This window comes from Macaca fascicularis, chromosome X (assembly GCF_037993035.2).
Source record: "Macaca fascicularis isolate 582-1 chromosome X, T2T-MFA8v1.1".
Taxonomy (NCBI): Eukaryota; Metazoa; Chordata; class Mammalia; order Primates; family Cercopithecidae; genus Macaca; species Macaca fascicularis.
In genome coordinates, this window is record NC_088395.1 from 48,851,866 (window position 1) to 48,923,954 (window position 72,089).

Here is a 72,089-nt window from a genome sequence, read left to right on the forward strand (position 1 = left end):
CCAGGAGTGGGAGAGTCCTGCTGCCCGAGGAGACTGGGGGTACATGAGGACGAAAATCTGATTCTGCTCGAGAAGGAATAAGGGAGGGAAGGGGATGCATGGTGGGACTTCTGTTCCTGTCTGTCCCACTCAGGGCAAGCTAGGGCTGACGGAACCTCAGACCAGCCAGTCACTTCTTAATGAGCTCACAGCTGGACTAGCAGGCAGACAGAATATCTGTTTGGTTAACTGTATAACCGTTTGGTTGACTACAGAACTCATGGAGTGACAGGGAGAGGGGGCAATTTGAGGAAGTGACAGCGCGGTTTCCTGAACATCTAACTGAATGACAGCCTGCCTAGGACTGGCTGGGGCTGGTAGCCTGACAGTGGAAAAGACAGGCAGCCTCCTGAGGACCTTGCAGGCTGACTAACTGATGGTCCGTGGTGCTACTGCCTGCCTGGGTGGCCAGATGTTGTGAATGACTATTGTCAGGAATCACAGCTGGCCTGGGGGAATGTCTAGATGTTATACTGTCTGGCACTGTGTAAAGGAGGGCCACCTGGGGAAACCTCAGGCTGACTGATCAACAGATCCGTGGCTGCTTGCTAGGCAGCTGTATCTGGTAATCAACTGTCCACGCTGCTCGAATCACAGCATGCTGGAGGGCCTGGCTGGGTGCTCTGACTGACTGATCACCTGACAGACGGTGCGGTCAGTCGGATGCTGAGAATGACTGACGATGTGATGAGGGGCGGATTGAACGAGTCACAGGCCAGCTGGCCAGCAGCAAAATCAGCATAACCGTCTGACTCGATGGCTGTACGTGGTTACGGACTGTCTGCTCTGATAGAATCTCAGCTTCAACGCATCCGAGGAGACTGATTGACCAATGGTGGGGATGAGTCGCCTGAGAAATGACAGACTGGCTGACCCACTGACAGGTGGTGTGGAGGCTTAATCCTACCTCTAGTTGCTGTGACTATTTGCTTTGAGGGCCTAGCTGGGTGTTGTGACTGATCATGGTGTGAATGAGAAGTAATCTGAGGGAAAGACAGTGATCAACTGATAGTGTCCGACAGGGCTGTATTAGATGCTGACAATGACAGCTTGCCCCGACCTAATCACAGCCCGCCTGGGGGCATGGCTGGATGCTGCAGTCTATGAGAGGATTTAGCCAGAGAGAATCGCAGCTGGTCCCAGGGCTATGGTGGGTGGAGAGGAGGACTAATTGAGGACAGGACGGTCATAGGGAATGATAAGGCTGGCTGGCTAACAGTGCTGTCTGCCTGCCTCCAGGGAGTCGCCGCTGGCCCGGGGGCACAAATGGAAACCGGTATTGACTGCCCGGCAGTGTGGATGGGGGCCGGGGGTCTGATTAGGCATCTGTCTGGTGCGACCGCCTGAGCGGTTGGATGGGGCGCTAGTCCACCTGGGAGCCCCGGCCTACTTGGGGTTAAAATGTGATGACGGGCTGACTGACGGTGATAATAGGGAGTATGACAGAACTCAGGAGCCACTGTGACTGGCTGATAAGGTGATTGGCTAGCAGTGTGACAGACAGACCAGCGCACGGGCAGGGCCTCGGGCAACTTTAGCTACCGCCACTGTCGCTCCCGCTGCCGCCGCCGCCCAGACGCACTCTGGGAAAGTGCGGCGAGCACCCGCCTCCGGGACCGAGCCGGGCGGCAGGGAGGGGTTCGGTCACGGCTCTCCGGTTGGTCCGCGCGGGTGCTGCGAGTCGCGAGCCGCGGCCAATAGGCTGCGCGTTCCCGGCCACGCCCGCGCGAGCTCTCTTCTCGCGAGGCCGGCTAGGCCCGAATGTCGTTAGCCGTGGGGAAAGATGGCGGAAAATTTAAAAGGTGAAGCAGTGGAGACAGAGGCGCGGGCCCGCTGGCCGGGCCGGGTGGGCTGGAGGGGTGGCGTCGCCGGCTCGGGACCCCGGCGTCTGAGGCCCCGGCGCCGGGAGCCGGAAGCTCGGCGCGGAAAGGATGGAGCTCGGGGAGCGCGGGCCTGGTGCGCGGGGCTGGGCGGGGCTGAGGGGAGGGGGCGCGTACCTCGGAACGCAGCGGGCCTGGGGCTAAGTGGGGACGCAGGAGGGGGGCGCGCGCCGCAGATCGCGACCGGACCAGCGCGCGCACGCGCGGGGGCTTGTCGGGGAGGCCGCGCCCGCGCGCGGGAAAATCGGCCCCCGGTGACCGTTACCCATTCGGTGTCCACGCGAGACGCCGGAAGGGGAGGGAAGATAAGGGGGACAGACCCCCCCTTCAGAGTGCGGGGACAGGGAACTCTTCAGGGGGAACGTATCGCCTCTCGGCGTGATGGGGGAAGGGTTTGGAATAGAGGATCCCCCAGAAGAGGGAAATGGGGCCTTCCTAGTAGGACAGCTGGACTCCCCCATGTGCAGGGAAAGAGGGGTGACTCAGTTATGTTGGGGGGCCCCTCTATGTGACAAAAGCCGCAGGGAGGACGGGTTCCACAAGTTGGGGGACCTCTGAGGGGTTCAGGAGAGTCCACCTGTGGCCAGTTCCGGAGCCAGCAGCTGGAGGTATTAGTTGGGACCACTTAAGTGGGGTTTCGAATGCAAGTGAAGGAAGGGGTTTGCCAGGAGAGGAAAGCGTGGGCACATGCGGGCTCGGTCTCCACTTGATCTTGCCTAAGTGGGGGGGGTATGGCTTGCACACGAAATAATTTTGAAAAGCTCTTGTACGTTTTTAGGTTGACATCTAGAGTTTAAGTGTGATTTTTGCAATGGGAGGCAGAAAATATTAAACATTTTAAAAAGATGAAGTAGGATGAGGACTGACTGCCCTTGGAATGTTTTGAGACGTGATTTGATAAAATGGCTTCTAAAGCACATTGATTAAGAATGTGCCTTGAATCAGAAAGAAATCTATTTTTTAAAATCTCTGTCTTACAAAATTTTGGCAGCCCCAGAAATATACCAGGTATATTTAAAAGAATCAGTGTCACTAATCTGTACTGCTTTGCATATAAATTCAGAGCATAACCCTTTGGATGAGCTTTACTCTTCACAGAAAGATGGATGAGACAGAAAGTCAAAATGTAGTGTGAAAAAATATACCTTGTGGATTTAAGGCACCCAGATTGATCATTTAAGGAGCCTTCCTGTAATGTAGTATCATTCCACAATCTCTTGCTCATCATTCCGAAATCTAAAAAGCCCTGAAAACTGAAATCCTTTTCTTAAATTTGGCACCATTTATGGCAAAAGTAGATTATAAAGTGGAACTATTCTGTGAGGCTATTTTATATCTCTATTTCTCCTCTTTAATGTGGGAAATTCATACTTTTGCTGCAGGACAGTTAATGCATTTGATTATAGCTTGATGTCCCGTGGCCACGTTGGGGGTGTTAGGTGATGTATCCTAGAACTAGTCTTGTAAAATCCAAAAAATTTTGAATTCCAAACCACATCTGGCCCAGGAGTTTGAGATAAGGGATTAAAGACCAGTCTTTCCAGTTAGCCTTTGTTTGGTGCCCTGGAGGTTTTAATCTTGTCCTCCCATCCGCGCCCACCGCCCCCAACACCTCGGGGCATTGCATCCTACTGAGATGGGGGGTTGTTCTCTTTCTTTTGCAAAGTGGAGAGAAAGGTAGTCAGGTCCTGAACCCAAAGCAGGTTTGCAGGCAGTATTAGGAATGACATGGAGTTTGAAGCTCTGGAAATAGATTCCTTTAGGACGATTCATGTTGCAAACCCCCCTCAGAGGTCTGCTGCTCCAGGGGCAGCCTTGGGCAGTGAGCATTGGGGTTCAAAGCACATTTCTGTTGTAGAACAGTCTCAGCATTGGGGAAGGCCTGTGGATTAAAGTTCCCTGACTCTTAGGCAGTCTTTGGGATGTCCCAGGGAGGATTTGGGGTCCCCTTTGACACCTGGCCTTGTCAGACTGCCCAGTAATAGTTCTTTCTGCCCTGCTTGATCCAGGCTGCAGCGTGTGTTGCAAGTCTTCTTGGAATCAGCTGCAGGACCTGTGCCGCCTGGCCAAGCTCTCCTGCCCTGCCCTCGGTATCTCTAAGAGGAACCTCTATGACTTTGAAGTCGAGTACCTGTGCGATTACAAGAAGATCCGCGTGAGTCTGGGGTGACCATGCTCTGGGAGGGGACAGGTCACAAGGAAGTTAAGTGTCCTGCCCTCTTGTCCCCAACTGCCCACATCTGTTTGCAAAGGGAATTTTCTCCTCTGACCCTGGAAAAATAGGATGAACAGACCCTTTTATCCCTATGTTACAGATAGGGAAACTAAGTAGCTTTCTGATGGGGGCAGGAGCCGGAATGAATTCTCTTCCCATCTCCCTAGGAATACAAAGTAACTGCAAAGGTTGAGATGCTGAACCCTAGAGTGGAAATGTCAACAGCTAACGGCTATTGAGCACTTTCAGTGTGCCAGGTGCTTCCTCTAGGAAACTCATTTAATCCCCTAACAACTGTGAAATGGGGACAGTTATTGCCAGAAGGGGGAGTGGCAGGATGGTTAGGAGAACAAACTGGAGTCAGCATGCTTGGGTTCCAGTCCTGGTGTGTTTACCTACCCAAACCCTCAGTACTTCATTTCCTTTGTCATAAAAGGGGGATGACTAGGAGCATCCACCTCATGTCGGGTTGTGAGGATTAAGTTAGTTAATAATACATGTAAGCTGCCTAAAACAGGCAAGGACTTGTCAGGGTCCAGGTGAGCCATAGTGGTGGCAGTGATGATGGTTTGTCACTGGATGTATTTTGAAGGTGGGGCTAACGGGATGTGCGGAGGGTGGATGTCGGAAGTGTGAACAAAAGAGGATTCAAGGATGACTCCAGGAGTTCCGGTCTGAACAGCTAGAAGGAGGGAGCTGATGATGGGGAAGACCAAGGAGGGGAGTGGGTTTGGGAGATTAATTAAAAGTTGGAACAGTCTGGACAGACAGTAAGGGGGAGAGCAGGATTTGAACCTGGTAATCCTCACGCTAGAGCCCATGCTTTTTAACCACCGCATGAAGTCATTCCAGAAAAGGGGTGGGGTGGGTTAGGTGTTATCCATCAGCTTTGGCATGGAAGCCCCATGAAGGCTGGCCCAAAGATCTCACCACTTATGGTACCACCGTTCCCCTACCCACCCCCAACAGGAACAGGAATATTACCTGGTGAAATGGCGCGGATATCCAGACTCAGAGAGCACCTGGGAGCCACGGCAGAATCTCAAGTGTGTGCGTATTCTCAAGCAGTTCCACAAGGACTTAGAGAGGGAGCTGCTCCGGCGGCACCACCGGTCAAAGACCCCCCGGCACCTGGACCCAAGCTTGGCCAACTACCTGGTGCAGAAGGCCAAGCAGAGGCGGGCGCTCCGTCGCTGGGAGCAGGAGCTCAATGCCAAGCGCAGCCATCTGGGACGCATCACTGTAGAGAATGAGGTGGACCTGGACGGCCCCCCGCGGGCCTTCGTGTACATCAATGAGTACCGTGTTGGTGAGGGCATCACCCTCAACCAGGTGGCTGTGGGCTGCGAGTGCCAGGACTGTCTGTGGGCACCCACTGGAGGCTGCTGCCCGGGGGCATCACTGCACAAGTTTGCCTACAATGACCAGGGCCAGGTGCGGCTTCGAGCCGGGCTGCCCATCTACGAGTGCAACTCCCGCTGCCGCTGTGGCTATGACTGCCCGAATCGCGTGGTACAGAAAGGCATCCGATATGACCTCTGCATCTTCCGCACGGATGATGGGCGTGGCTGGGGCGTCCGCACCCTGGAGAAGATTCGCAAGAACAGCTTCGTCATGGAGTACGTGGGAGAGGTAGGGAGATGGGACCAGTGTGTGTGTGCAGCTCTTCCCACCCTGTGTTCACAGTGTGCACCCAGCTCTCCTCACTGTGTGTCTGCAACTCCCTGCTTTCCCTGTGGGAAAGGCCTGGTACACTGATCTAAGAGTGTCATAGGGACATCGGGCAGGGACAAGTATTCCATGCTGGTGGTTACAGAAACACCGAAATACTTCTGCACTGGGTTGACTTTATCAGGGTACTTAGCGAAGAAGAAAAGTGGGAGCTGAGATCCAGGCAGCCTTAGCATTCCTTGTATCAGGCCATGTGGTCTGGCATAGGGCTGCATCAGCTGGAAAGGCACTTCCTCTTCTCATTTCACAAGGGCCCATCTTATCACCAAGCAGTATCTGCCTGAGAAGCATTGTTTTACCAGTCTGCACAGAAGGAACGCAGTCTGGAGTAGGATGAGACATGCTTTGGACAAAGGTTGGCTAACTCCTTTAGACTTTCAGGACACTGGGGAAAGCTGAGTGTACTAGGCAAGCCAGCCATTGTAAAAACAACTCCCTCATCTTAGTGACTTTGCACATTACAAGTTTGCTTGCTTATGGAACAGTCCACTGTGGGGGTTTGGGTGGGTATCCTTTCACACAGCGACTGGGATACCGAGGCTCTTTCCCTCCTGTGCCTTTGCTGTGTCTTGAAGCCTTGGAGTCACCACTAGATCATCAGCATTGCCTAGCAGGCGGGCCAAGTCGGGGATAGAAGGGGCCCATCCTAGTGGGCCAGGCCTAGATGCAGCACCCATCACTTCTGCTCATGCTCCACTGGCTGGAACTGAGTCACTGGCCTTACCTCCGTGCAAGGGAGGCAACGGGATGTGCTTTAGCCATGTGCCCAGCTGCACAAGGCTAAAGCACAGCCATAACTAGCAAGTAGATAACAAGTATCTACAACAGAAAAATGTCACATTCTAAGATGGGATGCAGTTAGCATTTGGGATGAGATGAATTTTTGTTATGGAGAACTGTCTCATGCATTGGGGGACATTTAGCATTCCTGGACCTTTACCATTTAAATCCATGAGTGTGCCCTGTCATAGTGACAACCCCAGATACCTGTATATATTTCCATAGGTCCCTTAGGGGTGTGATATGGTTGGAAAGTGACAGAAACTGGCCTGAGGAACACTCACATGAGGGTGTCCACACTGTAGCACTGATACTGATGACAAGGAGAGGCTCCTGCTCTGAGAAACTGTAAAGTAGAGAGGGTCACACCCCACAGGGACAGAGACAATCTTGGGCAGAACAATCTATACCACAGAGGACCCTGACAGTCTGGGCAAGGAGACAGCCACACCCTGTCCAGATAACCCTGCTGGCCTGCTGGAGGAGATGTCCACATGCCACAGGACCTGGCCATCTAGAAGGAGGAGTGGGGAGGTGTCCACACCCTGAGGGCTCCTGACAGTGGGAGCAGGAGGGAGTCCTGATAATCTGTAGGAAGTCCATGTCTCACAGTGACCCCAGTGACCTGGAGGAAGAGCTTGTGCTCTCCACACTCTAGAGGACCTGGTCTGATTTAGGAAGTGTCCACACCCATGCTGTCATGACAGTCAGGAAAAAGAAGTGTCCTCACCCCAGAGGGATCCAGACAGCCTGGAGATCTAGTCTATACCCAAGGGCACCCTGACAGTATCGGGGTAAGTGTCCATGCCCTCAGTGTCCTGACACTCTGGAGGAAGTGTCCAGAGGTTGAAGGAACCCAAACTCTCTGGAGGAGGACATGTCCAGACCCCACAGGACCCCGACAGTCCACCGTCCTAGGAGCTGCACAGAGCAAGAAGTATCTCAGCCTCACTGTACTGGCATCTGGAGGAAACACTGTCCACCACACAGGGTCCTGACAGTCGAGGAGGAAGACTCTATACCCCAAGGGCCGCCTCGGACCCTCCTGGGCCTGAGAGTTTTCTGGCTGCTCTTCCTTAGTGTCTTTAATCCTCTACCCTGGAAACATCAAGGTTTCCAGGGATCCTCTCAGCCCTGTCCTCACCCTTCCTGCTCTCCACACATTCTTGCTGCACTATTTCCTGGTCGCCCTCCAGCACTCTCAGATCTGTGGGTCCTCTTGATGGTGCCACAGGCCTCCGGAAAGAGCCAAACTCATCTTCCCGCATACCCCTCTGAAGAGACAGTATAGCAAATGGTTAGGAGAGTGGACTCTGGATCCTGACTGCCTGAGGCCGAAACCCAGCTCCACTACTCATCAGCAGTCACTAACCTCTGTGCCTGCATTTACTAATCTGCAAAATGGGAACGATAATAGCACTCAACTCACACACTTGTTACAAAAATTATTAAATGAGTTACTATGTATCAAGCACTTGGAAAAAGCACTTGAACAGTGTTCAGTACACAGTAAGTTTGATACAAACATTATCAGCACAGTCCAAACTTCAGCAAATCCAAAATGTCCAGAAGACCAAGTTTTTTTGTAACTCATCTGGCTACAGGACCCAGCCTGACTGGATAGGGTCCTATTTGTAGTCTGTCTTTATCCTACTTGGGGTAATAGTCATAAATTTCGTTGTAGCAGTTCTAATTTACTTGATTCTGTAGTGCCATCCCAGACGCTGCCAGGGTGTTACAGAATCAAGGGCCTATCTGCACACCATGCTATCTACTGTCCTCCTTCAGCTGGGACATGTACTGACAGTCTGTACCAAGAGTCTGCCCTTCCCTCCTTTGCAGCCTCCCACGTTGGGTCAGAACTTTCACGTTCCTGCAGAACATTCCCATCCTCACCCAAGAGACAATGCCAGCCTATTTTACCCATTCTAAAACATGCATTTTCTTCCTATTTTAACATCTCTGAAATGAAAATGTCTTAATTAAATCATGGTGTATCATTTATAATTAACAGCAGTTTTTCCTTTCTTGGTAAAGGGCACATAAAATAAGGGTGTGCCTTACATTTATAAGTGGTCCTTATAACCACTCCTAACATTGCTCACTCTCCTATCAGAAACAGGAACACCTTTCACATCCATGATCTTGTATGGATCTTTACAACAGTCCCTGTCAGGTTGGGATTTTGTCACTGTCATTCCCATTCTGCAGATGAGAAAACTGAGGCCCAGAGGTGGAATAACTTCATTAAAATCACAAAAGTAGTATAATGGATAAAAAAAAATAAAGGCCCAAATAATGTCTAAAACTGGTGCCCTGCCAGGCTGTAGCTTTTTTTTTTTTTTTTAGCTGAGGAAACAGGCAGAGAGAACATTCAGGATCCCATGTCCAGGAGGGGGGCAGAGCAGCAGCTGACTCCAAGTCTTCTAGTTCCCAATCACGTCAGCACCCTCTCAGAACTGCCAGCTTATAGCCTGTCTTTTCCATTCATTCTGGAGAGCTGTTAAGGAGCGGAGACAGGCCGATCTGTTCCCAAGCTTTCAGGGTTGACCAGTCATTAGAGAATGGGACTGAAAAGAAGAGGAGAAGGAACCAGGAAGCGTTTGTGCCCTGGAGGGCCTGCAGTATGACTCACTCCTGGTGAGATTGGGAGAGCAGGTAGTGGCAGAATAGGCATGAAGATGGAGACCAGGGAGGATGTGGGCACTCCCCCTGGCTCGAGGAGGGCCTACAGTGAAAAAGATGGCTCATACCCCACCCACTAGGCCCGTGAGCCTGGGAGAGGCTGCCCTTTGATCCCAGGGCTTTATCAGACAAGTGGCCAGCTTTTGAGGTAGGGGAGGAACGGGAAGCTTGGAAGGCTGCCCAGAGAGGTCCCATCTGTTTGAGCTGATGCCACAAGGAAGACTGTGTGTTCTCCAGAGGTGAAGGGAGACTGATCTTGACATATTCCACCCTCATGCTGTGCCCCTTAGGAGAGAGACCCCCCTCTTCCACCAGGTGGTAAAGCCCTTTTATGATCTGCAACTTGTTTTAGAGAATCCTTCTCTTCTCCATTCCCCCTCAAGCCCTAAGCATTGTTTCCTGATCACAATCTTACACTGTGGGTGTCTGAATCTGTCTCTCTGTGACCAGACTTTGACCCCTTGAGGGCAGGGACCAATCCTGGTTCCTGTGTATCCCCTACCCACCTGTGACCCCTGAGAATGGTGACTGGGCCTGGTCCCTGTGTCTCCCTGATCAGACCGTGAGCCCTGGGTGCTGGCACTGGGCACAAGGAAGGCCTCAATAAAAACTCACCGAATGGATGAGTAAACAAACAAAAACAGGGTGCAGGGGAGCCAGGTTCCTCAAGGAACAGAACTGGAGCACGGGGCAGTGGGTAGTGTGGCCCGAGGGTGGGGGTAAATTTTGGTTTCCTCAAGGCATTGTTAGTCAGCCGTTGGCATGGAACACAGCCTTGAGGGGACAGCCAGGAGAACACCAGTGTGGCCATCCTAGCTAAGGAGATGGATTCCCAAGTCAGAAGGGCATGGTCACCGGCCCACATGAGGGTGAGCAAGGAAGGAGGCCTGAGAGGGGTCTCTGGAGAAGGGAGGGGAAGGAAAAAGTGTGGCAGGGGAGTGCTGGAGCTACCTGGAGGGCCGCCACTTGGACAGAGGACAGGCTGCTAAGCCAGCAAGCAGAATCAAAAACAGCAGTCCCCATGTGTCTCCTGTGTGCTGTGCACTGTTCTTGGCTGAGGTACAGTGGGACCCCCACCCAGGGAAGGGCCTGGTCAGCTTTGCTTGGGGATTGCCAGGAGGCTGCCATTGCTGGCCTCGGGGAAGAGGGGCCATGGGGCCGCAGAGGAGAGATTTGTTGGGGTGGATTGGGAGGCAAGGACAGGCTGGGGCTAGGATGGCAGCAAAGCTTCCTGTTTCCTAGGACAGGCAGGGACCCAGCTGGGGAGGAGGCACCCACTGCTGTCTGAAGCACCAGTTGACACCACGCAGCCCTGAGCCGAGGGAGAGCTCCTCTCACCGTGTTCTCCCTTCATCTTTCCTCCCTCTCTGCTGCTGTCTCTGAAGTGTGTGGCCTCAGCCTCTTTCTGGCTCTCTGGACCTCGGCCTCCCTCTGCCTCTGCCTCCACCTCTCTTGCCTGAGGCCCTTGCCCCTTTTCCCCATGGCCTGGATCTCTTCTTCCCCTCTCCCCACGCCCTCCCTGCTGGGTCCTACACGGGCTCAGGCTCCCTTGCCTGGATCAGTCAGTGTCTCTCCCCGTGGCACCCCAGGTCACTTTCTTTCTTGCCCTTGCTTTGGTCTCTCCTGATCACCTTCCTGCTCCGTCCCAGGGTGCTGGAGGCTCCAGGGGTTCTTGGGCAGCTCTTGCTGGGTGGCGGCAGGAGGCGCTCACATGGCCCCAGTTGAGCCCTGCAGCCAGGCCAGCCTGCGTTCACCGCCAGGGACTCCTCCTGTTAGCCAGAGGCCTGAGGCGGGCCGGGTGGTTGCCAATTGAGGCCCAGCTCCCCACAAAGGGCCAACAGACCCTCTGCGTCACTGCCTGCGTGTGTCCATGGGCAGGGGTGCCTCCTGCTCCCTGTCCTTTGGAGGTCAGGAGCAGTGCCGGCTTTCCTGAGCCTTCACAGTCAATCTCCCCTCACCCATGGCCCTTTCCCTAGATCATTACCTCAGAGGAGGCGGAGCGGCGGGGCCAGATCTACGACCGCCAGGGTGCCACCTACCTCTTTGACCTGGACTACGTGGAGGACGTGTACACCGTGGATGCCGCCTACTATGGCAACATCTCCCACTTTGTCAACCACAGTGTGGGTACCCCCGGCAGGCGGGCAGGGTGTCAAGAGGGGCAGACTGGGGCCCCTCCTCACTCTCCCAACTGTTCTTTCTCGCCCAGTGTGACCCCAACCTGCAGGTGTACAACGTCTTCATAGACAACCTTGACGAGCGGCTGCCCCGCATCGCTTTCTTTGCCACAAGAACCATCCGGGCAGGCGAGGAGCTCACCTTTGATTACAACATGCAAGGTGGGGGTGGCACGGGACTGGGGGCAGGGGCGCACTGTGACTTAGGACACAAGGACCCCTCCCGAAGGCACACCAGTCACTCAGAGAACCAAGGAAAATTCTGTAGCGGGGGCTTTAACATGCTCTTCCTGACTCCCAGTCCCCATTCGGACTACTAGACCCCTGCCTACCCCTTGAGTCTCCTCATTCCCAGCCCCTGAACCCTAACCCTGAGGCATTCATACCAACTTCTCCCAAGATTCCCGGAGAGTTAAGACACTCCTGACTCCAGTCTTGACTGAATTTCCCTCATCCCCCAGCCCCTCCCCACTCCTAGCTCCCTTTGGCCTTCTTCATCCCAAGCCTCTGGACACCCTTGTGGCCTCCAGCCAGTCCCCTCCTTGATAAGCTAGCCACCTCTGAGACCCTCAAAGGTAGGTCTTTGGCAGGAGAGTTCAGATGTACCTCTGGATGCCCAGGTGGCCCTCTATTCCTGCCCCTGCCCCCCCCCCCCCCACCTAAAATGACCCTCCTGGTTCCCTGACAGCTCCCTGCCTCCCCCAGCATTCCTCAACCCCTGGCCTGAACAACCTCCAGTGCTGAGCCCTGGCCCCAGCCCCAAACCACCAACCCTAAGATCTCCTCCCAACTCAAATTCCAGAGTTGCTCCCAGCCCCCAAGATCCTTGGTCTCATGGTATAAAGGGTAGTGGGACCCTTCATCCAGGCCTTCTAACAAGTCCCCTGCCTCCTTTCCTGCCTTCCTCCCTCCCTCCTCCCCCTCCCTCCCTGCCTCCTTCCCTCCTCTCCTCCCTGGCTGTGACTCCACAGTGGACCCCGTGGACATGGAGAGCACCCGCATGGACTCCAACTTTGGCCTGGCTGGGCTCCCTGGCTCCCCTAAGAAGCGGGTCCGTATTGAGTGCAAGTGTGGGACTGAGTCCTGCCGCAAATACCTCTTCTAGCCCTTAGAAGTCTGAGGCCAGACTGACCGAGGGGGCCTGAAGCTACACGCACCTCCCCCACCGCTGCCCTCCTGTCGAGAATGACTGCCAGGGCCTCACCTGCCTCCACCTGCCCCCACCTGCACCTACCTGCTCTACGTTCAGGGCTGTGGCCGTGGTGAGGACTGACTCCAGGAGTCCCCTTTCCCTGTCCCAGCCCCATCTGTGGGTTGCACTTACAAACCCCCACCCACCTTCAGAAATAGTTTTTCAACATCAAGACTTTCTGTCGTTGGGATTCATGGCCTATTAAGGAGGTCCAAGGGGTGAGTCCCAGCCCAGCCCCAGAATATATTTGTTTTTGCACCTGCTTCTGCCTGGAGCTTGAGGGGTCTGCTGCAGGCCTCCTCCCTACTACCCTAAAGGTATGGGGAAGCAACCCCAGGGCAGGCAGACATCAGAGGCCAGAGTGCCCAGCCCGATACGAAGCTGGTTCCCCGACCACAGAAACTTTGTACTAGTGAAAGAAAGGGGGTCCCTGGGCTACGGGCTGAGGCTGGTTTCTGCTCGTGCTTACAGTGCTGGCTAGTGTTGGCCCAAAGAGCTGTAGGGTCTCTTCTTTAGGGCTGCATATCTGAGAAGTGGATGCCCACATGCCACTGGAAGGGAAGTGGGTGTCCATGGCTCACTGAGCAGTGAGAGGAAGGCAGTACAGAGCTGGCCAGCCCTGGAGGTGGGTTGGGACCAAGCTCTGCCTTCACAGTGCAGAAAAGGTACCTAGGGCTCTTGGGAGCTCTACGGTTGCTGGGGGCCCTGACCTGGGGTGTCAAGACCGCTGACACCACTCATAGCTGGAACCAAGATCTCAATAGTCCGTAGATAGCACTTAGGACAAGAATGTGCATTGATGGGGTGGTGATGAGGTGCCAGGCACTGGGTAGAGCACCTGGTCCACGTGGATTGTCTCAGGGAAGCCTTGAAAACCACGGAGGTGGATCCCAGGAAAGGGCCCATGTGGCAGAGGGCAAAGTACAGGCCAAGAATTGGGGGTGGGGTAGATGGCTTCCCCACTATGGGATGACGAGGTGAGAGGGAAGCCCTTGCTGCCTGCCATTCCCAGACCCCAGCCCTTTGCGTTCATCCTGGGTCCACTGGTCTCAAAAGTCACCTGCCTACAAATGTACAAAAGGCGAAGGTTCTGATGGCTGCCTTGCTCCTTGCTCCCCCACCCCCTGTGAGGTCTTCTCTAGGAAGTCCTTTCTGACTACCTGTGCCCAGAGTGCCCCTACGTGAGACTGTATGCCCTGCTATCAGACGCCAGATCTATGTGTCTGTCTGTGTGTCCATCCCGCCGGCCCCCCAGACTAACCTCCAGGCATGGACTGAATCTGGTTCTCCTCTTATACACCCCTCAACTCTACGCAGCCTGGAGTGGGCATCAATAAAATGAACTGTCGACTGAACAAACCAAGATGTGAGGTGCTTGTGTGGGTGGGGGTTGAGGGGATAGAGTCTGGGAGCTGGGTTTGCCCAGTAACACATTCCTCAAACCTCAGCCATTTGACTCTAATCCTCAAAATTTCAGCCCCCACAGCATATTAGTTACACCATCGTCTATATAACATCTTGACCTAAAATAAGTTTGTTTTATACTTAAACTTTAAAATGCACTTAAGGCTGGGTGTGGTGGCTCACATCTTTAATCCCAGCACTTTGGGAGGCCAAGGCAGGCAGACTGTTTGAGCTCAGGAGTTCGAGACCAGCATGGGCAATGTGGTGAAACCATGTCTCTACAAAAAATACAAAAATTGGCCAGGTGTGGTGGCATGTGCCTGTGGTCCCAGCTACTCAGGAGGCTGAAGTGGGAAGACTGCTTGAGCCTGGGAGGCGGAGGTTGCAGTGAGCTGAGATCTCACCACTGTACTCCAGCCTGTCTCCAAAAAAGAGCCAGACCCTGTCTCAAAACAATGCAATTAAATTGACTGGTTTAGACTGGCCATAACTAGTTTTGACTGGACTTGACTGATCTTGACCTGTGTTGGCTGACTTTGACTCGTCATGATTGACTGTGACTGGTGGTAGCTAGCTGTGACTGGCCTCAACTCGTCTTGACCAATCAGGACTGGCTTGGACTGAGATTGACCAGTTTTGACTGCTTAAACTGGCTGTGATCAGCCTGAACTGGCTTGGATTGGCCTGGACCAGCAGGGACTGAAATGGACTGGTTTTGACCAGCTTTGACCAGCCTTGACTGGTCTTGGCCTGCTGTGACTAACCTGGACCAGCTGTGACTGGCTGTGACTATAATTGACTAGTTTGGACTGGCCATGACTGGCTTTGACCCATCCTGACCAGCCATGACCAGTGGTTTCTGGCCTTGACTGGCCGTGATCAGCTTTGACCAGCTTAGACTAGCCATACCCAGCTTTGATCAGTCTTGACTGGCCATGACTGGTGGTGACCAGCCATGACTGGTAGTGTCTGGCTAGACCCTGCCACCTCCTGCCTGACCAAGTGCCCAGGCCTCAGGTGCTATATACAGCACTGGGGGGGGGGGGTAGGGGGAGGATAAAAGGAGTGGAGCAAAGTGGAGAGAGAGAAAACCAAATCCACTGCTGTCTAAATGGAAAAACCATAATCACTTGCCATAAGCAAACAAAAATAACCAGAGAAATACATCAATGGAAATATTAAAATGTGATAATATTCTAGCTAGACCTTCTAGCTGGACCTTCCCTGCTCTTAAAGGCTTTGAACCCAAAATCTGCCTCCTGCATTCAAAATGAAAAGTTTGTGTGTGCTGGGGAAGCTTTTTCTGCAAATATTTATTGAGCATCTATATGGTGCCAGGGTATAAAGTGGAGAACGAAGAGCACATTTCAGATATACTTACTCATTTTCATCATCTCTCAACCCGAATGGGAGCCAGTGCTCTTTGTTTTTGCTCAGAGACCTCACATGCCATGACACAGATACCCAAATATTTCAAAGACCTCATACAGAGGTGACAGGATCCCAAAGAGCCCAGAGACCTCATACACAGGGTACCTAGGACATATACAGGGCACCTAGGGTATAAGGCCTCATAGACCATATACCCTGAATATTGACCCCAAACTTCTCAGAAACCTCATACCCTGGGATACGCACCTACATATATCTCAGAGCTCTCATAACTGGACACACCGCAAGTAACACAGGTTTCACTGAAACTATGGGCTACAGACTCCTAAACAGCTCTTAGACCTCACATACTGCCTCATATACCGGGATTCAGACCCCAAACACATCAGATAACTTTCCTTTGATGACAGAGATGCACAACCATCTCAAAGACCTTACAACTTGAGATGTCACTACCCAAACTATTTGGAGGCTCCACACCCTGATCATTGACTTCCAAACCGCTCAGATACTTAATATCCTGGGACAGACCCCTAAACAACTGAGCTGGCATACCCTGGACACAGACTGCCCAAACACCCGAGATACCTCGCCCTCTGAAAACAGATCCTTAAATGGTTCTGAAACCTCATACCTTGGATAGAGACCCACAAATTGCTCAGAGACACCCTTGAAAACAGACAAGTAAACATCCCAGAGACCTTACACGTGAATATAGTGCCACAAACAACTCAGAGACTCAAGTCTTTGACGCAGACCCCAAGAGCTTAGAGATCTCACAGCCTGGAAACAGACCATGCTCACAGGACTCATACCTGGGAAACAAATCTGTTCACAGCTCAAACATGACCTCACGCCTTCTGACACAGACCCCTCAACAGTTCAGAGCCAAGGCAGCCTAGGAATCAATATATTTCTATTCTGTTGGTAACAGACAATACCAAACACTTCAGAGACCTCACGCTTTGTAACCCACACACCCAAAGAGCTCAGAGACCTAGAAATCTGATTACAGACCTCCAGGAAGCTCAGAGACTTCACAATCAGGGATAAAGATCCACCAATTTCTCAGAGAACTCACAAACTGGGACAGAAATGGACCAACAGTTCAGAGACCTCACACCCTCTTCTCAGACCACCAGACAGCCCAGAGACCTCACACCACAGACACAATACTAGAGAGCCCTAAAATCACATACGCTGGAACACAGGCCTGAAAACTACTGAGAGGCTCACACCTTGGACACAGATTCCTGTTCGGAGATGTCATATACTGGACATAGAGCTCCCGGAAATAGCTCACAGCCTTTATACACTGAGACAGATCCCCAAACAGCTCAGAGGCCTCACAGACCTGAAAATGTGGACACAAACCCTCTATAGAGCTTAAAGACCTCACACCCTATGACAAAATCCCTGAGGAACTGAGATCACACCCCCTGGACACGGACCCCAAATAGCTTAGAAACCTCATATCCTAGGCTCAGACCCCCAAACAGTTTGGAGTCTTCCCACTCTAAACGCAGACCTCTAAATGCTTCAGGAATATCACACCCTGGACTCAGTCCTCAAAACCATTCATGGAACTTGCCCTTTGTCCTCATCCAGAAAGATTTCAGATGGCTGACAGTCATGGACATGGATCACCAAACAGCTTTGAAACCTTTGTGCAAAGTTGGCCACAAACAGTGGAGAGACTTCGTAATTGGAACACAGACCCAAAACGGCTTAGGACCTCACATTGTGGACACAGGCTCCCAAATGACTCACAGAACTTCTAACCTGGGAGACAGACATGAAAACAGTTCAGAGACATCACATCCTGGCTAAGTATGCCCACACAGCTCAAGCACCTCACATTATGGGACACAAACCCTCAAAGAGTTAACCTCACAACCTGAAAAGTAAACCCACAAACATGCCAGAGACCTCACACAGCAGACAGACAATGCAAAAATGCTCAGAGTTGACAAACTTTACACCCTAGGATACAGACCCCTAAATAGCCCAGTGACCCAGTGACATACAACTTGGGCACAGACCTCCAAACACTAGAGAGATGTCAGAAACTGATAACAGAACCCCAAACTGCTCAGAGACCCCAAACCCTAGAACCAGACCCCTAATAAGTCACAGACCTCATACCCTGGGACTGAGACTCCCCCAACAGGAACTGTCTCACTCTTGGAAACATAACAGTTGAGGGACCTCAATACCAAGGAATACAGAGATCAGAGATCTGACACTTTGGGACACAGAGGGTGAAGCACTCCAGAGGCTTGAAACAGTAAAAAGACATTAGTACAAAGACATCAGACTCTGGAAACAAATCCTGAAACTGCTCAGAAAAATCAACCCTAGGACAAAACCCACGGCATCAAAGAGAACTCATTCGTTTGGGACATTGGCTCAAAACAGTTCAGGGGTGATACTCAAATACATCAGAGTTCTCATACAAGGGTACAAAACCTCACACCTGAAAAGAGAGACTGCTAAATAGTTCAGAGACATCATACTCTGCACAGGGACAACCAGAGAGTTAAGAAATTTCACACCTATAGACCTTCAAACACCTTTGAAAACTCACTCGCTGGCAAACACACACCCATTAAAAGCTCAGAGACCTTAACCCTGGAACAAACCCCTAATGTGTCAGATATATCAAACCCTGGGACTGAGCCCTCTGAAAAGGAACAGAGACTTCATACCTGAAAATATATTCCAAACAGGTCAAGGGACTTTGAACCCAAAAGAGCTCAGGGACCATGTATCCTAGGACACCAGTGGACAAACAGCTCAGAGACCTCACAATGTAAACACAACCCGCAAAACAGCCCAGTGAACTCACCCCCCTGGAATGTAGACCAGAAAAAGCGCAGAACCCTCGAATTCAGGATTCAGAATCCTTCTGAGACTTAAGAGTATAGATCCCAAAATACAATTCAGAGAATTAATATGCTGGATGCAGAATATCAACTAATTCAGAGGCCTCAAATTGTGGGACGTACACACCCAAAGAGATCAGAGACCTCACATCCTGGACATACACCAACAAACAGACCAGGGACCTCAACCCTGTGACACGCACGCACACACACACACACACACACACACACACACACACACACACACAGAGCTCACAAAATTCAAATTCTAGGAAACACACACCCAAAAAGAATGGGGACCTCACATCCTGTGACATACTCACAGAAAGATCAAAAACCACACAAGCTGAGACATACACCCACAAATATTTCAGAGAACTAACATCTGGGGCCTTATACCCACAAACAGATCACCGAACTCAGTCCCTGAGACACATACACATAAAAATACCAGACACTTCACATGCCAGGACATATACCCATGAGTAGATCAGAGCACTCACACCTTGGGAAATAAACCAAAGACTGTATCAGGGACCTCACATATTAATTGGGGCACACATTCACAAAGAGACCAGAGACTCAATTCCTGGGACATAAACCCAAATACCTCAGAGATCTCGCATGCTGGGACAAAGAAATCAAGACAAGTCAGAACCTCACAACCTGGGACCCAGAGCCACAAGCAGATAAGAGATTATACACTGCTGACAAACATACAAGAACAGATCAGAACCTTCACATCCTGAGACATACAACCACAAGGAGATCAAAGAGCACACATCTTGACATACACCCATAACCAAACCAGAGACTTGACATTCTGGGACACTGATCCTCAAAGAGATCAGAGAATTCATACCCTTGGACTTACACCCACAAATAGGTAACAGACCTTGCAGGCTAGAAATACACATAGAACTAGATGGACGACCTGTCATCCTGGAACATAAACCCAAAAAGAGGCCAGAGAATTTACGTCTTAGGACACACACTCACAGTCACAACAGAGACTTCACATCCTAAAATATAAACCCACAAAGGATCAGAGATCATAAACTAAGGAATATACACCCACAAAGGAACAGATACTGTCCACCCTGGGATATATATTGAGAAAGACCAGATAAATGCACAACCTAGGAAATACACTAAAAAAATCCTGGGAAATGAATCCACAGATAGTAAACAAACACTGGGGTATACAAACCCACAAACAGATCAGAGATCATGTACCCTGGGACACATATCCACAGACAGTTTGGGGTTTCACGTCCTGGAACAAACAGCAAAAAACAAATCAGAGACATTAAACGCTTGGCAATACATGTGAAGAGATCAGAGATAACATAGCCTGGGACACTGACAAAATGTTCACAGACCTCGCATGCTAGGAAATTTGCCCAGAAAAAGATCAGAAACCTCACATCCTATGACACACAACCTCAAATAGATCACAGACATAAAATCCTGCAAAACACACCCACAAACCATTCACAAATCTTGCATCTTGGAACATACAACGACAAACAAATCAAAGACCTCACATCTAGGGGAGGTCACACCCATAAAGACAATACAGATAACAGACCCCGAGACACACGCATACCCAGATACATATAGATAACTGACATCTTGGGAATATAGTTGCAAACAGATCAGAGGGCTCACATCATGGGATATACACTGACAAAAAGATTAGAGACCTTACAACGTGGACATGCACCCACACAGATCAGAGACCTCCACTCCAGCAACGTACATGGACAAATGGCTCAGAGATCTCACATCCTGGAGCATACAAAAACAAACAGATCAGAGACTTCAAATCCTGCAGTATACAACCATAATCCAGTCACACTTCATGTGCTGAAAAACACACCCATAAACAGATGGTAGACATGACATCTTACAGCATAACTCCCAAGAGATCAGATGATTCAAGAGTTTTGGCTTCAAATTTCTCTCTGACCTCTGCTTCTGTCATTGCATCACCTTCTGTGACTCTACTTCCGTCATCACATGGTCCTCTCTGATGTGACACACACAGTCTTCTCAGACCCTGAAGGTCCTACCTTCCTCATATAAAGACTCTTGTGATGACAGTGGGCCCACCTGGATTGTCCAGGATAACTGCCCCCATCTCAGGATGCTTACCTAATATGTATTTGCAAAGTCCCCTTTCCAGATAAGACAACATATTAACAAGCTCCAGGAATGAGGTGAGGACATATTTGGGGATCTATCATCTGACGAAACAGAACATACATGCACAAAGAGAACCCTCACATCCTGGGACTTTCACCCATGAACTGCTCACATATCTCACAGCCGGAGTCATAGACCTCCAAAGGGATCGGAGAACTCCCACTCCTGGACATCAATCCAAAAAGATCAGAGAGCCACACACTCTGGGGCATACGCCAAATGATGCTCATAGTCCTCACACCCTGGGGATTAAACCCACAAAGACATAAGAGAACCACACTCTGCCAAGTACATTCTCAAAGAGAACCAGAACCTGACATGCGGGATAGACACTAGCGAAGAGATCAGGGACCCCACATCCTGGGACAAACACCCTCGAACAGACTAGACTTCTGACTTTGACACACAGACACAAAGAACACAAAAAAACATATTCACTGACAGACACCCACAGACAGGCCAGGAACCTCACAAATTAGACATAAAACCACAAAGAGAATGGGACTCACACCCTCTACAAACACCCTGAGGAGATGACACACTCACATACTATGACACACACGCACAAATGGATCAGAGACCTATCTGAGAAACAACCAGAAACCACACCAGAGACCTCTAATACCACGACACGAACCACCAGGTCACAGGCCTCACATGCAGAAAATACTCCTGAAGAAGTACAGAGACCTGCTGTCTTTGGGTATAGACCCAAGAGATCAGAGGTATCCCACAGAGTGCTCCAAAACCTCACATTATGGATACATGTACCACAACAAAACCTGACTTCTGCTATAAATACCAGCACACAAACCAGAAATTTTATATGCTTATCATAAGTACCCCCAAATATTGGCAAAACAGCTCAGAAAATTCATGCCAGGGATATATACCCACAAACAGATCAAAGACCTCATATCCTAGGCCAAGCATTCAGAATCAGATCAGAGAACTCACTTCCTGAGAGAACCCTTTCAAAGAGGTGAGAGGCCAGGCGCCGTAGCTCATGCCTATAATCCCAGCACTTTGGGAGGCCAAGGTGGGCGGATCACCTGAGGTCAGGAGTTCGAGACCAGCCTGGTCAACATGGCGAAACCCCGTCTCTACTAAAAATACAAAAATTAGCCAGGCATGGTGACATGCGCCTGTGGTCCCAGCTACTTGGGAGGCTGAGGCAGGAGAATTGCTTGAACCTGCGAGGCGGCAGTTGCAGTAAGCCAAGATCGCACCATTGCACTCCAGCCTGGGCGACAGAGTGAGACCCCATCTCAAAAAAACAAACAAAAAAAGAGGTGAGAGACTTCACTCTCTGCTTCATTCACCAGCAGACATACCAGAGGCTTCACTCCATGACACAGAGACAGACAAATCAGGGAGTCTCACATCTTGGGATATAAACCCAGAAACAGGGCAAGAATTTCAAGCAAAAGGAAATATACTCACAAAGAGCTTGGAATCCTTACACCCTAGACGTACGCACCTCAACAGATCAGAAAACTCACACGCTGGCACATGTACACAAAATCAGATTGGAAATGTCTCATCCTAGAACATATGCTCCTTCACAAAAGCTGAGAGCACAAATTCTGGGACACACACCACCAAATAGATCATCAGATCAGAGACCTGCACAGAAATCAGCGACCTCCACTATCAGACACACACCCTCACAAATAGATCATGGAGTTCACATCCTGACAACCAGATAGAGACAGCACAACCTGAGACACTGTATTCATTTTCTATTGCTGCTGAAACAAACCACTAAAAAAGCTTTTTGTCATAAAACAATGCAAATTTATTATCTCAGCTGGGGGTGGCTCATACCTGTAATCCCGGCCTTTTGGGAGGCTGAGGTAGGCAGATCCCTTGAGCCCAGGAGTTCGAGACCAGCCTGGCCAACATGGCAAAACCTCTCTTGTCTCTACTAAAAATACAAAAATAAGCCGGGAGTGGTGGCGGGCGCCTGTAGTTCCAGCTACTCGGGAGGCTGAGGTACGAGAATCACTTGGGCCTGGGAGGCAGAGGTTGCAGTGAGCCGACATGGCACCACTGCACTCCAACCTGGGCGACAGAGTGAGACTCTTGTCACCAAAAACAAAACAAAACAAAAAAAACTTATGATCTTACATTTCCGACAAAGAGTCTTACAGGGTAAAAGTCAAGGTGTTGGCAAAGCTGACTTCTTTCTGGAGTTCCTTGAGGAGAATCCAATTTCTTTTTTCTTTTTATTTTTTTTTCTTTTCTTTTTTTTTTGAGACAGAGTCTCGCTCTGTTGCCAGGCTGGAGTGCAGTGGCGCGATCTCGGCTCACTGTAACCTCTGACTCCCTGGTTCAAGCGATTCTCCTGCCTCAGCCTCCTGAGTAGCTGGGATTACAGGCACGCCACCATGCCCAGCTAATTTTTGTATTTTTAGTAGAGATGGGTTTTCAACAGGTTGGCCAGGATGGTCTCCATCTCCTGACCTTGTGATCTGCCCACCTCGGCCTCCTAAAGTACTGGGATTACAGGCTTGGGCCATCATGCCTGGCCAGAGAATTCCAATTTCTGTAGGCTGCCTACATTCCTGAGCTCATGGCCCCTTCCTCCATCTTCAAAGCCAGAGGTCTGTTTCACCTTCAATCTTTCTTTCTCTCTCTCTCTCTCTCTCCCCACCCCCCTTTCTTCCTTCTCCTCATCTCTGTCTCTCCTTGTATCCGTCTATCTCTAGCTCTCTTTGATCTCTGTATATGTTGTCCATCATCTTTTCTCTACTTCCATCACTATATAGCCCTCTCTGACTCTTGCCTTCACACCTCCCTCATATGAGGACACCTGTGATTACACTGGGCCTGCCCCGTTAATCTAGGATAAGCATCCCCATCTCAGGATGCTTAACTTCTACAAAGTCACCTCTGCAAAGTCCCTCACAATCACCTCTGCAAAGTCCTCCTTTCCATGTAAATTAGCATAATTGTAGGTTTCAGAGATTAGGAAGTGGACATCTTTGGGGTACCATTAGCTACCAGAGACCTACATACACACACAAACAATTCACAGACTTTACATCCTGAGTCATACACTTCCAAATAGATCAGACGCCTCCCACTCTCTAACAGACATCCAAAAAGAGCAGAGACACATTCTGGGACATATACCAAAAAATACTCAGAGTCTTCAATCACTTGGAATTAAACTCACAAACACATAAGAGAACTCACCATCTGGGACATACACACTCAAAGAGAACATGGACCTGACATAATAGGATGTATACCCACGAAGATATCAGGGGCGCCACACACTGCAAAATACACCCCCAACAGATCAAATCTCCAAACCTGGGACATACACACGCACACTGCAGAAAGAAACATTCTCAGGCATAAACCCACTAACAGGTTAGGTACCTTACAATCCGGGACATGTTGAATTAGACCTCACATCCTTGACAAATACACACAAAAGAGACACTCACATACTGTGATATTCACTAGCAAAGAGATCACAGACCTCATGTAAGAAACACAACCAAAAAGAGATCAGAGACCTTGAATCCTGCAACATGAAACTACAAACAGCCTAGAGACCTTACCTGCAGGGTATATATGCAGAATAGGTATACAGACCTGACATCTTGAGATATAGCCACAAACAGATCAGAGACCTTGCAACCTGAGATAGATACCCATAAACAAATCAGAGGTCTCAATCCTGCAATAAGCACCCATAATCAAGCCAGAGACCTCACATGCCAGAAAAAAGAACCACAAATAGGTCACAGACCTGAAATTTTGCAACATACACCCATAAAGAGATCAGAGAGCTTATATTCTGAGACATACTTCCAAACAGGTCAGAGGTTTTCAAACCAAGGGAAATAACCCACAAATAGCTCAATAACTTCACAGCTTGGACACATACACACCTCAACAAATATATATATTATACACACACACACACACATACAATATATATATTATATCTACTATCGGCCCTCGGATTCAACCAACTCTGGATCAAAAACATTGAGGGAAAAGATAATTTAAAAACATAGTAAAAATAATACAAATAAAAACAATGTAGTATAACAACTACTTACGTAGCATTGTGTCAGGTATTATAAGAAATCTTGAGATTATCTATACAGAAGAATTTACATAGGTTACATGCAAATACCATATCATTTTATATAAGGTACTTGATCGTTCATGGATTTTGGTATACACAGGGCTCCTGGAACCAATTCCCCCAACCCACAGATATTGAGGGACAGCTATATTGTTACATATATATATGAATATATATGCCAGCATATAAATCACATATGCTTGAAAATAAACCTAAAAAAACCTTCAGAGATCTGATAACCTAGAACATTAGAACATGTATGCCCCAACAGCTCAGAGAACTCACATCCTGGGATGTACATCCATAAAGAGCTCAAAGATCAAACATCTCCTAGGGCATGCTTTTACAAACGGATCAGAAAACTCAGATCCTATGATAAAACCCTCAACAAAGGTCAAAGACTTCACACAGTGGTTCATTCACCAGTGAACACATTAGACATTTCACACCATCAGACACCACCCACAAACAGATCAGGGAATTCACATCCTGAGACATACACCAACAGATCAGAGACATCACAAACTGGACATGTATCCAAAAACATCAGCGGCTACGGGACCTGAAACCACAAAGGGTTCACAAACTTTCTTTCCTGGACACACATACCCAACTAGATCAGAGATCACTCATCCTAGGACATGAATCCAGAAACAGACCAGAGAATTCATATTCTGGGACACATATCCTCAAAGAGGTTAAAGACCTTCCACCCTGGTTCATTCTCCTGCAAACAGATCACAGAATTCACATCAGATACACCCCTACATGTGTATCAGGGAGTTCACATCCTGGCACATATACTGACAAATAGATAACAGACCTCACAACATGGACGTGTAACCACAAACAGATCAGAGACCTCAAATACCAAAAATAGTGCAGAGCCCTCAGATTATGTGCCATACAGCATCAAACAGGTCAGGGAACTGAAATCCTGGGATATGCACCCACAAACAGAGTAGAGGCCTTACAACCTGCACATGAACCCATAAAGAGACCACAGACATCAAACTCCACAACACAATCCACAAACAGATCAGAAACCTCAGGCCCTGAGTCATATATAACGAACTGATCAGAAAGTTCACGTCCTGGGATATACTCCACAAGCAATGCAGAGACCATACACTCCTGAGACACACACCCACAAACAGAGATCTCAAATCTTGCAATGTACAACTCCAATGAAGTCAGAGACCTCACAGGTTAGGAAAACACCAGAAATAGACCTGACATCTCGTAACACAGAACCATGAGCAGATCAGAGAGCTCATGTGCTGGGACATTTCTTTACCAGCAAGCAGATCAGAGGCCTCAATCCTGAGACATACACCCACAAAGAGCTCAGAAACCTCACACCCTAGACATATAAACCTAAACAGACCAGACACCTAACAACCTAACATCCTGGTACATATGTAACCAAACAAATCAGAAACCTCATGTCACAGGAAACACCCCCAAACAGATGACAGACCTAACAACCTGGAACAGAATCCTTAAATATCTCAAAGACTTCACCTACTGGAATATACTCCCAAAAATCAGCTCAGAGATGTCACATCCTAGGACATGCACACACAAACAGCTCAGAGACCACAGATTCTGGGACACACACCCTCAACATTCAGAGACCTCTCAATGTGGTTCATACACCTGCACACAGATCAGAGACTTCCACCATCAGACATACACTCACAAACAGATCATGGAGTTCACATCCTGGGATGTGTACCAATAAACAGAGATCAATGCTGTAACAAATCATAATCATAACGTCATAAAACAACACATATTTATTATCTTACTTTTCTGCAGGTCAGAAGAAAAAAATGGGTTTCAAAGGGCTAAAATCACAGTGTCAGCAGAGCTGCACTACTCCTGGAGGTTCTAGGGGAGAATCTGTATCCTTGCCTTTTCCAGTTTCTAGAGCTGCTTGCATTCCTTGGCTTGTGGCCCCTTCCTCCACCTTCGAAGCCAGGAGCATTTCATCTTCAAATCTCTATCTCTCTGATATCTGCTTCTGGCATCACATCTGCTTCTCTGACTTGGACTTTCCAGCCTCTCACCTCTAAGGACCCTTGTGATTACACTGGGCTCACCTGGGAAATCCAGAACCACCCCCACATCTCAAGATGATTACTTAATCACATTTGCAAGGACCTTTTAACATGTAAAGTCACATTCACACGTTCTAATGATATAAGGATGTGGACATATTTCGGGAACCTTCACTCCACCGACCAAGATATACATCTACAAGCAATGAAAAACATCATTTGCTGAGGTATCCACCACACATAAGCAACTCAAAGACTCCACATCCTATGTTGTATAATTCCAAAGGGATCAGGGACCTCCCACCCTTGGACATGCATCCAAAAAAGAAGTGAAGCACATGTTCTGTGTCATATACCCACAAAGAGGGTGGGGACTTCACACACTGGGACATACAATCACAAACAGAAGATACTTCACACCCTTGAGAAACACACATGAGGAGATTAGAAACTTAAATACTGCAATATAAAGGCAAAAGTAGAATGGAGGCCTCATCTGAGAAATACACCCACAAAGAGATGAGAGACCACAATTCCTGCAATACATTACTCACAAACAGATCAGAGACCTCACACCCCAAGACATCCACAAACAGAACAGAGATCTCAACCTGTAACATACACCCACAATCAAAGAAGAGATCTCACATTCTAGAACAAACAGCCAGAGACTGAGTATACACCTAATATCTTCAGAATACACCCACAGAGAATTCAGAGTTCATATCCCTGGAATATAAACCCACAAAAATATCAGAGACCTCAAGCCATGCATAATATAGTCACAATAAGCATTGTGACTATATTATATACCATAATATAATATATATTATATTACTATATAATACAATATATATTATGGTATATATATATAAATATAATATATACTATACCGTCATCTGTTCATGTTAATATGTTAACATATTATATATACTATTATGTATATATAATATATACTTAACATATGCTTATATGTTAATATATTGATATATTAGGATATAATATAATCATACAATAATTATAATTCACAATTATAAATATTGAGAACATATATATTACGTTATATAATATATAACTATATTATATATTATATAGTGTATATGTGTTCACAATATTTATAATTGTGAATTATAATTATGTTATAATATATTACATTATATGTTAATATAATATATTATAATTATGTTAGATAAATATAAAATATATAATTATAATACATTAGATTAATATAACAAAATTATGATTATATTAGATTAATATATAATTCACAAAAATGAAAAATAATAATTCTTGTGAATATATTATGTAAGGCTTGAGGTCTCTGATATTTCACACCTCACACTTGGAGATACACATCTAAACAGATCAGAGGCATCTCATCCTGGTACAGGTTGGATATCCCTTATCCAAAATGCTTGGGACCAGAAGTGTTTTGTAGTTTGGATTTTTTTCAATTTTTGGAATATGTGCATTCCAGTTGAGCATCCCACACCTGAAATCTAAAATGCTCCAATGAGCGTTTCCTTTGAGCATCATGTCAGTGCTCAAAAATTTTCGGAATTTTTTTTTTTTTTTTTTGAGAGAGAGTCTCTGTTGCCCAGGCTGGAGTGCAGTGGTGGGATCACGGCTCACTGCAACCTCCACCTCCCAGGTTCAAGTGATTCTCCTGCCTCAGCCTCCTGAGTAGCTGGAATTACAGGTGCGCACCACCACACCCAGCTAATTTTTGTATTTTTAGTAGAGACGGGGTTTCAACATGTTGGCCAGGCTAGTCTTGAAATCCTGGGCTCACGCCATCTTCCCACCTCGGCCTCCCAAAGTGTTGGAATGACAGGCATGAGCCACCATGCCCGGCCAAGTTTTGGATTTTGAAGCATTTCAGAGTTTAGATTTTCAGATTTGTGAGGCTCAACCTGCATAAAGATTTTCAAATGAATCCGAGATCTCATATTTCAGAAATACCTACAAAACATCAGAGACCCAAAACCCAAACACAACCCACCCACAAATACCTCAGATACCTCACATACTGGAACATACACCCCAAATCAGCCAAGAGACCTCACATCCTAGGACATTCACCCACAAACAGGTCAGAGACCTCATATCCTGAGACGTATACTCACAGAAACCTCAGAGAACACAAATTGAGGGATAGACACTCTCAAACAGGTCAGAGACCTCCTCCCTGGTTCATACACCCACACACAGATGAAAGACCCACCACATAAGACACGCACTCGGCTGGGCACGGTGCCTCACACCTGTAATCCTAGCACTTTGGGATGCTGAGGCGGGTGGATCACCTGAGGTCAGGAGTTCGAGACCAGCCTGACCAACATGGTGAAATGCTGTCTCTACTAAAAATACAAATATTAGCCAGGTGTGGTGGCACATGCCTGTAATCCTAGCTATTGGGGAAGCCGAGGCAGAAGAATCGCTTGAACCCAGGAGGCGGAGGTTGCAGTGAGCCAAGATCGTGCCACTGCACTCCAGCCTGGACGACAGAGCAAGACTCCATCTCAAAAATAAATAAATAAATAAATAAATAAATAAACACACTCACAAACAGATTGGGGGTTCACATCTTGGGATGTTCACTAACAACCGGACAGAGACATCATGCACCTTGGACAAGGTGCTCATTTCTTACTGTTGTAACAAATCACCACAATCTTAGTGCTGTGAAAAACACAAATTTATTTATTTATTTATTTATTTATTTTAATTTTTTTTTGAGACGGAGTCTCGCTCTGTCACCCAGGCTGGAGTGCAGTGGCCGGATCTCAGTTCACTGCAAGCTCCGCCTCCCGGGTTCACGCCATTCTCCTGCCTCAGCCTCCCGAGTAGCTGGGACTACAGGCGCCCGCCACCACCTCGCCCGGCTAAGTTTTTGTATTTTTAGTAGAGACGGGGTTTCACTGTGTTAGCCAGGATGGTCTCGATCTCCTGACCTCGTGATCCGCCCGTCTCGGCCTCCCAAAGTGCTGGGATTACAGGCTTGAGCCACCGCGCCCGGCCACAAATTTATTTATTATATATATTACATCTGTGTAGGGTAGAAACCCAAGAATGGGCCTTAGGGTACTAAAGTCAGGTGTCAACAGAGCTGTCTTCTTTCTGGAGACTCTTAAGGAAGAGCACGTTTCTTTGCGTTTTCTGGGTTCTAGAGCTGCCTATAGTCCCTCATCCCCTTCCCCCTTTCTCCATCTTCACAGCTGACAGCAGTTCATCTTCAAATTGCTCTCTGATGTCTGCCTCTGTCATGGCATCTCCTTCTGTGACTGTGCTTCCACCGTCACATTCCCTTCCATCATTTAGGGCTCCCTGGTCATATCTCTTTCACTGGACATCTTTGAGGGATGCTTTATTCAGCCAACCACAGACAGGTGTGCACAAACAATTAGAGATTTCACCTCCTGGGATATACTCCCACGGACAGTGCAAGGACTTCGTGAGCTGGGACCCACATCCACAAACACTTGTGTCATCATATCGCTGTCTCTGACTCAGTCTGTGTCATTACATTCAGTGAAAATCCAAGAAAATATCCCCATCTCAAGATGCTTAATTTAATCACATCTGCAAGGTACCCTTTAAAAAAAATTTTTTTTTTTTGAGATGGAGTCTTACTCTGTCACCCAGGTTGGAGTGCAGTGGCACCATCTCTGCCCACTGCAACCTCCACTTCCCAGGTTCAAGCGATTCTCTCTCCTGCTTCAGTCTCCCGAGTGCCTGGGATTACAGGCGTGCACCACCACACCCATCTAATTTTTCTATTTTTGGTAGAGACAGGGTTTCACCATGTTGGCCAGGCTGGTCTCAAACTCCTGACCTCAAGTGATCCGCCCACCTCAGCCTCCCAAAGTGCTGGGATTACAGGCATGAGCCACTGCACCTGGCCTTTAAAAAATGTTTTTAATAAACATTTTTAAAATAATTTAATTTTTAAAAAATTTTCTGGAACGCTTCACGAATTTGCATGTCATCCTTGCACAGGGGCCATACTAATCTTCTGTGTATCATTCTAGTTGTAGTATATGTGCTGCTGAAGCAAGCACTTAAATTTTTATATATTAATTTAGATATACATTTTTATAGATTTAGGTGTACAAGTACAGTTACGTTACATGGATATCTTGTGTAGTGGTGAAGACTGGGCTTTTAGTGTACCTACCACCTGAATAATGTACTCTGTATACAATAGGTAGTATTTCATCCCTCACCTCTCTCCCACTCTCACATCTTTTGGAGTCCCCCGTGTCTATTATTCTACTCTGTATGTCCATGTGTACCCATTGTTTAGTTCCCACTTATAAGTGAGAACATGCAGTTTTTGACTTTCTGTTTGAGTCATTTTACTTAGGATAATGGCCTCCAGCTCCATCCATGTTGTTTGCAAGGTACCTTTTAGCATGTAAGGTCACATCACAGTTTCCAAAGATTACGACATAGGCATCTTCGGAGGCCTTAAGTCAACACAACAAAAACATACATGCACAAACAATGGGAGACTTCACACTCTTCCAGAAAGCTCAGAGACCTGAAATGCTGGGACATACACCACAAACAGCTCACATACCTCATCCTGAGTTATACATCTAAAAAGTGACCACAGACCTCCTACCTTGAGACATACATCTAAAGAGAGTAGACACACACGTGTTCTGGGACATACACCCACAAACAGGTCTGGGATCTCACAAATTGGGACATACACCCACAAACAGAACAGACCTCATACCCTTGATAAGCAAGTAAAAGAGGTTTTTTTTGTTTGTTTGTTTGTTTGTTTTTTTGAGACAGGATCTCACTCTGTTACCCAGGCTGGAGTGCAGTGGTGCGATAAAGACTCACTGCAGCCTCGAACTCCCAGGCTCAGGCAGATCCTCTTACCTTAGCCTCCTCAGTAGCTGGGACTACAGGTACGCCACCAAGTCTGGCTAATTGTTTATTTTTTGTACAGACAGGGTCTCACTATGTTGCCCAGGCTGGTCTCAAACTCCTGGGCTCAAGTGATCCTTCCACCTTAGCCTCCCAAAGTGCTCAGATTATAGGTGTGAGCCACCATGCCCAGCCAAGATATTTTTTAAAAACTCTCATACTGTAATATACACACAAAAATAGATCAGAGACTTCATCTGAGAAATATAACCAAAATGGATCAGGTCTAAAATCCTGCAACAAGAACCCACAACATGTTAGCTATCTCACATCCTGGCAAATACACCCAGAATAATTAAAGATACTTGACATCTCGGGGTACACACCCACAGAGATGAGAGAGCTACAATCCTGGGACATACACCTGCAAACAGATCAAAGGCCTCGACCCTGAGACATACCAACAAAGAGCTCAGAAACCTCATACCCTGGATGTATACACTTTAAAAAATAATACAACTTGCAGCCTGTTATGTATATGAGCATACAAATCATAAATCTCATAGGCTTGGAAATAATGCCAAAAGCCTAAGATATCTACCAACCTGGGATGTACATCCATGAATGGCTGAGAAAACTCACATCTGGGATATATATCCACAAATAGCCCTGAGACATCACATCCTAGGATATGTATTCGGAAACATTACGGAACTCGCATCCTGAAAAAACTCCCTCAAGGATGTCTGACTTATCTCAACCCAGTTCATTTACCAGAAAACAGATCAGAATCTTCACACCATTAGGCATATACCTACAAAAAAAAAAAAGATCAGGGAGTTCTCATGCTGGGATATACATCAGCAAACAGATTAGAGACCTCATAACTTAGACATGTAACCACACAGAGACCACAGGCCTCAAACCCGGCAACATATACCCATAAAGATACCAGAGATGGCCGGGCATGGTATGGCTCATGCCTGTAATCCCAGCACTTTGGGAGGCCAAGGTGGGTGGATCGTTTGAGGTCAGGAGTTGAAGATCAGCCTGGCCAACATGGTGAAACCTCACCTCTACTAAAAATGCAAAAATTAAGGCCGAGGCGGGTGAATCACAAGGTCAGGAGATCGAGACCATCCTAGCTAACACGGTGAAACCCCGTCTCTACTAAAAATACAAAAAAATTAGCTGGATGTGGTGGTGGGCACCTGTAGTCCCAGCTTCTCGGGAGGCTGAGGCAGGAGAATGGTGTGAACCCGGGAGGCGCAGCTTGCAGTGAGCCGAGATAGCGCCACTGCACTCCAGCCCTGGTGTCAGAGCGAGACTCTGTCTCAAAAAAAAAAACGCAAAAATTAGCCAGGCATGGTGGCGGGCACCTGTAGTCCCAGCTACTTGGGAGGCTGAGGCAGGAGAATCACTAGAACCCGGGAGGTGGAGGTTGCAGTGAGCTGAGATAGCACCACTGCACTCCAGCCTGGGCGACAGATCGAGACTCTGTCTCCAAAAAAAAAAGATATCAGAGACCTCACACTCTGAGATATACACCAACAAACAGATAAGGGAGCTCATTATGGGATATACTCCAAAACACATCAGAGACTATATATGATCAGGGATCCTAAATTCTGCAACATACACTTACAAGCACGTCAGAAACCAGACATGCTATGAAAAAAAAAGTCAGAAATAGATCATAGATCTCATATCCTGTGACATACACCCACAAAGAGATCATACGGCTCATATCCAGGAACAGGTACCCACATGTACCCACAAAGAGATCAGAGGATTCAGACCAAAAGATATACACTCACTATGGGCTCTTTGAAACCCCACACCCTGGACATTCACAACTAAACAGATTATATTAGGTACATCCAGAACATATATAGAAACATGTGAGAGTCCTCAAAGTTTGGTATGTATATGCATAAAGAACTAAGGTTGGGTGCGGTGGCTCACACCTGTAATCCCAGCATTTTAAAAGGGAGGCTGACGCAGGAAGATTACTTGAGATCAGGAGCTCAAGACCAGCCTGGTCAACATGCACAAACATGCCCGTCTTACTAACAATACAAAAATTGGCCAGGCATGGTGGTGCATGCTTGTAATCCCAGCTACTCAGGAGGCTGAGGCAGGAGAATCGCTTGAACCCGGGAGGCAGAGACTGCAGTGAGTCGAGATCGCACCACTGCACTCCAGCCTGGGTGACAGAGCGAGACTCCATCTTAAAAAAAATAAATAAATAGGCCGGGCGCGGTGGCTCAAGCCTGTAATCCCAGCACTTTGGGAGGCCGAGACGGGCGGATCACGAGGTCAGGAGATCGAGACCATCCTGGCTAACGCGGTGAAACCCCGTCTCTACTAAAAAGATACAAAAAACTAGCCGGGCGAGGTGGCGGGCGCCTGTAGTCCCAGCTACTCGGGAGGCTGAGGCAGGAGAATGGCGTAAACCCGGGAGGTGGAGCTTGCAGTGAGCTGAGATCCGGCCACTGCACTCCAGCCTGGGCGACAGAGCGAGACTCTGTCTCACAAAAATAAATAAATAAATAAATAAATAAATAAATAAATAAATAAATATTAAATCCTGCAGTATATAATACAAACAGATCAGAGACTTCACATACTGGGAAATCAACTCAGAAATGAATCAGTCCTCTCAAATTGTGACATACTATCCAAAAGAGACAAGAGAGTTCATATCCTTGGGAATAAACCTGCAAAAAAAAGAAAAAAAATACGAGCCTCAAATCATAGAACATACACCGTCACATAGTTGAGAAACCTCATGTTTGGAAATACACTGAGGAATAGATGAAATACCTCACACATCCTCGAAAAGATCAGAGACATTATATCATGGGACATACACCTGCAAACAGATTGATGATGCCAAACTCTAGGAATTAAATCCACAGACTGATCAGAGACCTAATATGCAGGGACATATAATCACAAATAGATCAGAGACCTTACATTTTTTACATGCACCCATGAAAAAGATCTCACATACCAGGATACACAATGATACAATGATAGCCACGGACCTCACATCCTGAGACACACAACAAGAAAAAGGTCATAAGCCTTATATCCTAGTAAATAAACCCCCAACCAGCTCAGGAACCTCTCACTGTGGGACACACTCACAAACAGATAAGAGATCTCACACTTAGGTTGATACAATCACAACCATATCAGAGAACTTCTATTCTTAGCATATACCCATGAAAGATGCCTCACATACTGGTAATTACAATGACAAACACATCGCAGACCTAAAATCCTGGGACATACACGCACAAACACAGATCAGATCAGTGACCTCACACACTGGGACATACATCCACAAACATGTCAGAGATCTTCTATTCTAGTAAATACATCTACAAACATCAGAGACCTCAACCTCACATCCTGGGACATACTTGCAGAAATAGCCCAGATACCTAAAATTTCTGCATAAATCATCCCTTAATTTGCATGTAACTAAAAGTGGGCATAAATATGACTGCAGGACTGCCTCTGAGCTGCTACTCTGGGCACACTGCCTATGGGTAGCCCTGCTCTGCAAGGAGCAGCACCTCTGCTGCTGCTATACACTACCTCTTCAATAAAAGCTGCTGTTTAACACCACCAGCTCACCCTTGAATTCCTTCCTAGGCAAAGCCAAGAACCCTCCAGGACTAAGCCTCAACTTTGGGGCTTGCCTGTCCTGCAACCAGATGAAAGATCTCAAACTGAGTATATCCATGAACAGATAAGAGACCTTACACACAGAGACATATGTGGGCACATGGATCAGAAACTTCTTACTTGGGAACATACATCCAGAAACAGACCAGAGACCTCATATCCTGAGAAATATACCAACAAACTGACTTTGACAGTTTGACATACACCAATGAAAATCACATACTAATATATGACATACACCAATGAAAATCACATACTAATATATGGCAACAAATGGATCAGAGACCTCACATCCTGGGAAATACACCACCAAACAAATCAGACACCTCACACCTCTGCACATATACCATCAAAGAGCTCAGAGACTTCACACCATGGGACCTACACACCCAAAAAGATCAGATACTTAAATCCCAGCTCATATAACCACAAACATACTTGAGAACTCACTCTGAGCAATCCACCCCCAAACAGATTAGAAACTTCGTATCCTGGAACGTATAGCCACAAAAATATCAGAGACCTCATACCCTTGTCACTTCACATATACAGGGACATATACAGGGATAAACAAATCTGAGATCTTACACGCACCCACTAAGAGCTCAGGGAACTCACATCCTGGGAAATATACCCACAAACATGTTAGAGACCTCACACCCAGAGATGTACACCCACAGCCACAGCAGAGACCTCATGTCCTAGGACCATACACCCTCAGACAGACTAGTCCTCATATTCTCCAACACACACCAAATAAACAGATTAGAGTACTGACATCCCTAAAAAAATACAACCAGAAAAGCTCAGAAATATAACATCTAGGGAAATATAGCCACAAGGAGCTGAGACTCACACCTTGGCACATACACCCACAAAGAGATCAGAGATCTAACATTCAGAGACATAAAACCAAAAACAGATCAGAGACCTCACGCCCTTGACATGCACTCATGAACAGAGACCTCACAGCTGGGATGTACAATGACAAGCAGATCAGAGGCCTCATACCCTGGGATGAATACTCACAAGCAGGTCAGAAATCTTACACCATTGGACATATACCCACAAACAGAACGGAAACCTCAAATATACTTCCAAATGGATCACAGAACTCACATCTTGGAATATATGCCCCCCAAAAAATCAGAAATATCTTATTCTAGGAAATATAGATTCAAACAGATTAGAGACCCCATAACTTTGGACACACACGATCAAAGAGCTCAGATACCTTGCACCCTGGTATATACACCCATGAACAGAGATCTCATATACTGTGACATACATGTCAGGGATACACATAAACAGCTCTGAGTTGTTTATGAGCCTTATATCCTGAGACATACAAAGAGTGCAGAGCACCGATTCCCTCTCCCCTCAAACTCAGAAATATCAAAGTCGGGACACAGGCTCTCAAACACATTAGAGACTTCATTCCAGGGACTCAGTGGCCCAAACAGCTGACACCTAGTGTTCTGGATGCAGACTGCAGTCACCTTGGTGATGTCTCTTCCTGGGACTTAGAAATCCATATACCTCAAAGAATACACAGAAACAATACACAGTCCTCCAAAGAGTTCATGGATGTGAAACCCGGGACACTGACTGCCAAACACCTCAGTGACCTCATACCCAGAACAGACTGCCAGAGAGCTCAGATAATTCAAATTCTGGACTTGATCACATTCTGGATATGAACAGAAAAAAAAAAAAAAGCCCAGAATCCCCATGCTTTGGAACATAGCTCCCCAAATAATTCAGAGATATAAAAACCTAGAGAGAAAACCCCAAAAGGTCACTTAAAAATGCGAAACACAGAATGCCCAAAAGACCCAGACATCATGGCATGGATACAGACCCCGAAAAAGCTCCAAAGTCTCGAACTCCAGACAGACCATCAAAGAGCTCAGAAACACCTCTTATGAGTTATCTATTGCCACATAAAAAACAACCAGCTTTTGGCTGCTTGAGCATCCTCGAATGATGGCTGGCTTCTACTAGAGTCAGTGATCCAAGAAAAAGCACAGCAGAAGCCATAGTGCCTTTTAAATTTCCCTCTAGGTAAGTACTGCTTTGCTGCATCCCACAAATTTGGTAAGTTTTATTTGGATTTTCATTTAGTCCAAACTATTTTTTATTTCTCTTGAGACTACTTGGAGCCACTGGGGCCCTGCATCCTCCCCTAAAGTCTTTCTCTGGAGTTCATACCCTGCCTCTCACATAAATGTATAAACCTGTCTCATAACCACAGTTTTTGGAAGAGGAACAAAGTTTTTTTCTCACTGTGCATCCTTGCCTCATGGTGCACAATCTATTATGCATGTTCTCAAGAGAACCACCGAAGTAAAATTGTGGATTTACTAGAGATGAAGACATAATTCTGTTTACTCTTTCTTAAACTCAACATACATTTACATTAAACAACATGTGCACATGATTCCTAAGTTCCAACTGAGATAGTCCCAGGCCCACACTGGCCCCTGGCATTTATATGGATTGCCTGCTTCCCTTCCCCTAGCCCTGAATTCTGCTTTCAGAAGGGGTGTGGGATTAGGGAGAAGGGACTGAAATCAGGAGAGCGTGTAACTGTGCATTGTCCTACCGCTTCTTACCAGTCTTGTAAAAACCTCAGCAGATCAAGGTTTAGAGAGATGATCCAAAACGCTAGACTCTCCTACCATCCAACCAGGACTTGGGGGTTCCAGGTTTTAAAAGAGGGTCTATCAGACTCCAAAGTCCATGTGTTCTGGGTTATCACCAGTGTGATGAAAGCCTAAGGGAAGATGGACTCCAACATCCATCTGAGCAACGTCCATCCTGAGAGATGGGGGTCCCCACTCAGTCGCTGATGTCAGGAGACACAGAACAAACATCTCCCTACAACAACAATCTCCACAAACAGTGTCAACGGAGACTGTGCCCTCCAGAACAGAGGGCGAGATAGGTTCTGAAGGAAGTTGGTCATTTATACTTTATGGTCTAGGCCAAGCTTGTCCAACCCAAGGCCAACGAGTCACATGCAGCCCAAGACGGCTTTGAATGCAGCCCAACACAAATTCGTAAATTTTCTTAAAACATTATGAGATATTTTGGCAATTTTTTTTTAGCTCATCAGCTATTGTTAGTGTTAGTGTATTTTATGTGTGGCCCAAGACAATTATTCTTCCAATGTGGCCCAGGGAAGCCTGCTGGTCTAGACAAAGAGGCTGGGATTGCTGTGAATCCCGATCCTAATGTGGAGTGGAGGAGTTCACAACCAACTGTGGGGTTCCTACTTCTCACCACCTTTCTTTTTCTTTTTCTTTATTTTGGAGACAGAGTCTTGCTCTGTTGCCCAGGAGTGCAGTGGTGCGATCTCGGGTCACTGCAACCTCAGCCTCCCAAGTAGTTCGGATTACAGGCATGCACCACCATACCTGGCTAATTTTTGTATTTTTAGTAGAGACAGGGTTTTGCCATGTTGGCCAGGCTGGTCTCAAACTCCTGACCTCAAGTGATCCACCGACCTTGGCCTCTCAAATGCTGGGATTATAGGCGTGAGCCACCATACCCAACCCTCACTGCCTTTCTGAACTGGCATATAGTTCAGGCAGAGGGAAAGGGGGATGTCACACATACCACATGTCTGGATTCGGTATGTGATAAGGTCACTAATTCCTGATATAGCACCCCAAAAGAGCTCAGAGCTTTCAAACCTTGGAACAGAAACCGTAAGACAGACCACAGACCTCACACTATAAACCTCAGACAAAGACCCCCAAATTGTTCAAATGCTTCATACCCCAGACCAGTGGTTCTCAACCAGAGGCGATTCTGCACCCCAAAGAACATTTGGCAATATCTAAGGACATTTTGGCTGTCACAAATGTGTGTGTGTGTTGTGGGGGTGCTACTGTCATCTGTGAGTTGAAGCCAGGGATACTGCTTGCCAGTGTCCTTTAGCCAAAGACCCCCACCCCACCCAGGAACATACTTGTAGTTGAACAAGTTGGGATGATTACTCATTGCAGCGAGGGAGAACAAACTCCATGGGGAAGTGTGGGGTGGTGGGGTTTGAGTGATTTGGGGGAAGGTCTAAGGAAGTGGGGGCTCACTCTAGATTAGATGCTGTCAAAAAACAAGGGCAATTTTACAATTGGGTATTTCAATAAATCTTATCTATAGGGAGGGCAGAACAGAGTGAGGCTAACGCTGTCATTGGTAAGGAAGTGGCAGTCACTCATTTTAACCAAGAGAGGAGAATGTTTGGTATTTTATGGGCAACACAGTGAATCCTTATTTTTGTTTGTGCTTAGACAGCATTATAAAGTGGCTGTGCTCTATTTTTTTTTTTTTTTTTTTGAGATGGAGTCTCGCTCTGTCTCCCAGGCTGGAGTGCAGTGGCGCGATCTTGGCTCACTGCAAGCTCCACCTCCCGGGTTCATGCCATTCTCCTGCCTCAGCCTCCAGAGTAGCTGCGACTACAGGTGCCCACTACCACGCCCGGCTAATTTTTTGTATTTTTAGTAGAGGTGAGGTTTCACCGTGTTAGCCAGGATGGTCTTAATCTCCTGACCTCATGATCCGCCCGCCTCAGCCTCCCAAAGTGCTGGGATTACAGGCATAAGCCACCACGCCCGGCCTATTTTATTATTTTTTTGAGACAAGATCTCACTTTATCCCCAGGCTGTAGTGCAGTGTGGCATGATCTCAGCTCACTGTAACCTCAAATTTCTGGGTTCAAGCAATCTTCCAGCCTCAGTCCCTCAAGTAGCTGGGATTACAGGCACCCGCCACCATGCCCAACTAATTTTTGTATTTTTTGTAGAGACGGGGTTTCACCATGTTGTCCAGGCTGGTCTCGAACTCCTGAGCTCAAGCGATCTGCCCACCTCGACCTCCCAAAGTGCTAGGATTACAGACGTGAGCCACCTCATCCAGCCAAGCTCTGTCGATTTTATCATGGTCTCAGACTAACCTTACCTGGGGCTAGTATTCTGTGAGATTGTTCATGTCTGTTAGGAGAATAACATGGCCTAGCTATGGGGGTCAGGCCTGCTTCTGGGTATCAGGGGCTGCTCCCTTCTTTCCTCCCTTTCTCTCTCATGCTAAACATCTCTTACGGGTGAAATTATATCCCCTCAAAATTCCTACGTTGAAGTCCTAAACCCCAGTACCTCGGAATGTGACCTTATTTGGAAATAGGGTTGTTGCAGATGTAATTAGTTAAGTTAGAGATCATGCTGGAGTAGAGTGCCTAATCCTAATCCTGCGCCACTGTTGTCTTTATAAAAAGGGGAAATTTGGACAGAGACACACAGGGAGAATGCCAGGTAAAGATGAAAGCAGAGATGGGGTGATGCAACAGAAGCCAGGGAACAGCAAAGATTACCAGCAGGCATGCGAAGCTAGGAAAGATGCAGGGCACACATTCCCCTCACAGCCCCCAAAGGAACCAACCCTGCCAACACCCTGATCTCACACTTCCAGCCTCCAGAATTGTGGGACAATACATTTCTGCTATTTAAGCTACCCAGATTGTGGTACTTTGTCATGACAGCAGCCCTAGTAAACGAATACAATAGATCCTACAATGCAAAGAATAGCCCTCCATAACAAAGCAATTTCTGGTCCAAAATGTCAATAGTTCCAAGGCTGAGGAACCCTGCCCTGGATACAGAACCTAAAAGTATTTACTGACCTCATAATCTCTGATAGAAGACAATAAAAACCAGCTGATAGTACACACATCTTTGAATATAGTCCTTCAAAGTGCTCAGAAACCTCACACCTTGAACATGGAAGCCCATACAGCCCAGAGAAGACAAGCCTAAAGAGACCACTAACAGGTCAAAGACATCATACTCTGCAACAAAGACTACCAAGAAGATGAAAGCGCTAGCATCTAAAAACATACACCAAATGTTCAGAGACAACACATCACGAGACACAAAACAGTGAGACCCAAGAGAGCTCTGGGTCCAAAGAGCTCAGATATTTCACACCCTGGACACAAACAGGTGAACAACAGCTCATAAATAACAGTGTCATTCATTTCCTGGTTTAAAAAATTGTACTAAGATTATATAAGTTAACATTAAGGGAAAAAGAGTATACAAGAACTCTCTGTACTATTTTTATAATTTTTTTAAGTCTAAAGTGCTTTGAAAATTTAAAAAACGTTAAAGGCTGGACACAGTGGCTCACATCTGTAATCCCAGCACTTTCAGAGGCTGAGGTGGGTAGATCACTTGAGCTCAGAAGTTGGAGATCAGCCTGGGCGATATGGTGAAACTCCTTCCCTAAAAAAATACAAAAATTAGCCAAAGGTGGTGGTACACACCTGTATTCCCAGCTACTTGGGAGGCTGAGGTGGGAGGATTGCTTGAGCCCAGGCGGTCGATGCTTCAGTGAGCCATGATCACACCAGTGCACTCCAGCCTGGGTGACAAAGCAAGACCCTGTGTCCAAAAAATAAAATAAAATAAAAATTTTAACAAAAATGATCACAGGACATAAAAGGGAATTTAGAAAACTTAAATAAGGCCAGGTGCAGTGGCTCATGCCTGTAATCCCAGCACTTTGGGAGGGTAAGGCAGGAGGATCCCTTGAGCCCAGGAGTTCGTGACCGGCCTGGGCAACATGGTGAGACGTGGTCTTCACAAAAAAATTTAAAAAATTGGTGGGGTGTGGTGGCACATGGCTGTGGTCTCAGTTACTTAGGATCAGGAGGCTGAGGTGGGAGGACTGCTTAAGCCCAGGAGGTCAAGGCTGCAGTGAGCCATGTGCATGCCACTGTACTCAGCCTGGGCAACACAGTGAGACCCTGTCTCAAAACAAAACAAAACAAAACTTAAATACATCTTGCCAACAAGCACAGAAAACAATGTTAAGCTCCTCTAGCAGTCACAGAAATGCCAATAAAAGAAAAATGAAAATCAATTTTAAGAAAAAAAAAAAGGCCGAGTGTGGTGGCTCACATCTGTAATCCCAACACTTTGAGAGGCTGAGTCAGGAGTATCATTTGAGCCCAGGAGTTTGAGACCAGCCTAGGAAACAGAGGGAGACCCTGTTGCCACAAAAAAAAATTATTTTGAGACAGGGTCTTGCTCTGTTGCTCAGGCTGGAGTGCTGTGGTGCAATCACCGTTCACTGCAGCCTTGACCTCCTGAGTAGCTGGGACGACAGGCACGTACCACCATACCCGGCTACATTTGTGTGTGTTTGTTTGTTTGTTTGTTGGTAGAGATAGGGTTTCACCAACTTGGCCAGGCTGGTCTCAAACTCCTGGGCTCAAGTGATCCACCCACTTTGGCCTCCCAAAGTGCTGGGATTACAGGTGTGAGCCACCGTGCCCAGCGTACAAGAAAAAGAAAAAAAATTAGCCGGGCCAGGCATGGTGGTATGTGCCTGTGGTCCCAGCTACTCAGGAGGCTAAGGTGGAAGGATTGTTTGAGCCAGAGGTCAAGGCTGAAGTGAGCCATGATTGCACCACTGCACTCCAGCCTGGGCAACAGAGAGAGACCCGGCCTCTAAAAACATACAAAAAGGCCTGGGCAACATAGTAAAATCCCATCTCCACAAAAAATAAAAAAAATTAGCCGGGTGTGGTGGCATGTGTCTGTAGTCCCAGCTACTCAGGAGGCTGAGGTGGGAGAATCACCTGAGCTTGGCAAGTGAAGGCTGCAGTGAGCTGAGATCACACAACTGCACTCCAGCCTGGGTGACAGAGCAAGATCCTGTCTCAAAAATAAATAAATAAAAGTAAAGACACACACAAAAAAAAAAAAGAAAAAAAAATCCTGCACATCCGGGGACAAAGATCCATAAACAGGTTAGAAACCTTCGGACATTCTGGACCAACGTAAACAGAAAAACAGAAAAGAAAAACAAACAAACAAACAAAAAGAAACCAACCCTGGGACAGAGACCCACAAACATCTCAAACACCTAAACCTCTGAGACACAGATTTTCAAACAGCAAAGAGCCTTTACAGTCTTTTTATAAGTCATACTCTGAACTGAGATTCCAAAACAAATCAGACTTCACATCCTGCACACAGTCCTCCAAACTGCAGAGTGTAATAACTACCTTATGATGAGCTGACTTGACTTGAGAACCACTTTATTCCTACTACCTACCCCTCTCACCAGCCAAACACCTCCCCTGTCCAATGTTTAACATCCCATCATTTAAAAGTGTACTCTTTTAAGTCTTGCCCTCGCTCCAAAATTCTCCTTGTAATTGCCACAAGCTCTTCAGCATCCCAGAGCATGAAACCATGCATCTCTCTTTAGTCACTTATGGCCCACCCCATCACACTCCTAGTCAGGCCTGGTCCTGAGAGAAGCCTCCAAGTCACCCTCTTCTGGGAGATGGGAGCTGGCCTGGAGGAAGATCATGAGATCACCTTGAATCTTATCTGGGGGACTCAGACCTACAGGTAGCCTGAAAAACAAATGCCAGGGACCTGGAGAAGAGTTTTTCTCAGTACTGTTGTGAACGGTGAGTGGGTCCTGAAATCAATATAATGGGATGCAATAGGTATTGTTTAAAAAAAGAAAGAATAGGTAAAAGAAAATGGAAAAGATTACCCGACACACTCTGTGCCAGCCCTTGAGTACAAGCCAATAATGCCAGCTTCTTTTACAGATGCACAAGTTGAAGTTCCCAGACGGGATTCGAACCTACGGTCTCCAGTAGCCAAAGCCCTGCCTCGGCAACCCTGAACGCCAACCCAGGAGCCAAAGCGCTTGCGCCGAAACAGCAGCCAATGGGAGCGCGGAGCCGAAGGACCCGGTTTGTAGCCTCTTAGTGATCCCGGAAAACCTCGGTACCCTGGAAGAGCTTAGGTAGGCAGTCTCGCGGTGACCAATCAGAGCTCAGGGCAGGACTTTGTCCCGCCCTACGCAACTCGTCCAGGAAGCAATCACCGCTCCGCGGCCTTGCTCCTCACCCCACCCCCGGAGTTGATTCGCATCTGTATAGCCAACCCGGCGGGAACGGATATATTAATAAAAGCTTGGTGGTGGCGGCTTCCAGACAGGTGGACGCTTTAGGCCGAAGATCCGGTCCGCCCGGCGCGGGGGTCGGTCCAGGCAGAGCCATTCTCTCCTCGGTCTAGGGTGGAGGCCGATCCACTCGCGGGATGAGGAGACCGTTCGTGTCTCCACTAGTACAATGGTGTCTTCCGGAATACACGACCCCTCCCCTGTGGTACCTCCCATCACCGTAGTGGTATGGTCCTGGAGCTGCACAGTCTAGCCATTAACCCTTCATTTCCACGGCTCACGCTCTCCTTGTGTGTGCGACAAGGACTCTTTCATGTCAATGTCAAGTGAATCAATCTTTAGTTCACCGCAAAACTACTAAATGGACTCTCTCTTTCATGCCTTCCTCCTGCCCGTGTTCCAGCCCTGTGTCCCCAAACCCATGTCCCCCAGAGCACTGTCCTTGCCCCATACTCTGATGATCCGGTTGAGAGCAAAGGCCCAGGCGTCCAAACCCTTGCTGCAGAGCCACTGCCCATTAATGGGCATTCATTCCCCTGAGGCCACTGATGGAAGTGTGCCTTTGTGTGGCAGCATTTATCAAAATAAAAAGCAGACACCCCTCCTTACTGGAATGTCACCATCATGAAGGTAGGGAGGGATATGTATATTTCTAGACCCCCAGAGTCTCCGCCTGAAACTGCCCTGCACACAGTAGATGCTCAAAAGGGGATCTGTTGAATAAATGACTCCTTTGGCCTGGCAGTTTCACTTTTAAGGATGTGTTCTAAGGAAATAATCATACATACGTGCACAGTCCTGTGTGGACAAGAATGAGAGGAGTAAACAACTAAGGGGGAAAACGGCAAACGCATAAAGGCAATTATACCATACAGTACCAGCTGGCTGTGAAACAGAATGAGACCTCATTACTGGAAACGCCCAGATAGCTCAGGGACTTCACATCATTGCACACAGAGCACAAAAGAGCTCAGAGATCTCACACCATGGGACACAGAGTCCAAAACAGTTCAGGGAACTCACACTGAACACAGACCACAAAACAAAATTTAGAGAACTCAATAATGGAACATATCTTAATAGATTCCCAGTCACTTCATAGATCTCATCCTCATCACAAAATCCTACAAACATTTCAGAGACCTCATACCCTGGGGCACAAAGGCCGAAACACCTCAGGGACGTTGCACGCTGGGAAAACAAATCCCAAACACCTTACATACCTCATACCCTGGACACAGACTCCAAAACAGCTCGGAGACCTCACCACCTGGGATACAGATTAAATCTGTACAGAGACCACATCTTCTTTTTGCAGGGTCTCACTCTGTCACCCAGGCTAGGGTGCAGTGATGTGATCACAGCTCGCTGCAACCTCTGCCTTCCCAGCTCAAGCAATCCTCCCACCTCAGCCTCCCCAGTAGCTGGGACTACTGGAGCAGGCCACTACACCCAACTAATTTTTCTATTTTTTTCTAGAGATGGGGTTTCACCAGATGGGAGCCTCGAATCCTAGGCTCAGGTGATCCCCTGGCCTGGGCCTTCCAATGTGCTGGGATTACAGGCGTGAGCCACCGTGCCCACCATGAGACCACATAACTCCATGTAGACAACAAAACAATTCAGAGGCCTGAACACAAACAAAATGAAGGTGACACACTTGTACTGCCTGGAGAGACCACCTAAAGAACATGCTGTTAATGCAGGCAAAGCAAGTGGGAAAAAAATGCTCAAAGAACGGCCTCATAACCTGAGAACCAGCCCTGAAAAGTGTTCTGAGATCTTACACCCAAACAGCTCAGAAATCACAGAAAATATATTATTTTACCATAATGGAATTAAACTAGAAATCAATAACAGAAATATATCTGAAAAATCCCGAAATACTTGTAAATTAAACAAAACACTTTTTTTTTTTCTTTTTTTGAGACAGAGTTTTTGCTCTGTTGCCCAGGCTGGAGTGCAGTGGCATGATCTTGGCTCACTGCAACCTCCGCCTCCTGGGTTCAAGCAATTCTCCTGCCTCAGCCTCCCCAGTAGCTGGAATTACAGGCGCCTGCCACCACGTCTGCCTAGTTTTTGTATTTTTAGTAGAGGTGAGGTTTCACCATATTGGCCAGGCTGGTCTCGAATTCTTGACTTCAGGTGATCCACCCACCTCGGCCTCCCAAAGTGCTAGGATTACAGGCATGAGCCACCCCGCCCAGCCACAAAACACTTTAACCCATGAGCCAAAGAGAAAATCACAAGGGAAATTAAAGAACTATTGTGAATTGAAAAAAATGAAAATACAACAAATCAAAATTTATGAGATACAGCTAGAGCAGTGATCAGAAGAAAACTGATGGCATTAAAATGCTTACATGAGAAAAGAAAGGTCTCAAATCAATTATCTGAATTTCCAATTTAGGAAAGTCTAAAAATTACACCTGAAGGAATGAAATAATAAAGATAAGGGCGGCCAGGCCGGGCGCCGTGGCGCACACCTGTAATCCCAGCACTTTGGGAGGCCAGTGTGGGCGAATCAGACGTTGGAGACCAGCCTGGCCAACATGGTGAAACCCCATCTCTACTAAAAACACAAAAAATTGACACCTATAATCTCAGCTACTTAGGAGGCTGAGGCAGGAGAATTGCTGGAACCAGGGAGGCAAAGGTCGCAGTGAGCTGAGATCACGCCATTGCACTCCAGCCCGGGCGACAACAATGAGACTCCGCCTCAGAGAAAAAAGCCGGGTATGGTGGCATATGCCTGTAGTCCCAGCTACTCGAGAGGCTGAGGCGCGAGAATTGCTTGAGCCTGGGAGGCAGAGGCTGCAGTGAGCTAAGATTGGGCCACTGCACTCCAGCCTGGGAGGCAGAGTGAGACTTCGTCTCAAAAAAAAAAAAAAAAAGAAATTAAAAAAAAAAAATCAACCAGGTGTGGTGGCATGTGCCTGTAGCCTAGCTACCTGGGAGGCTGAGCAGGGGGGAATCACTTGAACCTGGGAGGCAGAGGTTGCAGTGAACCAAGATCATGTCACTGCACACCAGCCTGGGTGGCAGAGTCAGACCCTGTCTCAAAATCAATAAAAAATAAAAATGTAAGAGCAGAAATCAATGAAATTGAAAGCAAAAACAATAGAGAAAATCAATGGAGGCCGGGCACGGTGGCTCACGCCTGTAATCCCAGCACTTTGGGACACCGAGGTGGGCAGATCACCTGAGGTCAGGAGTTCGAGACCAGCCTGGCCAACATGGTGAAACCCTATCTGTACTAAAAATATAAAAATTAGCTAGGTGTGGTGGTGGGCGCCTGTAGTCCCAGCTACTCAGGAGGCTGAGGCAGGAGAACTGCTTGAACGTAGGAGACGGAGGTTGCAGTGAGCCAACACAGTGCCACTGCACTCCAGCCTGGGCAACAGAGTGAGACTCGAAAGGGGAAAGGGGAAGGGAAAATTAATGGAACCAAATGCCAGTTCTTGGAAAAAAACAATAAAATTCAAAGTCTCTAGCACCAAAAGCAGCACATTTTTCTCCTAAGATCCAAATTCAATAAAAGTCTCTGCAAAAAATTTCTATTCTTTCTGAAATCTCAACTGAAAGGGATTTTACTCAAAACAGCCTAATTAACAGGTCTTTTTCTTTTCAAAAAAAAAATTCTTATTTATTTATTTATTTAGAGACAGGATCTTGCTCTGTCGCCCAGGCTGGAGTGCAACGGGGTGATCATGGCTCACTGCAGCATCGACCTCCTGGACTCAAGTAATTCTCCCACCTCAGCCTCCCAAGTAGCTGGGAATACAGGTGCACACCACCACACCTGGCTAATTTTTTGTATTTTTGGAGAGACAGGGTTTCACTATGGTAACCAGGCTGGTCTGGAATTCCTGAGCTCCTGATCCCACCTCGGCCTCCCAGAGTGCTGGGACTACAGGTGTGAGCCACCGCGCCTGGCCAAAAATTTATTTATCAGTTTCTTTGGCGTGAGTTGAGGAAATCTTATGTCCTGTATACTTAGCTAGACTATACTGGTTTGTATCTGACTTTCTACTATTGTTGATATTGAATGAACCATTGGATAGTACTCAAAGAGCTTCAAAAGGACTTTTTTCTCGTTCATAAATGTCTACTGTTCAGAAAATTTATCACGAAATTTATACCTACATTTTAGCAGCTTGAGAGTTAAATAAACACAAAAAAGAGATTCTTAGCAACCCCAAGAACTTAAAAGATTGAATTTAAGCATCTCACAGTGCTCTGTTACACGTCGTTATGCATAAACAAATCCTAAGAACTCGTGAATTTACCACAGATTGTACTGGATATTCAATGCAAATAAAGCCAATTTTGTGCTTACTTGTGAGGGAAAGCTGTACTTGTCAGACGATATATTCCAGAACAAAGCCAGACCTTTGGGAAAGTTTTGGGAAGCCAGGTCTTCAGTGATGGGCACACTTCGGGAAGCGGGAGCATTGAGAGGCAGGCCACGGGGCTTTCTAGCATGTTCCTCTACTCACTGCAATAAGGCTGCTACCAAGGCGCGACTTTAAAATGGCGGCGACAGGAAGGATTGCTCGCTGACTGGCTGTTGTCTAGAAGGGTGGGGCTGTCACTGATTGGCTGACTTTGGCTGACTTTCACGGGGGCCGTTGCTAATTGGCTGAGTTTCAGGACTGAGTGTGTATCACCTAGTGATGATTGAGTATATTTCCTGATTTGCTTGCTCCCTTCTCTTAGTGTACTCGGAGGGATGGAATTTCTGGGTCATCAGGGATGCATATCTTTAAATTTTCCTAAATAATTTCAAATGGGGCCGAGTGCGGTGGCTCATACCTGTAATCCCAGCAGTTTGGTAGGCTGAGGTGGAAGGATTGCTTGAGGTCAGGTGTCCCAGACCAGCCTAGCCAACACGGTGAAACCCCGTCTCTACTAAAAAACAAAAATTAGCCGGGCGTGGTAGCGCACGCCTGTAATCCCAGCTATTTGGCAGGCTGAGAGGCAGGAGAATCACTGGAACCTGGGAGGCGGAGTTCGCAGTGAGCAGAGATCACAACACCATATGCTGTAGCAGCACACCCCCCCAATTCCATCTCCAGCTCTTTCTTTACCTTCCCCTGCCAACTGTGCTCTCTGCAAACCTAGAAAGGTCAGGGAGAGATGGGGGTGAGTGTTACTCACATGCCAGCTCAGGAGTTGACTCTAGTTCCCACTTTTTTTTTCAGAGACAGTCTTGCTGTCGCTCAGGCTTGTCGCTCAGGCTAGTCGCTCAGGCTAGAGTGCAGTGGTGCGGTACCAGCTCACTGCATCCTTGACTTCCCGGGCTCAAGCAATCCTCCCACCTTAGACTCCCGAGTAAGCTCCCACATTCTTCATGCCCTACATGAGCAGTGGCTCACAGTCAAGTCCTGATCCTTTCTCCACATGGCCTGCCCCCATTCCAACCACTTATACCTCCCCTGACGCCCCAGGGCCCTGTGCGGCCCCTGACCTCTCACCTGCCTGTACAGCCCAGATGTGATTGGTGAATATTTTCTTTCTTTTTTTTTTTTTTTTTTTTTTTTTTTTGACAGTCTCACTTGCCCAGGCTGGAGTGCAGTGGTATGATCTCAGCTAACTGCAACCTCTGCCTCCTAGGTTCAAGCGATTCTCCTGCCTCAACCTCTTAAGTAACTGGTACTACAGGCGTGTGCCACCAGGCTAATTTTTGTATCTTTTGTAGAGGTGGGGTTTCACCATGTTGGCCAGGCTGGTCTCACACCTGTAATCCCAGCACTTTGGTAAGCTGAGGGGTGGATCTCCTGAGGCCAGGAGTTCAAGACCAGCCTGGTCAACATGGTGAAATCCCATCTCTACTAAAAGCACAAAAATTAGCCGGGTGTGGTGGCATGTGCCTGTAGTCCCAGCTATTCAGGAGGCTGAGGCAGGAGAATTGCTTGAACCTGGGAGGCAGAGGTTACAGTGAGCCGTGATCGCGCCACTGCACTCCAGCCTGGGTGACAGAGTGAGACTCTGTATCAAAAAAATAAAAATAAAAAATAAAAATAAGAACTGAGGCCAGGCACAGTGGCTGACACCTGTAATCCCAGCACTTTGGGAGCCTGAAGCAGGAGGCTCTCTTGAACCGAGGAGTTTGAGACCAGCCTGGGCAACATAGCAAGACCCTGTCTCCACAAAAATGTTTAAAAATTAAAAAATTAAAATTGATCCATATTCCCATTAATAGGGATGTCTAAATAACACATGTGTTAACCTTGAGTTAATGGAAAGAGCCAGGAAGGGTCTGGTTTGGTTTTGTATCTGTAAAATTAAAATTAGGAACTGTTAAACAAATGTCTTCTATGGTTTTTGTTACTTGAACCCAGGGGTTCAAGTCTCTAGTGAGCTATGATTTCACTGCTGCACTCCAGCCTGGGTGACAGAGCAAGACCTTGTCTCTAAAAAAAAGGGGAGGAGGGCAAAAATATATAAAATTAATATTAGCAACTTTTTTTTTTTCTTTTTTTAAGACAGTCTCGCTCTGTCGCCTAGGCTGGAGGGCAGTGGCACGATATCAGCTCACTGCAACCTCCACCACCCTGGTTCAAGCAATTCCCCTGCCTCAGCCTCCTGAGTAGCTGGGATTACAAGCGTGTACCACCATGTCCGGCTAATTTTTTTTTGTATTTTTTAATAGAGAACATGTTGGCCACACTGGTCACGAACTCCTAACCTCAAGATCCGCCTGCCTTGGCCTCCCAAAGTGCTGGGATTACAGGCGTGAGCCACCACACCTGGCCATTAGCAACTTTTAAACAAATGTTTTGTATGCTTTTCATTACTTATAAAAGGCTCTCTGAAGGATAGGATGGGGCCATCTTAGAGATCTGGACCAAACACCCATGTGATTCTTCCAGAAGACTGTGATTTGATGGACTGTCAGAGATGAGAAGACCAAATTCCTGGCTCTCTTTCCACATCATCCTGATCTCAAGGCTTCAGGGTTGGAGTCTGAAAATCTGAATTCTGGCTATGTAGCTTTGACCAAGTCATGTGTCCCCCGTGGGACTCAGTTTTCCTTCTGCCCAGTGGGGAATCATAAGTGCCATTCTGACTTGTCACAGGGTTACAGGTTTGTCGGGAGTTTACAAGACAGTGAAAATGAAGTATCTTTGACTAATTAAATTAGCTCTCAGAATAGTACACATTTTAATGCTTTTATTTATTTATTTTTTACAAGTGTGTGCCACCATGCCCGGCTAATTTTTTTGTATTTTTGGTAAAGACGGGGTTTCACCATGTTGGCCAGGCTGGTCTCGAACTCCTGGCCTCAAGAGATCCTCCCACATCTGCCTCCCAAAGCGCTGGGATTACTAGCGTAAGCCACTGCACGTGGCCAAAAGTTGTTTCTTTGGAGCAAAAGAGGTGATAATGCCAGCATATTCGCTTGCTAAGATTTCCATAACAGAATACCAGACTGGGTGGTTTCAACAACAGAAGTTTATTTTCTCACAGTCTGGAGGCTAGAAATCAAAGATCAAGGTGTCAGCAGGGTTGGTTTCTTCTGAAGCCCGTCTCCTTGGTTTGTAGACGGCCACCTCTTCCCCATGTCTCCACATGGTCCTTCCTTCTTGTGCACCCATGTTTGTGTTCTGATCTCCTCTCCTTATAAGGGCCACAAGACAGATTGAATTGCAGCCCACCCTGCCAACCTCATTTTAATGTAATCACATCTTTAAAGGCCCTATCTCCAAATACACTCACATTCTGAGCTACTAGGGGCTTTAACATATGAATTGGAGGGGGACAAAATTCAGTCTATAATAGCCAGAGATGAATGTTATCTATTTGCGTGAAATGGGGAAAGAGTAGAAGGCAGCTGGCTGCATTTGGGCTGGGGTGGTTTGCTTTGGGAAGAGCTCATCAGGTATGGGCAGGTTGCTCACTCAGTGGTGGCCGTGGGTAGCAACACAGGCTTTGTCAATGAAAATACATAATCATGACCTCACTGTTTTGGCAAAAAAAACACAAAAAACAAAAAACAATTTGTTGTTGTTGTTGTTGTTGTTGAGATGGAGTCTCACTCTGTCACTTAGGCTGCTGGAGTGAAGTGGCGTGATCTCTACTCACTGCAACCTCCGCCTCCCACAAGCAATTCTCCTGCTTCAGCCTCCCTAGTAGCTGGGATTACAGGTGCCTGCCACCACGCTTGGCTAATTTTTTTTTTTTTTTTTTTTTCAGACAGAATCTCGCTCTGTCACCCAGGCTGGAGTGCAATGGTGCAATCTTGGCTCATTGCAACCTCTGTCTCCCGGGTTCAAGCAATTCTCCTGCCTCAGCCTCCTGAGTAGCTGGGATTAGAGGTACACGCCACCATGCCTGGCTAGTTTTTTTTGTATTTTTTTAGTACAGACCAGGTTTTACTGTATTGGTCAAGCTGGTCTCGAACTCCTGACCCCAGGTGATCCACCCTCATCAGCCTCCCAGAGTGCTTGGATTACAGGCATGAGCGACCACGCCCAGCCTAATTTTTGTACTTTTCGTAGAGATGGGGTTTCACAATGTTGGCCAGGCTGGTCTCAAACTCCTGACCTCAGGTTATCTACTCCACCTTGACCTCCCAAAGGGCTGAGATTACAGGCACGAGCCACTGTGCCCAGCCACAAAGATATAAACTCAAAAAAACACTCCAAATTCCACTACCAACAAATAATCAAGGTTCACACCATGCTCTCTCCACATACACAGATAGAAGGCAAGAACACTGGGGGGGAAAAAAAAAAACTGGAGCCAAAAATAAAAGAAGGCAAGAACACTGGGTGGAGAGCAGAAAGAAACAAAAGCAATTTTTACAAATGGATGTGTACTGTGAGTGTTAGTTTAAGTAAAAGGTGTTATACTTTTCTGCAATTGAATCAACAGAAGAAAACCAAATGGACACTGTGCTAGTTTCTTAATTCTTAATGCTGCCGTAACAAGTTACCACACACTTAGTGGGTCAAATCAACACGAATTTCCTCTCATACAGTTCCTTTTTTTTTTTTCTTTTTTCTTTCTAGAGACAGGGTCTCACTCTGTCACCCAGACTGGAGTGCAGTGGTGTGATCTCGGCTCACTGGAGCCTCTGCCTCCCAGGCTGAAGCTATCCTCCCGCCTCAGCCACCTGAATAGCTGGGGCCACAGTTGTGCCACCACCATGCCCAGCTAATTTTTAAATTTTTTGTAGAGATGGGATTTCGTCATGTTGCCCGGGCTCTTCTCAAACTCCTGGGCTCAAGCGATGCTCCTGCCTTGGTCTCCCAAAGTACCGGGATTACAGGTGTGAGCCACCATGCCCTATCATACAGTTCTGGAGGTCCGAAGTCTACTATGGGTCTCAATGGGCTAAAAGCAAGGTGTCAGCAGGGCTCTGTTGCCTTTTAGAGGCTCTAGGGGAGAAACTGTTTTTCTGCTTTTTCCAGCTTCGAGAGGTCACCCACATTCCTTTACTCATGACCTTCTTCTTGCATCTTCAAAGCCAGCAACTGTGGTTGTGTCTTCTCAAGTCACATCACTTCTGCCTCCTTCTACTTTTAAGGACTTTTGTGATGACCTTGGGTCTACCGGATAATCCAGGATAATTTCTCTATCTTAAAATCAAATGGTTAGAAAACTTAATTCCACCTGCAACCTTATCTCCATTTTTTTTTTTTTTTTTTTTTTTTTTTTTTTTGAGACAGGGTCTCTCTGTTGCCCAGGCTGGAGTGCAATGGTGCGATCTCAGCTCACTGCAACTTCCACCTCCCAAGTTCAAATGATTCTCCTGCCTCAGCCTCCCAAGTAGCTGGGACCACAGGCGTGTGCTACCACACCTGGCTAATTTTTGTATTTTTTATAGAGACGGGATTTCACTATGTTGGCCAGGCTGGTCTCAAACTCCTGACCTCAAGTGATCCACCCACCTTGGCCTCCCAAAGTGCTAGGATTACAGGTGTGAGCCACCATGCCTGGCCTTAGTTCCTTTTTACCATGTAACATAGAATATCCCCAGGTTCCAGGGTGCAGGTATTGTTCTACCTACACAGGAGGAAGGCAGGGAGCGTACAGGGAGGTGGTCATCCACAAAAGTTTGGATTTTTCTTGGAGGAAAGGCGTGGAAACACCACGGCCCCCAAGACTGGGGGAGCAGGGTTGACTCTGAGCTGCCTTTGCAGGTGGCAGTGAAACAGCCGACAGAAGGAAGCTAAAAGGCCACCAGAATATCCACTCTTCCCCAGGGACTCCGATGCTGGGTTAGGGGCTCTGAGTGAAGGCAGTGTCAAGGCCTCAGCTGAAATCAGGTTGTTAGCTCTGAAAGCAGCTCCAGCTCCCCTGTGACGGGGGAGCTCTCCGTCTTTCTCTGACAGCCCCTGACTCCATGCCACTCCCCCTGCCCCTGCCCCACTTCCTGCCTCCAAGGGCCTCGCACATTCCCAGGAATGCAGACTTCACCTTTCTCTTCCATCTCCCTTAAACCCAATCAGCCTCAGCAGTTTAGGGTTATAAAGTCCAGCAGAAACCATCTTGTCTAACCCCCTCACTGAATAAACAGGGAAATGGGCCCCTGGCTCTGTCCCAGGAGTCCTTTATATACCCTCAGAGTGACCTCTTCAAGGACAACCAAAAATGACCTTAATCCCAGGGGAAGAGAAATCCTCACCCCTACTAGGTGGCAGTCTCTACACCTTCTCTATTCAAGACTCAGTAGGGGCCGGGTGCGGTGGCTCATACCTGTAATCCCAGCACTTTGGGAGGTGGAAGCTGGCAGACAACCTGAGGTCAGGAGTTTGAGACCAGCCTGGCCAACATGGTGAAACCCTGTCTCTACTAAAAATGCAAAAATTAGCCAGGTGTGGTGGCGCATGCCTGTAATCCCAGCTACTCGGGAGGGTGAGGCAGGAGAATCACTTGAACCTGAGAGGTGGAGGTTGCAGTAAGCCAACCTCACGCCATTGCACTCCAGCCTGGACAACAAGAGCAAAATTCCGTCTCAAAAAATAAATAAATAAATAAATACTCAGTGGGCAGCCAGGCACAGTGGCTGATGCCTGTAATCCCAGAACTTTGGGAGGCCCAGGTGAGAGGATTGCTTGAGCCCAAGGAGTGAGCTGACCGTGGCACGCCACTCCAGCCTGGGTGACAGAGTGAGACCCTGTATCTTAAAGACTCAGTGGGCCTTCTCTGAGGTAGATGCCACAGCCCAGTCCCCAGGGCCAAGTCAAAGCCACAGGGTCACCAATGCACGGAGTGCCCTTTGAGATCACTAAGCTCACCTCTTCCTGATACAGAAAAGGAAAACAAGGTGCAGAGAAGGCAAGGGACAGAATCCAAGCCACACAGCAGCGCCAATGCAGAACTAGGCCTAGAACTCAGTTCACCTTGCCTCCAAGTCTGTGGTTCTATGAAATATGCTTTCCACTGCTTTCCCTACAATCTTCATCTCTATCCCCTTCTTTTGCACTACCCCATCCCTACTCTCTTCAGATTGGAGGGCAGAGATCTATCCCCCCTCCCCTCCAACTTTTTTTTTTTTTCTTTTTTTTTTGAGACGGAGTATCACTCTCTGTCACCCAGGCTGGAGTGCAGTGTCGCAATCTTGGCTCACTGCAGTCTACGCCTCCTGGGTTCAAATGATTCTCCTGCTTCAGCCTCCTGAGTAGCTGGGATTACAGGCGCACACCACCACTCCTGGCTATTTTTTTTTTTTTTTTTTTTTGTATTATTAGTAGAGATGGGGTTTCACCATGTTGGCCAGGCTGGTCCTGAACTCTTGACCTCAGGTGATCCACCTGCCTCAGTCTCCCAAGGTGTTGGGATTATAGGCGTGAACCACCGCGCCTGGCCTTTAGTAGGGCTTTCTATTAGTTAAAGGGGAAGAATGCCTAACTGCCAAAGTCTCTTTACACATAATCTCTTAACTACCCTTTAGGATGGCCAGGCTAGGTTCTAGCATGCCCATTTTATGGACAGGGAAACTGAGCTACCGAGCCTATGTGATTTCAGTGTTTGTCCTCAAGTCCTCACAAACTCCAGATTTGAGAGAAAGGCAGACATTTTCTTTGAAGTAGAAATACACTTTCTAATAAAAAGGCAACTCACAGAACAGGAGAAAATATTTGTAAAGCATATACCTGACAAGCGATTAAGATTCAGAATGTATAGAGAAACCCCAAAACTCAACAATGAAAAGACAAACAACCCAATTCAAAAATGGGTAAAGGACTTGAATAGACATTTCTCCAAAGAAGACATACAAATAGCTAATAAGAACATGAAAAGATGTTCAGATCACTAATTATTAGGGAAATGCGAATCAAAACTAGAATGAGATACCACCTCACATCCATTAGGATGGCTACTATAAAAAAAAAAAAAGGAAATAACAAGTGTTGGCGAGGATGTGGAGAAACTGAAACCCTTGTGTACTCTTATTGGGAACATAAAATGGAACTGCCACAGTGGAAAACAAAATGACAGTTTCTTAAAAAGTTAAAAATAGGCTGAGTGCAGTGGCTCACGCCTGTAATCCCAGCACTTTGGGAGGCCAAGGTGGGAGGGCTGCTTGAGCTCAGGAGTTCGAAACTAGCCTGGCCAACATAGCAAAACCTCATCTCTACAACAAATGTAAAAATTAGCTAGGTATGGTGGCATGCACCTGTAGTCCCAGCTACTTGGGAAGCTGAGGCAGGAGGATCACTTGAACCTGGGAGGTGGAGGTTGCAGTGAGGTGAGATTATACCACGCCCTTCAGCCTGGGTGACAGAGCGAGACCCTGTCTCAAAAAAAAATAAAAATAAAAAAAATAGAATGACCATATGATTCAGCAATTCCACTTCTGGGTATATATCCAAAAGAACTGAAAACAGGGTCTTGAAGAGATATTTGTACAACCATGCCCATAGCAGCATTATTCACGATAGCTAAACCATGGAAGCAACCCAAGTGTCCACAGACAGGTGAATGGCTAAGCAAATGTGGATTATCCATACAATGGAATACTATTCAGCCTCAAAAAGGAAGGAAATTTCGGCTTCTCACACATCCTACAACATGGATGAACCTTGAGGACACTATGCTAGGCGAAATAAACCAGTCACAGAAAGACAAATACTGTATGATTCCACTTATATGAGAAACATAGTGTAGTCAAAGTCACAGAGATGGGCCAGGCGTAGTGGCTCACACCTGTAATCCCAGCACTTTGGGAGGCTGAGGCAGGAGGATCACTTAAGCCTAGGACTTCAAGACCAGCCTAAACAACATAGCGAGACCCTGTCTCTACCAAAAAAGTTAAAAATTAGGCCGGGTAGGCCGGATGTGGTGGCTCACGCCTGTAATCCCAGCACTTTGGCAGGCCGAGGTGGGCAGATCACGAGGTCAGGAGATTGAAACCATCCTGGTTAACAGTGAAACCCCGTGTCTACCGAAAAATACAAAAAATTAGCTGAGTGTGGTGGTGGGTGCCTCTAGTCCCAGCTACTCGGGAGGCTGAGGCAGGAGAATGGCGCGAACCTGGGAGGCGGAGCTTGCAGTGAGGTGAGATCGCACCACTGCACTCCAGCCTGGGCGACAGAGCGAGACTCCGTCCTCCACCCCCCCCAAAAAAAAAATTAGGCCGGGTGTGGTGGCTCACGCCTGCAATCCCAGCACTTTGGGAGGCCGAGGTGGGTGGATCAAGAGGTCAGGAGTTCAAGACCAGCCTGGCCAACATTGTGAAATTTCGTCTCTACCAAAAATACAAAAATTAGCCGGGCATGGTGGCACGTGCCTATAGTCCCAGCTACTCGGGAGGCTGAGGCAGGAGAATTGCTTGAACCTGGGAGGCGGAGGTTGCGGTGAGCCGAGATCATGCCACTGCACTCCAGCCTAGGCAACAGAGGGAGACTCCATCTCAAAAAAAAAAAATTAGCCAGCCATACACGTGTGGGCCCGGCTGCTCAGGAGGCTGAGGCAGAAGGATTGCTTGGGCCCAGGAGTTCGAGGCTGCAGTGAGCTGTGATTGTGCCACTGCACTCTGTGCTGGGTGACAGAGTGAGATTGTGTCTCAAAAAGAAAAAAAAAAAAATCGTAGAAACGGAAAGTAGAAGGGTGGTTGCCAGGGGCTTTTGGGAGGAAAGAATAGGGAGTTGTTGGGTACAGAGTTTCAATTTTACAAGAGAAGAAGAGTTCTGGAGATGGATGGTGGTGATGTTTGCACAATATTATGAGTGTATTTAATACCACTGAATGGTACACTTACGATGATTATAGTGATACATTTTGTCATATGTATTTCACCACAATGTTTTAAATGGGGAAGAGGAGAAAGAAATGCATCTGCTAAACAAGCGGAGTCCCAGCACGCTGGTAGGCCTGTGTTTGCAGGAATACCAACTGGCCCTGAAGGTGGCCATGGTTTGGGAAGCCCTGACTGCTGCCTCACTGGTTCTCTGGGCTTTGTCCTGGGAGATGTGCTGAGGCCAGCAGTGGATGGGGAAGAAGCATGGTAGGTCTCTGTTACTCAACGGAAAGTGCTTCCATTCTAAGGAGACAAGAAATCGTCTGCTGGAAACATTTAGTGAAACCAAAGGTATCTTCGATCCGTTTATGGAAAGGAGTGGCCGAGTTCTCCCAGACATACCCTGAAGCCTGTTACCAAAGCCAAGCCAAGCATCAGAACACCAAGCAGCACCTCATTCACCTCTGGAGAACAGGGTCCCACGTCCAGGAGCCTCCCACAGTGCAGCCAGTGTCCAGGTTGGAGGTGCAGATGCTCTCCTGATTACCACCTCTGCTCTGGCCTGGTTCTCTTCACCCTGGACAGAGCTCTTCCTGCAGTAGAGGAAGCAGTCATCTCCTGGAAGCCAGGAGGTCCTTCTGGAAGAATGCTCCCCTGTCCCTGAGTTTTCCAGTGTGCAGAGAGCTTCTCCACACAGAATTTGATCCACTGTATTGAGGAATTCCTTCTCCTGCAGTAACAAACCAATCTGACAATGCCATGGCTTCACAGGCTAATAAAAGTTTATTTCTTGCTCTCATCACAGACTGCCGTGGGTGTTCCTGGTTAACGAGCGGACTTCCATGTGGGGGCTAAAGATCCCAGCCTCCTTGGACACTGTGGCCTCACCACCCTCCACTCGGGCTCAGGACCTCCAAAACATAGACAAAGAGCAATGGGGAAAGCACTACTGCTTCTTAAGGACACGCACCATTTTAGCTCAAGTTCCATTTGGGAGAATTGGTCACATGGCCCCACCCAGGGGCAAGAAGAGACAGTGGGAAGTGGAATTTCTGGCTGGACAGCTATTTTGCAACAGCACAACATGTGTGACTTTTGGGAACAGCCAAACATCACCGTGACACCCTGTCAGATGGGTATCATCCCCATATTACTGATCAGGAACCTGACGCTCAGTGCAGGCAACAGACTCACTCCAGGTCACTTAGCTAGATTTGTTATCATGATCACAAACTAGGTGTCCACTCTTCCAGCTCCTGGCCTGACGCCACCTTGATCAGCCAGCTCACTGCTTTGAATTTTAGGAAGAGTCTCAGGCCTCCTCATCCAGAGGGTGCTTTACTTTATAAAGCAGTTTCAACCTGAGAACTTCACCTCATCTTCAAAATGTCCTGGTGAGGGAAGCAGGAAGCCAGTGATCCCCATTTAACAGATTAAAAAAAAAAAAAAAGCAACTGAGTATAATCAGTTCTGAAGAGCAGTGAAAAGCCCAAGGTCCCAGGCACTACAGACCTTCCCAGCAATAGATTCCAGATGTTTCTCTTCCTCCGGTATCCTCAATGTCCATGAAAAGAGGCCGGCTGTGGGTCTTCCACGGTGATGAAAAGTGAAGCCCACATTCTAGAACCCGTCTGTCATGTGCACTGCTTAGGTGATATTCAAACTTTCCCCCCTTTTGTCGGTGACTCCTGAATGTGGACCTCCAGCATCATTCCCTCCCCAGTGTGTGTGACCTCAGGGGCACCCCCTCCTCATTCTGTGTGACAGCACAGCTGTCCACCCCACAGTCTGACCCCAAGAGCGTCCACTTACCAGTCTGTATGACACAAGTGTTCATACTCTTGTGATGACAGAGATGTCCCTACCACAGGGTGTGTGACTCTAGGAGTGTCCAAACCCCTATCTGTGTGACTACAGTTGTGTCCACATGCCAGTATGTGTGACCCCAGAAGTGCCTAACTCCAAAGTTGTGTGACACCAGCAGCATCCAGCCAGTCTGTGTGACCCCAAGAATGTCTACAACTCACTGTGTGTGAGTGTTCAAGCCCCCATGTGAGTGACCCACGGGAGTGCTGACCCCCCATGTGTAGTACCCCATGACAGCCTGCTGCCCTTCCTATGTGATCCCAGGAGGCACACTGTCCAGGGGGGTGTTACTCCATTTATGAGACCCAGCGATGTTCACACCTGATCTGTGTGACCCCAGGGTAATTCACATTCCAGTCTATGTAACCCGAGGGCCACCCACGCTGCAACTGCTGTGACGTCAGCAGTATCTACTCCCAAATCTGCATACCGAGGAGTGTCCATGACTATCCTGGGCGACCATGGCAGCATCCACACCTCAGTCTGTGACCCCAGGGGTGCCAATTCATCATTTTTTTGGACCACAGGAATATCCACTTCCCTAAAACTGAGATTGCAGGAATGTTCACAACATAGCCTATGTGACCACAAGACTGTCCCCCCCTTAGTCACTGTGGCCCCAGGAGTATCCACACCCCAGTCTGTGTAACACTAGGAGTGTCTGGTCCACAATGTGTGATTTCAGAGGTGCCCACTGCCCAGTGTGTTTAACATTAGGAGTGTCCCAAATCCCCGTGTGACCCTGGAAATGTCTACTCTCCAATATGGGTGGCCCTTGGAGTGTTCACACCTCTGTCTATATGACCCCAAGTCTGTCCACAGTCCAGTCTGAGTGACTCTAGGGGTGTCAAAACCCCCATCTTTGTGAACGGCCAGTACTCTAGGTGACCTCACTGTTGTCCACATCTCAGGCTGTATGAGCCCAGGAGTGGCCACATTCCAGTCTGAGAGGCCCCAAGAGGCTCTACATTCCAATCTGTGTGAACCCAGGGACATGCACACCCCAGACTATCTGACCTTTAGGATGTCCACATCCTGGTGTATGGGACCCTAAGGATGTCCACTAGCCAGTCCGGATGACTCAGGAGTGTCCGCTCCCCAGTCTACGTGGGAAGTGTCCACATACAAATCTATGTGACCCTGGGAATGTCCACACTCCAATCATTGGGACCCCAAGACTGCCCACCCCTCAGTTTGTTTGACAACAAGAGTGTTGAAACCCTAGTCAATCTGACCCCAGAAGTGCCTGCATCCCCCTCTGTGTGACCCCAAAAGTGTGCATTATCCAGTGTGTGTGATTTCTAGAGTGTCCGCTCTGCAGTGTGTGTGGACTCCTGGAATGTCCAGAACCCCATCTGTCCACATGTTGTCCACATGCCAGTGTGTGCTGCCTCAGGTGGCATTCACACTTCTATCTGTGTGACCCCAGGAGTGCTCACACCCCACTCTGTGACTCCAGGATTACCCACACCCCTGTCTTTATGACTGCAAGGTTGTCTACACAACAGTCGTGTGATCCCAGGAGTATCCACACAACAATTGCACAACAGCAGGTTCCAAGACAGTACTAAGTTCCTCATCACCGCCACTCTCACACACCTCTGTGGTGCGACCTGTGAGGGGCTGTTCATGCCTCAATTCAATGGATCATTTTGTCCCAAGCTCCCTCCAACACCATTAAGTGGTCTCTTCTATTCCTATTGCCCCTCAGTCTCTCCAGTGGACCATTCAATTTCCATCCCCCACTTCCCAACCACATGTACACACACAGGTGCCCACCTGCATACACATATATGCACATGCACATCCCCAAATGGACCGTCCCAGCATCAGACCCTGCACAGCTTGTAGAGAGCAAAGATCAAGGAAGCCAACCCCCTGCTGCAGGCCCCACCCCATAGAGAGTAGTGGGGAGGAAGTCAGGAAATGCATTCCTGACGAGAGTAAAACCTTCTAGGACCTTGTGAAGCATCTACAGAGAAATCAATATTGGACTCTCTCCCCACTCCCCCCAGCTCCATGTTGGCAGGGACATTTCTCTGCCTTATTTTCTGTTGTCTGGTCAGCATATGGAACAGTGCTGGGCACACAGTACACACGCATTAGGTGTTTGTTGAATGAATGAAACTTGATCAAGCAATTCCACTTTTGGCTGGCTACAATGGTGCGATCTTGGCTCACTGCAACCTCCACCTCCTGGGTTCAAGCAATTCTCTTGTCTCAGTCTCCTGAGTAGCTGAGATTACAGGTGCCCACCACCACGCCTGGCTTATTTTTGTATTTTCAGTAGAGACGAGGTTTCATCATGTTGGCCAGGCTGGTCTCAAACTCTTGACCTCAGGTGATCCACCTGCCTCGGCCTCCCAAAGTGCTAGAATCACAGGCGTGAGCCACTGCGCCTGACCTGAGCAATTCCACTTCTAACTCTAACACTCACACATGTGCACAAAGCTGTGTGCACAAGGCTGGTGGGAGCAGATCAGAAAAACCTTGTAAATGTCCATTTATAGTGAATGACTGTTGCAGAGTGAAATGAATGATGGAGGTTCATGTCGCTCCACAGAGCACCTGCAGGATGTGATACAGAATGAGGGGGACCTGCTGCATTTCTGGAGGGATTGCAGAGGACTTCAAGGAAGCAGGAGTGGTGATTCCTACCACATGCCCATTCAACTCTCCTATTTGGCCTATGCAGAAGACAGATGGATCTTGCAGAACGACGGTGGATTAGCCAGGTGATGACTTCAACTTAACGTAAGCTTAAGTAGGTGGTAATTCCAACTGCAGCTGCTGTACCAGAGGTGGTTGCATTGCTTGCGCAAATTAACACATCCCTTGGTACCTGGTGTGCAGTTATTTGATCTGGCAAATGCCTTTTTTCTCCATCCCTGTCCATAACGCTACCAGAAGCACTTTGCTTTCAACTGGCAAGGCCAGCTGTACTCTGTCACTATCCTGCCTCAGTGGTATATCAATCAACTCTCCAGTCCTATGTCACAATTTAGTCCACAAAGACTTTGATTGCCTTTCCCCTCCACAGGTATCACACTGGTCTATGACATTGATGACATTATGCTAAGTGGACATAGTGAGCAAGAGTAGCAACTACTCTAGACTTATTGGTGAGAAATTTCTGTGTCAGAGAGTAGGAAATAAATTCAACAAAAATTCAGGAACCTTCCACTTCAGTGAAATTTCTGGGAGTCCAGTGGTGTGGGGTCTGTCAACATATTCCTTTTTTTTTTTTTTTTTTTGAGATGGAGTCTCACTCTGTCTCCCAGGCTGGTGTGCAATGATGCAATCTTGGCTCACTGCAACCTCCGCCTCCCCGTTCAAGCGATTTTCCTGCCTCAGCCTCCTGAGTAGCTGGGATTACAGGCATGTGCCACCAAGCCCGGCTATTTTTGTATTTTTAGTAGAGACAGGGTTTCACCACATTGGTCAGGCTGGTCTCGAACTCCTGACCTCGTGATCTGCCCGCCTCGGCCTCCCAAAGTGCTGGGATTACAGGCGTGAGCCACTGTGCCCAGTCAATATATTCCTTCTAAGGTGAAGGATAAGTAGTTGCATCTGGCCCCTCCTACAACCAAAAAAGAGGCACAATGCCTAGCAGGCCTATTTGGATTTTGGAGGCAACACATTCCTCATTTGGGTGTGTTACACAGGCCCATTTACCAAATGACATGAAAAGCTGCAAGTCTTATGTGGGGCCCAGAACAGGAGAAGGCTCTACAACACGTCCAGGCTGCTGTGCAAGCTGCTTTGCCACTTGGGCCATAGGACCTAGCAGATCCAGTGGTGCTTGAAGTGACAGTGGCAGATAGGGATACTGTTTGGAGCTCTTGGCTATATATATATATATCTCCTATAGGTTAATCACAGCCTAGCCCTTTAGGATTTTGTTTTACTTTATTTTTTGAGACAGGGTCTTGCTCTGTTACCCAGACTGGAGTGCAGTGGCACAATCACAGCTCACTGCAGCCTTGACCTTTCAGGCTCAAGTGATCCTCCCACTTCACCCTCCCTAGTAGCTGGGACTGACTGCAGGTGTGCACCACCACATCTGGCTAACTTTTGTAATTTTTGTAGAGATAGGGTTTCCCCATGTTCCCGAGGCTGGTCTCGAACTCTTGGGCTCAGGCAATCCACCCCTCTCAGCCTCCCAAATGAAACTTGGTGAGCCTCCTTTAGGATTTTGGAGCAAAGCCCTACTATTCTCTGCAGATAACTACCCTCCTTTTAAGAAACAGCTCTTGGCTGGGCGTGGTGGATCACTCCTTTAATCCCAGCACCTTGGGAGGTTGAGACCAGCAGATCTCTCTCGAGCACAGGAGTTTGAGACCACCCTGGGCAACATGGCAAAAATCCATCTCTAGGCCAGGCGCAGTGTCTCACGTCTGTAATTCCAGCACTTTGGGAGGCCGAGGTGGGCGGATCACGAGGTCAGGAGATCGAGACCATCCTGGCTAACACGGTGAAACCCTGTCTCTACTAAAAATACAAAAAATTAGCCGGGCGTGATGACAGGCGCCTGTAGTCCCAGTACTTGGGAGACTGAGGCAGGAGAATGGTGTGAACTCGGGAGGCGGAGCTTGCAGTGAGCCGAGATAGCGCCACTGCACTCCAGCTTGGGCAACAGAGCGAGATTCTGTCTCAAAAAAAAAATAAAAAATAAAAATCCATCTCTACAAAAAAATACAAAAAGTATTAATAGCTGGGTGGGGTGGTGCATGCCTGTAGTCCCATCTACTCAGGAGGCTGAGGTGGGAAGATTGCTTGAGCCCAGGAGGTCGAGGCTGTAGTGAGCTGTAATTGTGCCACTGCAGTCCAGCCTGGGTGACAAAGTGAGACCCTGTCTCAAAAAAAAAAAAAAAAAAAAAAGAGAGAGAGAGAGAGAGAAACAGCTGTTGATCTGCTACTGGGTCTTAGTAGAAACTAAATACTTGACCATGGGCCACCAAGTTACATTCCTGCCCATCATGAACTGGGTGTTACCCAACTAACCAAGAGTCGGTGTGCACAGCAGCGCTCCATCGTCGAATGGAAATGGGAAATATGTGATGGGGCCTAAGCAGGCCCTGAAGACACAAGTAAGTTACATGAGGAAGAGGCCTAAATGCCCATGGTCCCCACTCCTTCCACCCTGCCTTGTTTCTCCCAGCCTGAACCTGTGGCCTCATGGTGAGTTCCCTACAATTAGTTGACAGAGAAAGAGAAGACTTGGGCATGGTTTACAGATGGTTCTGCATGTTATGCAGGCACGCTCTGAAAGCAGACAACTGAAACACTATGACCCCTTTCTGAGACATCTCTGAAGGACAGTGGAAAAGGACAGTTGACAAGGGGTGGACTTGTGATGGTAAATTTTATGTGTCAACTTGATAGGGACACAGGGTGCCCTGTTGAATGTTATTTCTGGGGGGATCTGTGAGGGTGTTTCCAGATGAGGTTAGCAAATGAATTGTTGGACTGAGTAAAGCAGATGGCTCTGCCCAGTGTAAATGGGCATCACCCAGTCCACTGAAGGTTGGAATAGAACAAAAAGATGGAGGAAGGTGGAATTTGCTCTGTGACTGCTTGAGGTGGAACACCACTCCTTTGTCCTTGGCTGGTACTTACACCATCAGCCCTTTGTTTTTTTGTTTTGTTTTGTTTTTTAGAGATGGAGTCTCGCTCTGTCACCCAGGCTGAAATGCAGTGGCACAATCTTGGCTCACTGCAACCTCCACCTCCCGGGTTCAAGTGATTCTCCTGCCTCAGCCTCCCAAGTAGCTAGGACTAGAGGCATGCACCACCAGGCCCGGATAATTTTTGTATTTTTAGTAGAGATGGGCTTTTGCCATGTTAGTCAAGCTGGTCTTGAACCCCTGACCTCAAGTGATCCGCCCGCCTTGGCCTCCCAAAGTGCTGGGATTGCAGGCGTGAGCCACCATGCCCAGCCAACACCATCAGCCTTTTGGTTCTTGGAACTACACCACTGGCTCTCCTGGGTCTCCAGCTTGCTGATAGCAGATTGTGGAACTTCTCAGCTTCCAAAATCACATGAGCCAATTCCTTATAATATATTACATATTGGTTCTGTTTCTCCTACTGGTTCTGTTTCTCCAGAGAACTCTGACTAATACACCCAGCAATTCCACTTCTAATTCTAGTACTCGGACATGTGCACAGAGCTGTCAGAACAAGGCTGGTAGGAGTAAACAACCAGGAAAATCTTATAAATGTTCACTGATAGCCAAGGACTATTACAGAGTGAAACGAGTAATAGGGGGTTCATGTTACAGCACAGAGTGCCCACTGGACATGACACAGAATGGATGAGACTTGTGTGTACCTGTGGGGGTGGGGGTTACCTTCTACAGGATGTGCTACAGGCAGGGAAAAGCAAGGGGGAGTCAGTTACAGTGACCTAGTGCATCTGTGTAGTGTGCACACACACACACTATGTAAACACAGAGAACTGAATCTGGAAGGAAACACCAGAATGTGACCCCAGTGGTCATTTTGGGGAAATGGGGGTGGAGATGATTGCTAGAGTCCATGTACTGATGTGTTGTTCAAATTTTTTTTTTTTTTTTTTTAAGAGAAAGAGTCTCCTTCTGTCGTCCAGGCTGGAGTACAGTGGCACAATCTCAGCCCACTGCAACCTCTGCCTCCCGGGTTCTAGTGATTCTCGTGCTTCAGCCTCCCGAGTAGCTGGGATTACAGGTGTGTGCCACCATGCCCAGCTAATTTTTGTATTTTTAGTAGAGATGGGTTTCACCATATTGGCCAGGCTGGTCTCGAACTCCTGACCTCAATTGATCCACCTGCCTTAGCCTCCCAAAGTGCTGGGATTACAGGTGTGAGTCACTGCCCTCGGCCTGTTTTTCAAATCTTATACAAACCTGTATTCACATATTATTTGTGTAACTCGTTTTAAAGGAAAATCATATGCTTAAAAACAATATCTGTGGCCGGGCGCGGTGGCTCAAGCCTGTAATCCCAGCACTTTGGGAGGCCGAGACGGGTGGATCATGAGGTCAGGAGATCGAGACCATCCTGGCTAACACAGTGAAACCCCGTCTCTACTAAAAAATACAAAAAAAATAGCCGGGCAAGGTGGCGGGCGCCTGTAGTCCCAGCTACTCGGGAGGCTCAGGCAGGAGAATGGCGCAAACCCGGGAGGCGGAGCTTGCAGTGAGCTGAGATCCGGCCAGTGCACTCCAGCCTGGGCGACAGCGCAAGACTCCGTCTCAATAAAAACAAAAACAAAACAAAACAAAAAAAAACAAAAAAACAATATCTGGCCGGGCGTGGTGGCTCACGCCTGTAACCCCAACACTTCAGGAGGCCAAAGGAGGCCAATTGTAGGCAACATAGCAAGACCTCATCCTTACTAAAAATACAAAAATTAGCCAGGTGTGGTGACTCACACCTGTAGTCCCAGCTACCCAAGAGGCTGAGGCAGGAGGATCCCTTGAGCCCAGGAGTTTGAGACTGCACTGAGCCATGATGGCACCAGTGGGCTCCAGCATGGGTGACAAAGTGAGATCCTGTCTCAAAAAAACAAAAACAAAACAATATCCACAACACAAAGTGTTTGTGTTGGGGGTAACTAGAAACAAAAATCTCAAACTCACATGCTCCAGGGGCCAGACAGGTAACTTGTAAGACAGATGGGGGAGCTCAGCAGCTCAGCTCAGGGTAAAGTGAACAACAACCGGGCTGATGAATGTTCTCTGACTCTCAGCAGTGGAAAGTGAGGGTGAGTGGGGAGGAGGAGGAAGACTGTAAATCTCATCACCCAAAACTCATCCCCCAAAATAATTCAGGAACATCACACCCTGGGGCTCAGAACTTTTTTTTCTTTTTTAAACAGAGTCTCACTCTATCGCTCAGGCTGGAGTGCAAGGGCACAATCTCAGCTCACTGCAACCTCCGCCTCCCGGGTTCAAACTATTCTCCTGCCTCAGGCTCCTGAATAGCTGGGACTACAGGTGCACACCATCATGCCCGGCTAATTTTTGTATTTTTAGTAGAGATGGAGCTTTACCATGTTGGCCAGGCTGGTCTCAAACTCCTGGCCTCAAGTGATCCATCCACCTTGGCCTCCCAAAGTGCTGGGATTACAGGCGTCAGACACCGTGCTTGGCTAAGGGGCTCAGAACTCTTAAGAGTTTAGGGATCTTGGCTTGGAAACAGACACATAATAGGTCAGAGCAGTCATACTCTAACTCAGATAGCTCACAACTTCACACCCCTGACACACACTCTCAAACAGCTCACAGATCTCACACTTTGGAGACATACCCCTAAGTAGAACAGAGGCATCACACCCTAGAATAAAGATCCCCTTAATACTTGGTGGTTTTTCAGTATTATTATTATTATTGAGATGGAGTCTCGCTCTGTTGCCCAGGCTGGAGTGCAATGGTGCCATCTCGGCTCACTGAAACCTCCGCCTCCCGGATTCAAGCGATTCTCCTGCCTCAGCCTCCCAAGTAGCTGGGATTACAGGCGCCTGCCACCACGCCTGGCTAATGTTTTGTATTTTTAGTAAAGATAGGGTTTCACCATGTTGTCCAGGCTGGTCTTGAACTCCTGACCTCAGGTGATCCACCTGCTTTGGCCTCCCAAAGTGCTGGGATTACAGGTGTGAGCCACTGCACCCAGCCTTCAATGTTAACAAGAAGTAATCCCTTACACATCCACTTTAAGCTTTTAATTTCGAGGCCCTGAGTTTAATGTCAAAGTCCTTCCATTTGCACCACCTACCTGTGTCACCTCCCACAGTCCTCAGCCTGTGCCCTCCCATTCCTGCCCCTTGATCTCCAGGTGCTGAGCCAGAGGGTTGTCGGGAGGCCCCTGGACAAAGACACCTACCCTGCCATGCTGCGCCATCTGCCCTCCAGGCTGCCAGTCAAGATGTGGGGCAGGATTTTGGAGAAACAGGTGAACAAAGTGGCCGCTGGGGTTCTGGGGCAAGGGTGTTGACACTGAAGCTAGTCTAGTAACCTGTTTCCCTTCTCTGCCGGCTTCCATTTCCTGTCCTCCTCTCTCCCTTTCTCTTTCAGAGACAAGCAGAGGGCAGCAGAGGCCCATGGAAAGGCCCGGCTCTAAGCCACGGAGGGCCCTGTGCTCAGGTGTGCAGGGCTGGGCCAGGGCTAAGGGCTGGCTCCTCCCCCAGTTAACCAGGGACAGGTGGAGAGATACAAAGGTGACTCACGCAGGGTGTCCCTGAAGCTGTCATGATTAAGGCCATGTGGAGAGAGGCTAAGAAACACAGCGCTGACCTTGAGCTTTAGGAGAGGAATTCAGAGGCCCCTGGCAACCTGAAGGGGACCTTGAAGAGGACCCTGTAGGAAGACAGAACCATTCCCTGTGGAGGAAGCCAAAGGAGGAAGGACATGGTGTTCCGGGTACTCTGACTATAGGGATTTTATAGGTTGTGGTGAGAAATGAAATGGATTACATTTTTGTAGAGTGTGTAAAACAGGGCTTGGCACACAGTAAGCCTTGTGTGATTACTATGCCTTTTTTTTTTTTTTTTTTTTTTTGAGACCGAGGTTTGCTCTTGCTGCCCAGGGTGGAGTGCAGCAGTGCGATCTCAGGTCACTGCAACCTCTGCCTCCCAGGTTCGAGCGATTCTTCTGCCTCAGCCTCCCTAATAGGGGATTACAGGCGCACACCACCATGCCCACCTAATTTTTGTATTTTTAATAGAGACAGGATTTCACCATGTAGGCCAGGCTCAAACTCCTGACCTCATGTAATCCACCCACTTCAGCCTCCCAAAGTGCTAGGATTACAGGTGTGAGCCACCGCACTCAGTCCTTTGTGTGATGACTATGTCTTGATCATCATTTTATAAAGCAGGCTTTGTAACTTCACCTCCAAGACCCCGCAGGATCCAGACCCTGCCTTGTCCTCCCACTCATCTCTTACTCACTCTTGGGTTCTGAGCCACGCTGGCCTTCCTGTTCTTGAAGAGAGCCATCCCTGCTCATCCTTGAATTTGTAAGGATGGAGCTCCGAGTCCACAAAGCAGGATCTGGGGAGTGAATCTGAGCTGGCAGGGAACTGAATAATGGGAGGAATAGGTGGAGTTTATTTCCAATAGACTATCAAAATGATATGGATGTGGCCAAAGCAGTGCTTAGGGAAAATCTATAGTTCTAAATGCATAGATCAGAAAAGTAGAAAAGTTGAAAATCAATGACCTGAGCTTCCCTATCAAGAAACTGGGAAAAGAATGGCAAATGGAACCTAAGACAGTAGAAGGAAAGAAATTATAACAGCAGAAACTGGTGAAATAGAAAACAAACATACAATAAAGCCAACAATGTCAAAAGTTGATTCTTTGAACAGAATAATAAAATATTAGCAATGTCTATTTTATCTCGAGAAATTAAGAGAAAATATATAGATTGCCAATTATCAGGAAAGTAAATAGGGTATTGTGACAGATTCTATAGATGTTAGAAGGTTAATAAGGGCTGGGTGCAGTGGCTCATGCCTGTAATCCCAACACTCTGGGAGGCTGAGGAGGGAGGATCGCTTGAGCCCAAGAGTTCAAGACCAGCCTGGGAAACACAGTGAGCCCGCACCTCTACAAAAAAATGAAAAAAGAAAACAAAAAATAGTTGGGCATGGTGGCACACACCTGTAATCCCAGCTATTAGGGAGGCTGAAGTAGGAGGATTGCTTGAGTCCAGGAGGTTGAGGCTGCAGTGAGCTGTGATCATGCCACTGTACTCCAGGCTGGGCAACAAAGCAAGACCCTGTCTCAAAAAGGGAGTTAAAAAAGAAAGTTAATAAAATTTTTTTCAACATATGACTTTATTTTCTTTTTTTTTTTTTTTTTTTTTTTGAGACGGAGTCTTGCTCTGTAGCCCGGGCTGGAGTGCAGTGGCCAGATCTCAGCTCACTGCAAGCTCCGCCTCCCGGGTTTATGCCATTCTCCTGCCTCAGCCTCCGGAGTAGCTGGGACTACAGGCGCCCGCCACCTCGCCCAGCTAGTTTTTTGTACTTTTAGTAGAGACTGGGTTTCACCGTGTTAGCCAGGATGGTCTCGATCTCCTGACCTCGTGATCCACCCGTCTCGGCCTCCCAAAGTGCTGGGATTACAGGCTTGAGCCACCGCGCCCGGCCATGACTTTATTTTCAATGGAGCCAAAATGTTGGTCATTTTCTCTTTCTGCAGTTCCTATGTCCATGTGGATCTTTTGTATCCACTGGGAGAGCAGAACTCAGCAACTTCGCTAATGCCTCCTCCGCTCAGGAAAATAGAATGGTACAGGATTTTTTTTTAGCTGGAGCTCAGTGAAATCAATTGTTTAAAATGGGCTGGTTTCAATGGAACTAAACGCAGTGGAATAGAAAATAATAAAATAGCAAAGGGTAGAATGGAATCCAATTGAATCGAATAGAACAGAATAGAAATTAGTCAGACTTTGTGCCAAGCACTGTCCCTAGTTGTTCCAGTAGATATTTATTTATTGAACAAATATGATTGAACCAGTTGTTTGGGAAAGAGTGGGGAACAAAACAAACAGAAGCCCCTGCTCTTATGAAGCTTACATTCTAGTCAGGGAGACAGGCATTACCATCTGCAAAGGCCCTGAAATGAAAGGTACAAGGGTGGTCCTTATGAGGAACAGGAAAAAGGACAGTGTAGATTGGAGTTCAAGAGCAATGGATGAGACTGT

At 47.6% G+C, this 72,089-nt stretch overlaps 2 protein-coding genes, 1 long non-coding RNA gene and 1 other non-coding gene across 8 annotated transcripts in view; 2 read left to right on the forward strand and 2 right to left on the reverse strand.

Annotated features, from left to right (window-relative positions):
• Positions 1–707: 707 nt before the first annotated feature.
• Positions 708–14,058, forward strand: SUV39H1 (SUV39H1 histone lysine methyltransferase). 3 transcript variants are annotated; one of them, XM_005593485.4, is made up of 6 exons: positions 708–923; positions 3,929–4,074; positions 5,104–5,766; positions 11,307–11,453; positions 11,540–11,669; positions 12,479–14,058. In XM_005593485.4, the coding sequence occupies exons 1-6, from the start codon at positions 872–874 to the stop codon at positions 12,610–12,612; spliced, it is 1,272 nt and encodes a 423-aa protein (XP_005593542.1). In that variant the 5' UTR covers positions 708–871; the 3' UTR covers positions 12,613–14,058. The 3 variants fall into 3 exon arrangements, with proteins under 3 accessions (XP_005593542.1, XP_045240293.1, XP_005593543.1); XM_045384358.3 differs by lacking the exon at positions 708–923 and adding an exon at positions 1,799–1,995; XM_005593486.5 differs by lacking the exon at positions 708–923 and adding an exon at positions 1,799–1,841.
• On the reverse strand, positions 3,470–44,079 carry LOC135969200 (uncharacterized). The gene is made up of 2 exons (XR_010584319.2): positions 43,923–44,079; positions 3,470–5,718 (listed from the first exon to the last, which is right to left on the reverse strand). It is a non-coding gene; the product is annotated as an uncharacterized lncRNA (long non-coding RNA).
• LOC123571434 (U6 spliceosomal RNA) lies at positions 30,717–30,823 on the reverse strand. The gene has a single exon (XR_006695598.1). It is a non-coding gene; the product is annotated as a U6 spliceosomal RNA (small nuclear RNA).
• A 25,115-nt stretch (positions 44,080–69,194) lies between the features above and the next one.
• GLOD5 (glyoxalase domain containing 5) overlaps positions 69,195–72,089 on the forward strand; it is a 12,117-nt gene continuing 9,222 nt past the window's right edge. For 2 of the 3 annotated variants that reach the window (XM_005593488.5, XM_074029999.1), the window contains exon 1: positions 69,195–69,333. In XM_005593488.5, the coding sequence (XP_005593545.1) occupies positions 69,271–69,333 (63 nt within the window). In that variant the 5' untranslated portion in view covers positions 69,195–69,270. Of the gene's footprint in view, positions 69,334–69,455; positions 69,525–72,089 lie in introns of all 3 variants that reach the window. The other variant, XM_065537777.2, reaches the window with a different exon arrangement.

What these genes read in the sequence shown, in the direction of transcription:
- SUV39H1 (XM_005593485.4), top strand. Translation starts at nt 872, where the DNA reads ATGGTGGGGATGAGTCGCCTGAGAAATGACAGACTGGCTGACCCACTG. An exon ending in GCGATTACAAGAAGATCCGC is followed by an intron (nt 4,075 to 5,103) that starts GTGAGTCTGGGG and finishes CACCCCCAACAG; the next exon opens with GAACAGGAATATTACCTGGT. An exon ending in CCCACTTTGTCAACCACAGT is followed by an intron (nt 11,454 to 11,539) that starts GTGGGTACCCCC and finishes TTTCTCGCCCAG; the next exon opens with TGTGACCCCAACCTGCAGGT.